Genomic DNA, 60,948 nt, shown 5'->3' on the forward strand with positions numbered 1-60,948 from the left:
AAGAAGCCCAATCCAATTAAATTTTAGAGAGGGAGGTGAGTATTTGCTTGCTACATCCCATTGCCACATCATACAATCACACTTTGTGCATGTCCTTCATGCTTTACATACGTCATGACACCTAAGCACACTTAGTGGAGAATTTTGGACTTGATCTTGGATTAGTAGGCTGAACCATAACTGAAATTCACTAATCATAATTAGTGAAATTTTGGCTCCAAAATTTGGCTCCACAAATTCAAGTGAAATTTGAATAGAAATTCAAATTTCCCTCCAATTTTGTGTGACACTTACGCTATAAATAGAGGCCATGTGTGTGCATTTTTTTGAACTTTGATCATTTTAGAAGTACACTTAAAGTTCAAACCTCATTTGAGGAACAAAATTTCGTGCCCCTTCTCTCCCTCTCCATCTACTCATCTTCTCCTACCTTCAAGCTCTTAACCATGGCTTCCTATGGTGGTGAGCTTCTTCTTGACTCATCTTCTCCTTGAAGTGGCATCTCCAATCATCTTTCTTCCTTCTCCATTCCGCTGCCATGATCTTCAAGAAGCAAAGGACTCCATTGATGAAGAAGATCCAAGGCCTACAAACTCCACATGGAGCTACATCATCCTTGAATGTTAGTTTTGATTAGACATCCTTTTGGAACCCATACCATTTTAATGTTATTACTATTTTTCCTAAAATAGCATGTTGATGCATTATGTCCTTTCTTACCACAGTAAAAACAAGTCAAGAAAGGAGAACTATTCTTTTGAGTAGATGCAAAGAAGTTTTTATACATTTTTTGTTGTTTGTTAGGTCTATATCCTAATCCACCCTTGTCAAACAAACATCTTTGCTTTCCTAGTATAATATCTAAATTATTTTTGCCAATAGTAAATTTGGCAAGAGAATTTTCAGATCTTTGATTTCTTCTTTAAACTTGTTACAACATTTACATGAGTTAGATGCTTCATTATTATATTGTATCAATTTTATGGTAGAAGATTGATTTGTATCAATTGGTTTTAAAGTTTTGACTTCAGTTTTAAGATTTTCTAGTTCTTCATTTAATTTCAAAACTTCCTTTTATAAATCTAAAATAGTTTTCTTAGAAAATGATACTAGTTTGGCAAGTTTGACTGATTCTTTATGCAAGTCATTGAATGCATCTAGAAGTTCATCAAAGGAAATAGATAAGTTATTGTTAGAAGATGTTACCTCTTCTTCACTTTCATAGTTTTTGGCCATGAGACTTAGATTCACGACTTCATTTTCTGAATCTCTGGATGAATCCATATCGTTATCCTCCCAAGTGATGTAGGTTTTCTTTGCTTTCTTATCTTTGAAGGTTTTCTTGTCATATTTTTTCATTCTTCTCTTGAAACTAGGGCAATCAACTCTTAAATGTCCGGGTTGACTACATTCATAGCACTTTGGAACATAAGGTGAATCTTCTCCTTTTTTCTTTTGATTGAAGTTTGTTATTCTTTGATTTCCTTTGTTCCTTAGAAACTTATTGAATCTCTTTATGAAGAAACTAAAATTATCATCTTCTTCTATTTCATTCAAGTCCTCTTTGTCACTTTCTTCTTGAATAGAAGATGAGGCTTTAAGTGCAATTCCTTTCTTTTTCTTGTCATTTTCTTCATGTTGGTTTATTCTCATAAGTTCCATTTCATGTTCTTGAAGCTTCCCAAAAAGAGTTGCAAGAGACATGTTGGTGAGATCTCCTGATTCTACAATTGCAGTTACCTTTTCTTGTCATTCCCTGCTTAAACATCTTAGTACTTTGTTAATGAGATCCTCGTTAGGAAATATCTTTCCTAATGATGCAAGATGATTAACTATATGTGTAAATCTCTTTTGCATATCTTGTATGGTCTCATTTTGATTCATTCTGAAAAGTTCATATTCATGTGTGAAGGTGTTTATTCTAGATCTCTTTACATTAGTTGTTCCTTCATGGGTTACTTGTAATATATCCCACATTTCTTTTGCATTCTTACAATTTGAGACTCTAAAGTATTCATCCATGCCTAATGCAAAAGTAATTATATTCTTGGCTTTTAAATTATATTAAACCTTTCTTCTTTCTTCTTCATCCCATTGTTACCTAGATTTTTCTATAGTTGCATTTCCTACTACCATTGTAGGGATGTAAGGACCAATTTCAATGGCTTCCCAGATGTTTAAGTCTATAGCCTCTATGAAGATTTGCATACGGGTTTTCTAGTAATGATAACCCACACCATTAAATATAGGAGTCCTATTAATGGATTTTCCTTCGGGAAATAGAAAGTTTGATGAGGCCATAATTATTCTTGAAGTTTCTAAACTTTATACAAGAATCAAGCTCTGATACCACTTGTTGGACAAGTGGCCTCAATAACTTAAGAGGGGGGTGAATTAAGTTTTAAAATTTTCCTACTAAAAAATTTTAGCCCCTTTTTAAATGATATATGATAGGATCAAAATGCAAAAGAAGAAGAAGCAATCAATTTAATAATGTTCTTTTAAATGCGCAAGACAAAGTAAACTTCAATAAAATAACCGAGATAAGGGAAGAGAAAAATGCAAACTCGATTTATACTGGTTTGGTCACTTCCCATGCTTACATCGAGTCCTCAAGCAACCCACTTGAGATTTTCACTATCTTTGTAAAACTCTTTTACAACTTCTAAACCACCTAGGGATTCCTCTCCCTTGTGTTCAGGATTCTCACAATACATGAGACAAACAGTCTCTTGATCACAACAATTCTTTTCAGGAAGTACAAAAAATTTTCTCTCTTTTAGAGAAGACGATACAAGTTGAAGATCTTAGAAGAATACTCAATTGATTTGCAAGTGTTTGGCCAATGATTTGTTTCTGAGAGAATAAGACAATAAGGTTCTGAAAAACTCTGAAGATTTTCGTAAACAAGTCACATATTTATAGGCCTTTGGTGGCTTTTCAAAAAAAATTAGAAGAAATGTGACTTTTCAGAATATTTTTCAAAAATTATTTCACTGGTAATCGATTAGAGATTCTTGGTAATCGATTACACACTTATACATTGAGGGGTCATGACTTTTCAATTTGAATTTCTGAAGTTTCGTTATTGGTAATTGATTACAAGAAAGTGGTAATCGATTACAACATTTAAATTTCATATTTCAAACTTCTTTTTGAAAACCTCTATAGTAATCTATCTCTGGTAATCAATTACAATGTCTTGTAATCGATTACCAGTGGAAATAATGTTTATTTGTACTTATAAAAACTTTTTCATGGCTTTTTATAAAATCATTTGGAAATCAAGTTTTGAGGCCAAACCTTTTTTAACCAATATGAGATTCTTTTAACAAAATAAACTAAGTCTTGCCTTTTTCTTGATCTTGAATTGAGGCTTGAAGTAATCTTGTGTTGCTTATATCTTGGCATCATCAAAACCTTCATACACATACATTCACACAACTTGTTAAGTTTGACTCAAAGGTGGATAAAGGAATCTTTCTAGGATCTTTTGATACATTTAAAGCCTACAGATTTTTCAGCACAAGGACTTCAGTGGTAGAAGAATTTATTCATGTTAAATTCAATAATGGACTAACGTCTAATAGGAAGCTATCAAATCTCAAGGATGATTTTGCATATATGCAGATTGGTCCATATGTTACACCTAAAGAAGTGAAGTCAAGCACTCTAATGAAATCCTTCCTCAGACTGAAGGATCATCTTATCAACAACCATAAATGAAGGATTGGAAGTTTCGACACAATTACCCTCAAGATCAGATCATTGGAGATTAGATAGAAGGAGTCAAAACCAAATCATCATTCAAAGATCTCATATGTTGTGCACTCGTATCAGAAATAGAACTTAAGATGATAGATGAAGCACTGACAGATGATGACTAGATCATTTCTATGGAATAAGAACTTCACTAATTTTCTAGAAATAATGTCTAGACACTTGTTCCGAAGCCTTAAAACAAGAGCATTATTGGAAGAAGAAAGGTATTCAGAAATAAACTGGATGAACAAGGTAAAGTGGTAAGAAGCAAAGCTAGGTTAGTGTCTCAAGGCTATAACCAACAAGAAGGTATAGATTTCACAGAAACCTTTGCTCATGTGGCTAGACTAGAAGCTATATGAGTCATGTTTGTCTTTTTGCTCATAAAAACATAAAGCTTTTTTGAATAAATGTTAATAATGCTTTCTTAAATAACTTTGTTGAAGAGGAAGTGTATGTCAAATAACCTCTCGGTTTTGAAGATCATACCCTTCCAAACCATGTTTTTAAACTTAAAAAGGCTTTGCATGGTCTAAAACAAGCCCCTTGTTCTTGGTATGACAGATTGAATTCTTTTCTTAGAAAATGGTTATATGAAAGGAAAAGTAGATACAACTATTTTCAGAAGAGAAGTTGACAAGGATTTCATTATAGTTCTAATATATATGGATGATATTATTTTTGGAGCTACTAATGAATCTTTGTGCAAGGATTTCTTTGATCTAATGAAGAATGAGTTTGAATTGAGTATGATGGGAGAACTTAAGTTCTTTTTAAGGCTTCAGATCAAACAGGACAGCAAGGGTACATATATTCATCAACATAAATACACTAAGGAACTTCTAAAGAATTTTAAAATAGAAGGTGCTACCCCAATGAAGACACATATGCTTCCTTCCAATCCATTAAGTAAAGGAAAATTAGATAAACCAATAGATTAGACGATCTATAGAGGTATGATTGGATCACTTCTGTATCTAATTGCTAATAGACTTGATATTATGTACAATGTCTATACGCTAGATTTCAATATGATCCTCGAGAGTCACATCTCAAAGTTGTTAAAAGGATCTTATGTTATCTAGTAGGTACCACTGACCAAAGTTTGCTTTATTATAAAAATCAAGATTTTAGGTTAGTAAGATACTATTATGCAGACTATGCAGGAGACAATGTTGAATGAAAAGGCACAAGTGGTGGAGGTCACTACATTTGGCCTTGTTTGATATCTTGGGCAAGCAAGAAATGTAACTTCATCGCTTTATCAGTAGCTGAGGCTGAGTATGTGTCTGCTGCAAGTTGTTGCAGACAACTATTATGGGTAAAGTATCAACTAGAAGATTTCTCTAGTTTTGAGAACAATATACCTGTATATTGTGACAATACTAGTATAATCAATCTATCTAAAAATACTATACATCATTCAAAGGCTAAGCATATTGAAAAAGGATATCATTTCATTTGTGATCATGTGCAGAAAGGTGTTTTTTATATGAAGTTTATAGACATAGACCATCAATGGGATGATATCTTTACCAAGCCTTTGTCTAAAGATTGTTTCATCTGTATTATCAAGCATTTAAATATGGTTAGTTTATCAGACTAATAATTTATGTTGCATTGTCTTAGACGATGTCATCATCTTATAGTCTTTCATTAATCTGTTTGGACTGATGTGTGCTCAAGTGTATATAGATGGAAGGGGAAATGTGTTCTCAAAGATTATAACTAGATTTTTTTTATAAAAAAGGTGTGCATTTCTATTTTCACCATGATTGTAAAATGATTTTAAAAAAAAAATAAAGTAATTTGAACCATTTTTGTTCCTTTCTCTCTCTTGTTTCAAAAACATATCAAAGGTGCAGGCAGGCATTCAAGAGACCATTTTGGAACCTTGAATTCTCATAACTTTGTATACTTCTGTTTGCATATGAGAAATCAAGTCTCAAAAATCTCATCTCTTTTCTAAATTTTTTTTAATCTTTGTTGACAATGGCACCAAAGAAGAGCGAAATTGTTGCAATTCTAGTAATCAACAACGAAGAAGATGCCACAAGAGTGTTTCCAGAGGAGTGGTTCATCCTTAGATGATGGGTAAACTTTCAAAGCTTGGAAGAAGAAGGATTTCTTGTTGAAGGTCTTTTTGATCATATTGGATGGACACTTTTCCTTGAAAAGTTTAGTTCTTAGCATTATGGTTCCTATGCCTTGTTTTGGGGGAAGTACACGACAAAGAAAATTAAGTATCCAAGGCAATGTTGTTAGTCGATGAAAACGACAAACTTTTGTGTATAAAACTTATGTATGTTGTATCAAACTTCTCCAATTTATAGTTTTTTTGTAATATTATAAGTACTTTCTGTTAAATATAGGTAATAGATAATTTATACTTTTGTTTTGTGTGTTTAATAATCAATTTCTCTCAATTTCAGGTTAATTAGGCAAATTGGAAAAAGTGCTATTTTCACCTTCTCGCAAAGCCAATCTGCTGGCTTAGCAAGCATTCGCTAAGCACAACACTCAGTGGCTAAGCGCGAGCAAGAATCCAGAAGAAGATGAGTTATTAGGTTCGCTGAGCGCACCACTCTAGATCATCAAGCGCACCACTTCAACTCATCTGCTAAGCGAAAGAGGCGCACTAAGCCAAAATCCACTTATGCGCGCTAAGTGATTCAGATTTGCGCTAAGTGCGTGAACACGGACCAACCCACCTATTTAAGCTTGAAATCAAATTTTTTGTGGGAGTTTGGCATTTTTTTCTTGAAAAGCCACTGCATGCACAAGAGTCTAGCCTTGGGTTGAAGCTTTTGAATGTGTAGGAAGTTCTAGAGAGAGAAAGGTCCAAGTTCCAAAGAGTTCTGAGAGATTTTGTTGTGTGAAGATCTGCAGAGGCGAAAGCTTGAAGCGGAAGCCATTCTGAGAGCTTGAGATGAGTTTGTGAGTGATTGTGAGATCCTAGAGGTGGAGGAGACATCCTCACCACTTGTATTTTTGCAATCTTTCATCCTGCTCTTCTCTGTGTTGTAAAGGAGGTTTCCGGACTATGGAAAGCTAAATCCTCTGTTGGATCTTCCCTGTAGGTACCTGATGTAAATATATTTCTATCTATGTAATGATGTTTTGTGTGTTCTCTGTGCTATCTGCTTTTCATTCCTGTATGCCTTTACCTTGATCACGTAGATGCATGCTTTGCTAGGGTCATTCAACAGTGGAAACTGGTCTGATTCTAAAGTCCTTGATAGTACGGGGCTAAGTTGTTGTACTGCCACGAGGAATCGGGGTACAAGAACTTAGTTTTTTGTGTGTGTCTTAATGCGGTCCTGGTTGAGTTTAGTCTTACAAGAGGAATTTGCGGACGAGGCTTGATCAGGATTTGGCTAGGCTACCATGAGGAATCGGGGTCTAGCAGTCTAGGAGACAACATAGGAATACATGAGCATTGTTAGATAGAGAACATCCATTTTAGCATCAGGAACCTATTAGGAAGACCAACGCGTTCTCTACTTGATTTTACACAACATTTCTCTTGCGTGATTTCCTTTCTTTTTGCATAGATAGTTTAAATACATGTTCATAACCACAATCATCTTTTCCTACTAGACACCTATTTACCAAAATAGCTTGCTAGATAACACAAGTTCCCCGAGAGTTCGATACTCGGTTCTTACCGTTTTATACTACTTGTGCGATCCGATACACTTGCCGGCCACGAACAAGTTTTTGGCGCCGTTGCCGGGGAACTTCTTTTTATTTGGGAAGTTAGCTCGTTCTTAGGTGTCTATTCTTTATTTGTTATTCTTTAATTGTTTCTATGAATATTTGTTCTTTAACTTATATTTGTCTTCTCTTATTGAACTGGATAATCGTTGTTCGATTAGTACTGTTTATGCATAGTGTTGGATCAAGTGGCCTTGGAATAATTAACAAGGGGAGGTTGAATTAATTATTAATGAACCTTTACTAATTAAAAATTTATCCTTCTTAACGTTACTAGATTCAATTAGGTTTTTACTATAATGTTAAGAAAGTAAAGAACAGAAATAGAAACTTAACCAAAAGTAAAAGCGATATTTAAAGTGCATAGCGGAAATTAAAGAGTGTAGGGAAGAAGAAGACAAACACAAGAATTTATATTGGTTCAGCAACAACCCGTGCCTACATCCAGTCCCCAAGCAACCTGCGGTCTTTGAGATTTCTTTTCAACCTTGTAAAAACCTTTACAAGCAAAGATTCACAAGGGATGTACCCTCCCTTGTTCTCTTTGAACAACCAAGTGGATGTACCTTCCACTTGAACTGATCCACAAGAGATGTACCCTCTCTTGTTCTCAGTTACAACAACCCAAGTAGATGTACCCTCTATTTGTACAACAAAGGATGTACCCTCTATTTGTACAACAAAGGATGTACCCTCCGATGTGTTAAGACAAAGTTCTCAGGCGGTTAGTCTTTTGAAACTTTGTAAAGGGGAAACAAAAGATATCTCAGGCGGTTAGTCCTTTGAAATCTTTTGTTGAAGGGAAAGGAAAGAATCAAAAGAATACTCAGATTGTGTCCTTTTGAATTCTTTGAAAAGGGAGAAGGGAGACACAAAAGAATTCAGGTGGTTAGTCCTTTGTTCTTTTGGAAAAGGGAGAAGAGAGACACAAAAAGAATTCAGGCGATTAGTCCTTGTTGAATTCTTTTTGGCAAAGGGAGAAGAGAATGAAAAGATATAGCACACTTTTGTTTTCTGCAAAAGAACAAGATTTGAAAAATAGAAAACTTGGAAAGCTTTTTGGCAAAGGAAGAAGAAGAAATATGAGAAGCAAAGGTTTCAAGATTTCTCAAAAGTTTTTCAAGAAATTCTAAAAGTTGTAAAAGTTATCAAAAGATTGTTTGAATGCAAGTCAAGGTCTTGCTTTTATAGACTCTTCATGTTTGGTCAAGAAAACCATTGGAAGAGTTATAAGCTTGAGAAAATCTTTGAGAAAACCATTGGAAGAGTTACATCTCTTGATTTTTTATTCATAACTTTTCACTGGTAATCGATTACTATAACCATGTAATCGATTACACAAAACATTTTATGAAAAGATGTGACTCTTCACAATTGAATTTGAATTTCAACGTTCAGATACACTGGTAATCGATTACCAATATATTGTAATTGATTACACCGTTTAAAAAAACATTTGGAACGTTGCAAATTCAGTTAAAAGCTTTTGAAATCAAACTTTACCACTGGTAATTGATTACAGGTAATTGGTAATCGATTACCAGAGAGTAAATACTCTGGTAACTTAGAAAAATTTGGAAAAACTTTTCTTGTAAAACATAATTGTGCTATGTTTGATTTTTGAAAAATCTTTTTCAATGCTTCCCTTGTGAAGTCTTGACTTGTTGCTTTTTGGTTTCTTCTCTTGAATCTTGAATTCATCTTCTCTTGAATCTTGATTCTTCTTGATGTCTTTTTAATCTTGATCTTGAACTTGTTGACTCAATCTTGACATCATTCTCATGGGCTTTTTGTCATCATCAAAACTACTTGAATCATACTTGATTCATCATCATGAAGCTTGCTTCTACACATAGATCTCCCACAGGCACTTTAGTTCCTTTGGACATAGAAATTGAAGCTACACTAAGAAGGAATAGGGCTGAGAGGAGAAGGAAACTGTTGCAAGATAGAATAGTTGCATCCATTCTTGAGGAAGAGACCCATTTTTCTAATTCATCATCATCTGATCAACCATCATCAAGGGAATCCACTAATCAATTGTCTGAAACTGCTACCATGGCAGATGAGCACGACCAGAGGACTACCCTTGAGGACTATTCAAGTAGCTCGGTACCATAATTTTTCTCTAGCATTGCACGTTCTGAATTGCAAGCGCACAACATCACCTACCCACATTCTTTGATCCATTTGATATAAGGGAATTTATTTCAAGGATTACCTAATGAAGATCCCTATGCACACTTGGCAACATTTATTGAGATTTGCGACACTGTGAAGATTGTCGGTGTACCAGATGAAGCTATCAGACTCAGCCTTTTCTCATTTTCACTGGTAGGAGAGGCCAAGAGGTGGCTCCACTCATTCAAAGGTAACAGTCTTAAAACCTGGGAAGAAGTTGTGGAAAAGTTCCTAAAGAAGTATTTCCCAGAATCTAAGACTGCTGAAGGGAAGGCAGCAATATCTTCATTTCATCAATTCCCTGATGAATCCTTGAGTGAGGCGTTGGAGACATTCAGAGACTTAATGAGAAGAACTCCCACCCATGGATTCTCCGAGCCAATCCAACTGAATATGTTCATAGATGGGCTGAGACCACAAACCAAGCAATTACTAGATGCTTCTGCTGGGGGAAAAATAAAGATGAAAACCCCGGATGAAGCCACTGAGCTCATAGAGAACATGCCAGCCAGTGATCATCTCATTCTGAGGGACAGAACCCATCAACCCACAAAGAAAAGCCTATTGGAGCTAACATCACACGATGCTTTGTTGGCACAGAACAAGTTGTTATCTAAGCAACTTGAGATCCTAACGGAAACACTTGGTAAGCTGCCAACTAAACTGTCGATTGGGCAACCTACACATTCTTCTGTTTTGCAGGTCACATGTTGTACCATTTATGGTGAAGCTCATGAGTCAGGCCAATGCATCTCCACTAAAGAAAACACTCAAGAAATTCATTTCATGGGGAATCAGTAGAGGCAAGGGTATACTCAAGGAGGATTTTTAGGCTTCCAACAAGGTCCTTATAATCAGCAAGGACAGTGGAGGACACACCCTGGAAACCAGTTCAATAAAGACCAGGGTGGATCCTCAAACAGGCCAATTCAACAAGGGCCTAACATCTTTTAGAGGATGACTAAGTTGGAAGAAACCTTGACTCATTTTTTGTAGGTAACGATGTCAAATCATAAAAGTACTGAGTCAGCACTAAAGAACCTTGAGGTCTAGGTGGGACAACTGGCCAAGCAGATAGCTGACAAGTCATCCAACAGTTTTGGAGCAAATACGAAAAATAATCCTAAGGAGGAATGCAAGGTTGTGATGACTAGGAGTAAAAATTTTGTGGAAGCTGAGGATGAAGAGAGTGTGGTGTACAAGGAGCAAATGGGTGAAAAGATAAGTGTTGAGGTTAAGGAAAATGATGTGAAGGGTAAAGAGAATCAGGAAAAAGGGAAGAAAATAATGGTCCAGAATAAAAGATGGAGAACCAAGAAAAAGAAATAGAAAATGAGAAAAATGAAAAAGAAGAAAAAAAAATAAGATTTTAGAGAAGAGTAGAAGTGGAAAGGCTGTGGACAAAGGTGTGGAAAATACCATATCCTATGGTACCTTCCAAGAAAGAAAAAGATCGTCATTTGGCAAGATTTTTGGATATTTTCAGGAAACTGGAAATAACCATGCCCTTTGGTGAAGCTCTGCAGCAGATGCCACTCTACTCCAAATTTTTGAAAGATATGTTGACAAGGAGGCACAAGTACATTCATCAGGAAAACATCATAGTGGAAGGAAATTGTAGTGTTGTGATCCAAAAGATTCTTCCACCTAAGCATAAAGATCCTGGGAGTGTAACTATTCCTTGTTCAATAGGAGAAGTCAATGTGGGAAAGGCTCTGATTGATCTGGGAGCCAACATTAATTTGATGCCACTCTCCATGTGCAGAAGATTAGGAGAGTTGGAGATTATGCCCACTCGAATGACTCTACAATTAGTTGATCGCTCCATTACCAGGCCCTACGGAGTAATTGAAGATGTATTGGTCAGGGTCAAGCATTTTATCTTCGCAGTAGACTTTGTGGTCATGGATATCTATGAAGATACTGACATCCCTATAATCTTGGGGAGGCCGTTCATGTTGACCGCAAGCTGCATAGTTGACATGGGGAAGAGGAAGCTAGAGTTAGGTTTTGAAGACCAGAAAATTGATTTTGACTTGTTTGTTGAAAATAAGCCTGCTCTAGAACACAATGTTTGCTTGCAAGTAATGGGAGAAGGTCAAGAGGTTTTGAAGGTGAGAACCAAAACATAAGATCGCCCAGTGAGGTAAAAGCGACAAGCTAATGACATTAAAGAAGCGCTCCCTGGGAGGCAACCCAGTTTCAATTTGTGTTATTTTTGGTTTTTCATGCATTTGATCATTGGGAACTTGTTGTATAATCTGAACATTGGAGCATATCAGCCTCCCTTTGAATGGTAAAATTAAGGGTTTCAATTTCTTGGGAAAGGACTAAGTTTAAAACTTAGAAAATCTTTTTTTAAGATTAGTCCTTTCGCCAAGCGCCTGTTTCTCGCTAAGCGCATAATTATTCATGCGCTAAGCCACAAGTTTCAAGTGCTTAGCGCACAACCCTGGCATCTGAGGCTGATTAATTCCACTAAGCTAGCCAAGGTTAGCTAAGCCAAAATCAATTCGAGTTGATTTCAGCTAAGCGACAGACTGATCGCTGAGTGATGGCTTCCCTTGGCTAAGCGAGACCTAGTGTCGCCAAGCACAATTCATTGCGACCAGAATTAAGGGTCATGGAGCTTGGCGCTTAATCTGCTGGCAAAGCAGATATTCTTGCGGTTTAAACTGGATTTGATGCAGCTTAGCGCCATTCATGGTTGCTGAGCTCAATCGCTTGCGGAAGTATGCGCGCTAAGCAGATCTCTTAACCGCTCAGCGCTAGCTCCACTGCACATAAAATACATGATTTCGGCTAAGCGGGCCCAGATCTTGGCTTAGCGAGACTTGCAAGTTTTCTGATCTGTAGATCTCGCTAAGCAGTAGAATTCGCGTGCTAAGCTAAGTATAAAAAAAAGAGAGAGAGAGCTTGGCTAAGTGCAAGCTCTGCTAAGAAACTGGCCTTGAGAAACCAAACGACTCTCCCGCTGAGCGAATGCTTCGCTCAGCGGGAGCGTCGAAAAGCACTTGGTTAAGTGTAGCTTCAGTACTTTGACAAGTGTTGAGTGTAAGGAACAGTTGGAGAATTTTTTTTCTGCATAAACACTTTTATCTCTTTCTCCTTCCCTCGTCTAATCCAGCATCTGCATTTGGTCTACTGCATCAACGATTCAAGTAAGTTCCATATGATCTTTTTCTTTGTTATTTTGCTCAACCTTAGGTTAGACGACCTTTAAAATTAGCTGTAGGAATTATAGAATTGTAATATGTTTAGAAGTAGTTAAAGTTTAGGTATATGTATAGGTTGGCTGTTGTAAAATGTGTGGGAACTTTGCATGTGTGATTTTCTTATTAGAGGCTCCTCTTTTAGAAGATGATACACTGTTTTTCCTGCTGTCTTTATAGAAAATGCAACGACCTCGCTAAGTTCACTAGCCTCGCTGAGCGAGATTATCAATGCTTATTGAATGTCTCGAAAGAACTCGCTGAGCGCACATGTCGCGCTGAGCAAGTGTACTAATAGTAGTGTATTCTTCAAAAGAATTCGCTAAGCGTGTGCGCTGCGCTAAGCAATCTAACCTGTAGAGGATGAATATTCATCCTCTTGATAAGTACTTGTGGCTAAGTGAGGCTGTTTCAATAAGGTCAAAAGCGACTTAAGAGAAGAAAAAAAATAGTGAGAAGGCTACTTGTATGATACAAGAAAAGATCATTGGGATAAGTCTAGGACTTGTGCTCTCTTAGAATCTAAACCTTCGAATCCTAGAAAAACCAATGAATTTTTGTAGCCAAACCTCACTACAAGCCTGAGAAAGTCCTTTTGATTCTATTTATACATTTCTGACTTGATGGCATGAGATGAAATGCAAAGATTGGACCTCCCGTTAGTTGTTATCAATGAATAACTTAAACACTTGTGCTTGAGTGAAACAATAGCCGTGAGACTGTGGTTTGAGCTACTTTCCTTGATGTTTGTCTTATGATTAACTTCATCTAAGTGTATAGTTCACATTTTGTTCTCCTCTTTGTCTAGCTGCATATTCTGTGAAAACAAGTGATAGGTACACATTGCTTCATCTTTCTCAACGTGCAATCAGTCATTTTGATGCATACACCTTTGTACATAAACATTGCATGTTTTACCACTTAAGGACAAGTGAGTTGTTCTCTTTTGCTTAAGGACAAGCAAAATTGTAAATTCGGGGGAGTTGTTAGTCGGTGAAAACGACTAACTTTTGTGTATAAAACTTGTGTATATTGTATCAAACTTCTCCAATTTATAGTTGTTATGTAATATTATAAGTACTTTCTGTTAAATATAGGTAATAGATAATTTATACTTTTGTTTTGTGTGTTTAATAATCAATTTCTCTCAATTTCAAGTTAATTAGGCAAATTGGAAAAATGTTGTTTTCACCTTCTCGCTAAGCCAATCTGTTGGCTTAGCGAGCATTCGCTAAGCGTGACACTCAGTGGCTAAGCGCGAGGAAGAATCCAGAAGAAGATGAGCAGTCAGGTTCGCTGAGCGCACCACTCGAGGTCATCAAGCGCACCACTTCAACTCATCCGCTAAGCGAGAGAGGCGCGCTAAGCCAAAATCCACTTATGCGCACTAGGCGATTCAGATTTGTGCTAAGCGCACGACCACAGACCAACCCACCTATTTAAGCTTGAAATCAAATTTTTTGTGGGAGTTTGGCATTTTTTTCTTGAAAAGCCACTACATGCACAAGAGTCTAGCCTTGGGTTAAAGCTTTTGAATGTGTAGGAAGTTCTAGAGAGAGAAAGGTCCAAGTTCCAAAGAGTTCTGAGAGATTTTGTTGTGTGAAGATCTGTAGAGGCGAGAGCTTGAAGCGGAAGCCATTCTGAGAGCTTGAGATGAGTTTGTGAGTGATTGTGAGATCCTAGAGGTGGAGGAGACATCCTCACCACTTGTATTTTTGCAATCTTTCATCCTGCTCTTCTCTGTGTTGTAAAGGAGGTTTCCGGACTATGGAAAGCTAAATCCTCTGTTGGATCTTCCCTGTAGGTACCTGATGTAAATATATTTCTATCTATGTAATGATGTTTTGTGTGTTCTCTGTGCTATCTGCTTTTCATTCCTGTATGCCTTTACCTTGATCACGTAGATGCATGCTTTGTTAGGGTCATTCAACAGTGGAAACTGGTCTGATTCTAAAGTCCTTGATAGTACGGGGCTAAGTTGTTGTACTGCCACGAGGAATCGGGGTACAAGAACTTAGTTTTTTGTGTGTGTCTTAATGCGGTCCTGGTTGAGTTTAGTCTTACAAGAGGAATTTGCGGACGAGGCTTGATCAGGATTTGGCTAGGCTATCATGAGGAATCGGGGTCTAGCAATCTAGGAGAGAACATAGGAATACATGAGCATTGTTAGATAGAGAACATCCGTTTTAGCATCAGGAACCTATTAGGAAGACCAACGCATTCTCTACTTGTTTTTACACAACATTTCTCTTGCATGATAGGAAGATCATCATCAGCTTCTTGAGGACTGCAAGCCTAAACTACATATGTAGACTTATCCACAGTTTCTTTTTTCACATGGTGATACCTAGACTTGGGTCAAGAGATTATCTCAGCTACAAGGACAAATTTTGTATGTACAAGGTAATGGTGGGAGAAAAGGTGAACCTGCTTGTCATTTTTTTAATTTGTTGCAAGCATTCAAGGAAAAGTTCAACCCTAAAGACAAGAAGAATCATGCTCTGTTTGGAATTTTGCTCACTCAGATAATGAGAAACGTTGGAATAGATGTGTTTGAGATGGAACCATCTGCTAGAGCATCAGCTGAAAAGGGTAACCTTTGTGAACATGGGGATTACTAATAAATTCCCAAAATATGCTCAGAAGCATATCAAGTGCATGGTCAAGAAGGAGCCAAGGGAATAGCCATATTTGGTGGTTTGTCAGATGATGGGCACTCGAGATCACTCTAATAATCTTGAATTTGGATTTGCATCTAAATAGACACATGGGGAGCAAGCCCACCCCAAACCCAAACCTAAGTCAACTCCTTAGACTAAGCCTAGCCAATCCAGATCCAAACTTCCCATCAAATGAAAAGGCCCATCTCCACCACCTTCTGACCAAGCCAATAAACATAAGAAATAACCTCCCTTAGACCCCAAGCCTTCAGATCCTAGAACAACCCAAAAAAGGAAGGCTCTAGACTCTAAGTTTGAACCTAAATCTACACTTGAACCCAAACATCAAACCATCAAAACCAAACACCCTCAACCTCAACCTACACCGCTCTCACCTCCTAAACCATAAGAATCTACACATAGGACTCTTGTATCACCCCAGCCTGCACTAACATTACCTCCCAAGGATCAATAATCTGATGTTGAGATTCTTGAGATCCCCAAACCACGGCTTTAACCCTCTTTGACCCTTCCTCCTCATAATTCTCCCTCTGTGAGTCAGAAAGAAGTTGTTGCCTTAGCTAAGGCTAAGGAGAAGTCATTAGTCACCTCCAAGAAGAAGGCCAAACTTGATTAGACGATAAAAATAAAGGAAGCCTATGAGATGGAAGAAGGTATCATAACGTCCGGTGAGGCTCTGTCTAGTGAAGAGCATAAGAAGAAGTTAGCAGAAGATGCAAGATTTGCAACCTTAGCAAGGAGGGTATCTAAAGAAATTCTAGAAGATGTTGTTATGGAATCTCTAAAGACCTTATTTGTTGAGGAAGTGTAGAGAAAGGTTGTTGAAGACGCCACCATGATGGACATTGATGGTGAGTTTGTGCCTGAAGAAGTGGTTCTTGAGTCTGTCATAGCTACACTAAGGTTTAAGTAAGAAGAGTTAAGCTTGAGGAGTAGGAAAGGATACAATCTACAACAGTGCATAGAGTTATACTCATGTCATTGTATGTTGCTAAATCAAAAGCTAAGTTGCAGACTATTATTATAGATGAAAATATGAAGCTTGAGGAAATAGTTGCTTATGAAGATAACTCTCACCGACTAACAACATTGCCTCGGATACTTAATTTTATTTGCCTGAAAATATGAATCAAACGTTTTGTGCGAGAAAAATTAAGTATCCCTGATGATCTAACCTGGCACCAAAAGAAGAAATTTTTCAAGGATGCTAAACATTTTGTGTGGGATGATCCTTATCTATTTAAAATTGGAGCAGGCAATCTACTATGAAGGTGTGTAACTCAAGAGGACTCAAGAGGAGGCAAGAAGCATACTGTGGCATTGTCATAGTTCACCTTATGAAGGCTATTATAATGGAGAGGGGACTGATGTCAAGGTTCTCCAATCTGTTTTTTATTGGCCTACCTTGTGCAAAAATGCTCGTAAATACGTCCAGATGTGTGACAAATGCCAAAGAACAAATAAACTCTTCAAAAGGAACGAAATGCCACTACAAAGTATTATGGAAGTCAAAGCTTTTGACTGCTGGGGGATAGATTTCATAGGTCCATTTCCTTCATCTTACTCACATGAATATATTTTACTGGTTGTGGACTATGTAACAAAATGGGTGGAAGCAGTAGCGGTACAACATGCAGATGCAAAAACCGTTATTCGCTTCCTAAAAAAGAATATCTTTTCAAGGTTTGGCACACCCGAGGTACTAATAAGTGACAGAGGAACTCATTTTTGTAATGCCCAACTAACAAAAGTCCTCCAACACTACAGTGTCAAACACAAGGTAGCCTCACCTTACCACCCTCAGACCAATGGGTAAGCTGAAGTTTCTAACAGGGAAGTTAAGAAAATTCTAGAAAAAATAGTTCCTCAATCAAGGAAGGATTAGTCCCTAAAGCTAGATGAAGCTTTGTACAAAACAACATACAAAGCCCCCACAAGACTTACTCCTTTCTAGTTGGTCTATGGAAAATCTTGTCACCTACCTGTTGAGTTGGAACATAAAGCTTTTTGGGTATTAAAATTTCTAAACTTCAACTCAAATACAACTGGTGAACATAGGAAGCTCTAACTCCATGAATTAAAGGAACTGAGGGTTCAAGCTTATGATGTTGGATCGAGTGGCCTCATAATAATTAAGAAGGGGGGGTTGAATTAATTATTCCTAAACCTTTACTAATTAAAAAATTACTCTTCTAAGGCTTTTACTAAATTGTTAAGAGAATGAGGAGTAGAAGAGAAACTTAACAGAAAGCAAAGAGTTTTTATACTGGTTCGGCAACAACCCGTGCCTACATCCAGTCCCCAAGCGACCTACGGTCCTTTAAATTTCTTTCAACCTTGTAAAAATCCTTTTACAAGCAAAGATCCACAAGGGATATACCCTCCCTTGTTCTCTTTGAAACCCTAGTGGATGTACCCTCCACTAGAACTAATCCACAAGAGATGTACCCTCTCTTGTTCTCAGTCAAACCCAAGTAGATGTACCCTCTACTTGTACCACAAAGGATGTACCCTCCAATGTGTTAAGACAAAGATCTCAGGCTGTTAAACCTTTGATACTTTGTGAATGGGGATACAAAAGAATTCTCAGGCGGTTAGTCCTTTGAACACTTTTGTATTAGGGAAAGGGAAGAATCAAAAGAATTCTCAGACTGTGTCATTTTGAATTCTTTGACAAGGTAGAAGGGAGACACAAAAGAATTCAGGCAGTTAGTCCTTTGTTCTTTTGGAAAAGGGAGAAGAGAGACACAAAAATAATTTAGGCGGTTAGTCCTTGGCGAATTCTTTTTGGCAAAGAGAGAAGAGAATGGAAAGATGAATAACACAAGTTTTGAAGGTTTAGAAAACCAGAAAACTTTGGAAAGCTTTTGGTACAAAGAAGAAGAAGAAGAAGAAGAAGAAGAAGTTCAAAGAGATTCAAGGCTTGTAAAGAATTGTAATAGATTGATTGGAAAGGTGTTTAAGATAGTTGAAATGCAAAATAAAGCCTTGCTTTTATAGACTCTTCATGTCTGGTCAAGACAACCATTAGAAGAGTTATGACTTTTAGAAAAAATTAAAAACCAATTTGAAAAAGTCAAAAACCATTTGAAGAGTTACATCTTTTGATTTATTCAGAAACAATCACTGGTAATCGATTACCAAATCAGTGTAATCGATTACACAAGGCTTTTATGTGAAAGGATGTGACTCTTCACATTTGAATTTGAATTTCAATGTTCAAAGACACTGGTAATCGATTACCAAAACATTGTAATCGATTATAGCTTTTTGAAATTAATTGGAACGTTGTAAATTCAATTTGAAAACTTTTTCAAAAACATTTTGCTACTGGTAATCGATTACAACAATCTGGTAATCGATTACCAGAGAGTAAAAACTCTTTGGTAAACATGTTTTGTGAAAAATCCATGTGCTACTCAGTTTTTGAAAAATCCTTTTCATACTTATCTTGATTAAGTCTTCTCTTGATTCTTGAATCTTGAATCTTGAATCTTGATCTTGATTCTTGAAGCTTGATCCTTGAATCTTGATTCTTGAATTCAACTTTTGTCTTGAATCTTGAAGTGTTCTTCAACTTTTCCTCTTGAGTCTTGAATTGTTCTTGATTCCATCTTGAACATTTTGAACTCATTCTTTGATTGACCTTTGAGCTTTTAGTCATCACCTTTGTCATCATCTTTTGTTATCATCAAAACATCTTTGAATCATTCTTGATTCACCATGAAGCTTTGCTTCTACATATGAGAATTCCAAGCTTTATAAGCAAAAAGTAAAAATCTATCATGACAAGAAGCTACCAAAAAGGAATTTTCAGCCTGGTCAACAGGCATTGTTATTTAATTCTCGATTAAGATTGTTTCTAGGTAAGCTAAAATCCAAGTGGTCTGGACCATTCATCATCCAAGAAGCTATGCCACATGGAGCAGTGATATTGGAGGACCCAACCACCAAAAGGACATGGACCGTGAATGGCAGCAGAATCAAACACTACCTAGGTGGAGATTTCAAGATGATAATCATTGTTGTCCAGCTGCAAGAGGCTTGAACCACAACAAAGACGTCCAACTATAAAGACGTTAAAGAAGCGCTCCTGGGAGGCAACCCAGTGTTTTTAAACTTTGTCTTAATTTGTGTTACTTTGATCTTATGTCTTATTTGTTTGAAACTTACTTTTGAGTCTTTATTCATGAATTGTGTTTTTGAATTTCGAATTTGTTTTGTTAGAGCTATCATTGCATGGCCTGGGGACAGGCCTATTTTTCAAGAGGAGGATGAAGACATGGTAGAACTTGTTGATTATTTCATTGAAGGAGATTGAGCTCCTCAATCATGATCTTCAAAAACTTATGAACTTGTCTTTATGTTAATTTATCATTTTGTATTAAAATTCAACACTTTATTACCTTATTTACTTATGCGAGTTTATTTTGATTAATTTGCATGTGCTTTGATATTCTGTTAGTATAGTTATAGATCATAACTTTTTTGGGACTTAAATAGAAAATTTTTCTTGAACATAACATGTTTTGGAAAGAATCAACAACCAGTATTTTTGAAACTTATTTTTGGATCAGAACACAACAAAAGGATTTCTTTTGAAAACATTTGAGAATGAAAAACAATGAAGGGTTTTCCCAAAAACCAAATGAACCCAAATATTTTTGCATGGACTTGATATAAGAACAACTTTTGAAACACTGATTTGATTTGAATATGGAAACCAACCTTAAGCTTTAGTAACTATATGCAACCACAGATTTTACATTGAGTGTCCTTGATATGTTTTACAGTTGATTTTGCATGAATTTCTATTTGCCATAACATATGATTCATGGTTATGATCTAGGCATTCTTTCTTTCCTTACATTTTAAGCCCCTGGCCCAACATTTATCCCAATATATAATATTTTTGCCATTTGCAAGCCCTTTGAGCCAAACACTTGATATTTTTGGAACACTAACCTAGGATAAAATTTTTCTACCTTACCATAGGTTAGGAGAGCAAGGGTGTTTTTTATGGGAATTTCTATCATTTGGTGGCTAATGTAATGTGATACTCTGTTTTTACGGGTGTTAAAGAAAATTAAATATTTATCAGAAAAGAAAAGAACAAAAAGAGAAAAGAAAAAGAAAAAACAAGCTCTTTATGGATAAATAAATTTCTGAATCATGTACAGAGTTGTTGTAAATATCTGAATAGAAAGAAGTGATAACTTGGTTGAAATGAAAAAGGATAGGAACTAATAGTTCGTTTAAGTTACTAGCTAGATTTTTATGTCTGCTCTCCTATTCTCAAGGTATGTTTGAATATCCAGAAAAACCAAGATTTCCTTCAAAACTAGACCCAACCTTAAAAAGACCTATTGATCCATTATGATTATGCACATTATCTTTGATTTGATGGGAAATGACTTGCAAAATTGATTTATGACATATTAGTGATTGGAATTAAGATGAAACACTTGCTTATGTGAGAATTGTACACCTTTGATGAGGTTTTCCTTTGTTTGAATGCATCTAGTGTTTCCTCTTATGCTCTTTAGAAACAAAATGTGAAATGATCTTAATCTTATTTTTAGTTCTGTGAATTCCATCTTTGTGCTTTCATTTCTCATTGTTGCATTTAGAAAAATGTTGTTTTGATCAGTTTGGGGATTGATTCTTTATAAAGCATGTTCATAATTTTTTGAAGCATACTTATACTATTTTTAATTTTTAATTTTTCTTTACTTTGCTTGTGGACAAGCAAGATTCTAGGTTGGGGGGAGTTGATAAGTGCCAAATTTCAGTTATTTTTGGGATTAAATTGTTAGCACATATCCTTTAATTGTAATAGTTTTCTTATAAACTACCCTTAAAACTAGTTGTAACTATATATTGTACATATACTAATATTGTTATTTAAATATGAAAGATTCGTCCATGATTTTGTAGGTTTTGATGGTTGTTTGCTAGATCTAGAAACAAAGCTAAAAGGAGGGCAAAATGGTCTTTTCATGAAGATTTCTAACCCTAAATTCACTCAAGATAGCATCTAGCTCGCTTGGTGATGGAAGCTTGCTTGTGGAGCTTCTATGGAGGTTGGATCTTTAAGCTTCAATGAGGTCCTTCAATAGTGATTTTCCACCATGGAGATGCAGCGGAAGATAAAGGATAAGAGGTGAGAGGAGGCGCCATCCACTAGGGAATAAACCATGGAAGAAGGAGCTTTGCCACCAAGAATGTGCCTTGGATAAGAAGCTTGGAGAGGATGCTTCAATGGAGGAAAAGAAAGAAAGAGAGAGAGAAAGAGAGAGGGGAAGCACGAAATTGAAGGAAGAAAAGAGGGAGAGAAGTTGAACTTTGAGTTATGTCTCACAAGACTCTCATTCATCAAAGTTGTGACAAGTGTTACACATGTTTCTATTTATAGCCTAGGTCACTAACTAATTGTGAATTTCATTTTCATTTCATGTGAATCTAAGAGGAATATTCCAAGGATATGTCAAAGGCATCTTAGCATATTCTAAGAATATGCCAAAGGCATCTTAGCATATTCCAAGAATACTTGTTTCCACCCCTAGGAATACTACTTGTTTGTGTGGATGCGAAATCTACCAGCAAGTGCACCGGGTCGTCAAGTAAATAATTAAAACGGTGTGAACCGAGTATCGAACTCAGGGAACTTGTTCATTTGGTAAAGGTTTGTTCAATAAGCAGGCATTTGCAAACAGAAATCATGATTGTGAATGAAAGTAAAAGTATGTTCTATCCTAATTACAAAGCAATAAACATGAGCAAATAAGTGTGAAAATAGATATCTAAAGGCGTTGGGTCCTCTTACTGAGCAAATTGATGCAATTAAGGATGTTTCTCTAATTAAAGATGTTTCTGTGTTCTATGTTGAAGGCTCAAGTACTAAACACCGATGTCTTGTGAGTTTAGCCTAATTCTAATTAAACTTCATTCGTAGATGTCTCTTGTTGAACTTAGCTTAATTGAACAGCTTTATGATCACAGGATAATAAAAACTAAATTACCGCACTCCGTGTCCAAACATGCGGTAACCTAATCCTGCTCTATCAAGTTCTAAGGAGACAATACACCTTTCAATGCTAAAGCCCCTAACAGTACATACATATGGGTGATTAAGCCATAAGCATGCAATAATAAAGTACTGATAGAAACAATGAACACATAAAACAACTTTAATTAGATAGGGAAAGAGTTTACATCAATTACTCAGCAAGAATCCCCAACTGAGGGTTTAGCCTTCCATAGCAAGGAAGCTCCTTTTACAATGAAGAAGAGGAATTAAGAGAAATTGCTTGCTTACAAAGGAGTGGGGATGTCTCCTCCACCTCTAGGAACCTCACAATCACTCAAAAACTCACAAATCCTCCTAAAAGATCAAAACTTGGCTCTTTTGCTCTGTTCTTTGCCTCTGTGTATTTCACTCCTCAAGCTCTGACGGCTGGCTATTCAGCCCCATCTCATTTTTTATGTGCAAATCAGGCTTAAAAAGGGCTTTATGACCTCGAAGGCGCGCTTAGCGCAAGTAAGTGATATTTGGATTAGTGCCAATCTTGTGCTTAGAGCAAAAGAGACAACTACCTCGCTTAGCGTGCTGCATACGCGCTAAGCGCGTGTTGGCGTTGAAGAACTCTCTTCAGGCTTATCCTCATGCGTTAAGCCACTGCTGTCTCGCTTAGCGGTTTGGTCTCGCTAAGCGCATGGTTTAGGCTTAGCGAGACAACACTTTTTGAACCTTCATAATTTTCTCCTTTTTACCTGAAATTGAAGTGAAATTTAAATTAAATTCAATAGGAAGTCTTCTACTGAGCACAAATGAAAACTAAACTAGAAATATTTATAATCCTACCAAGAAATAACCATAAATTGGGAGATTTATTTACATTTTGGAAACTTTTCTATACAAAAATTAGTCATAAAAGAAGACTAAAAAACTCCCACAAATTTACAGTTTTGCTTGTCCTCAAGCAAAGAAAGAACAGATCACTTGTCCTCAAGTGACAAGCTCATAGTGGTTATTCAAAAACAATGTTTGTTCCAAAGAATTCAATCACATGACATGAATGGCAATCAATGCTTCAATCAACAGCTTCTCACAAGACATGCAGCTTTTCAAAGATATGAACATGATTATTAAGAAACACAGCTGAAATAAGCTAGTAAGAATGACAGATATCAAGGAAGGATCATCACCCAAAGCCTCACGGTCACTGTTTCACTCAAGCACAAGTGTTTAGGTTATATATCAATCAACAACCAACATAAGTCTCAATCTTTGCACTTCATCTCATATCATACAGTCAAGAACACACAAACTGAACCCGAAGGACTTTTCTAGGCTTGTAACGAGGCTGGGCTGCAAACAATTCATGATTTTTCTAGGATGCAAAAGCTTAGGTTCTAGGAGAGCATTCATCCTTAGATCAACCTTTTTCTTTTTATTCTAGCTCTATTACTTGCTTTTCCACACTTAGCTTTTCTTTTTCTTAATTAGCAACACACACACACTTTTATTTTATACTTACAGTTTTTTTTATACTTGTTGCTTATTAGATGACTGTGTGTGTTGCTCTTTTCTTACCGTTACAAGCTTTCACCCCATAATTCCCCCAAATTTAGGAAAATTTGCTTTGAACCAAAATTTCATTTTATGAATGATGCTCTCCTACAACCTAAGACAAGGTAAAAGGAGATAAACTATACAAGGTCAAGGTTCAATCAAACAATCATACTTTCAGCTCAAAATGGGTGCAAGGGATAAATCAATCATGCACAAGGTAAGATTTTTAGCTAAGTGGCTATCTTCAATCAAAACATGGCCTTCATCCACTTCAAACTCATGTATTCATTTCATACTCAGAGATTCATGCAAAAACCATTATGTACTGCTAGTCGCTCTCTCACAATTAAAGATCACACTCTCACCAGGTTGCGACTAATACATTCCTTAAGAATCAACCTGACAAACCAACTAACATTTTTAGTCATAATCCTAATTCCATGTTCTTTCTCTTCTAATAACCGCATGCTCATTCAAGGCATATGATCTGCACATTTCAGTTCACTCACATCATACAATTGATCACTGAATTTCAAAACAAAGCATCAACCACTGGATAATAAAAGTACACTATTCACTTAAGCTTTGTACAAGCTATCAACCAAATAAAAACTATAAACTGAAATTTAAAAGCTGAAACATAAACATAAATCTAAATTATCAAATGTACTAAAGACGAGATAATAATAAAACTGTTCAAAAAGCAGGGAAATAAAAATCATGATCCTGTAAATGATCTTGTGCATGCTCATTCAGGTCCAGTGCTGGTGCAGATGATGGATCCTGAGAAAGAGGCAAGTTTGGCACTGGTGCAGATGGCTCAGGCTGAGGAGATATAACTAGATCAGCGTAAAAAATAAAGGGCTCTGATGGAGAGGGCTCAGATGCTGTAACATCCTCCTGAACCTATACAACAACTGGATCAGACTCTAAAGTGAATGGCTCAAGACGTGTAGGCTCTGTGGCCTCTGGAATGTCCTCCTGCTGATCCTGTTGAGCCTCCTGGGCTGCGCAGGCCTCACCCCCTCCCAAAGAAGAAGGCTGGACTCCTGGCCAGGCCACCTGTTGAATAAATTCTTCCATGCTCATAATCGGCCACTGGTGGACCACATTCTGCAAGCTCTGCATGATCAGGAGCTGGCCCTGATGCAGGCTCTGCAGCATAGAAAAGAATGGCTCGAAGCTCTAAGAAGAAGGAATGCTAAAGTTCCTAATAGCATACACCAATGGGTGATCAAACCACAAGTATGCATACAATAAGCTTAGATAGAAACATTGAACACATGAAAATAACCTCTAATAGATAATAAAAATATTTACATCAAGTACTCAGTAGAAATTCTCAACAAAGGATTTTAGCCCTCCATTACAAGGGAGCAGCTTTCACAAATAAGAGAAGGGTTTCAAAGAAAATACCAGATTACAAAGCAGTGGGGATTTCTCGTCCACCTCTAAGAACCTAGAAAATAACTCTAAAACCTAGAATCTTCCTAAAAGTTAGGACCTTTGCTTCCTTGCTCAGCTTTTCCTCTGTTCTCTGCATACAATTCACAATCAATTCAGACCTCTTTCACGTCGTCACGCTCTCTTTTTTTCTGTGAAAATCAGGCTTAAAAATGGCTTTTTAACCTCGAAGGTGCACTTAGCACCATTTTTGCGCTTAGCACGAGTAAGTGATATTTGGCTTAGCGCCAATCTTGCGCTTAGCGCAGAAGAGACAACCGCCTCGCTTAGTGAGCTGCGTACGCACTAAGCGCGTGCTGGCGTGGAAGAACTCTCTTCAGGTTTATCCTCATGTGCTAATCCACTGCTGTCTCGCTTAGTGGTTTGGTCTCGCTAAGCGCATGGTTCAGGCTTAGCGAGACAACACTTTTTGAACCTTCATAATTTTCTCCTTTTTACCTGAAATTGAAGTGAAATTTACATTAAATTCAATAGGAAGACTTCTACTGAGTACATATGAAAACTAAACTAGAAATATTTACAATCCTACCAAAAAATAACCATAAATTGGGAGATTTAATTACATTTTGGAAACTTTTCTATACAAAAATTAGTCGTAAAAGACGACTAACAAATATGCCAAAGGCATCTTAGCATATTCCTTTTAGATGCCACGAGAATGGAAGGTGTGACTTTAGCACATGGAAAAGGAATGTGCCACAAGAATATGCCAAAGGCTAAAACCTTTACTAATAGAATGGCCAAAATACAAGGCCCAAAAGAAGGAAAAACCTATTCTAATATTTACAAAAAAGAGTGGACCCAACCTTAGCCCATGGGCTCACAATTCTACCCTGAGGTTCATGAGAACCCTAGGGCCTACTTTAGCAGCTCTAGCCCAATCCTCTTGGAATCTTCTATCCAATACCCTTTGGGGGTAGGATTGCATCATCCCCTCCCCCTTGGAAGGGATTTGACCTCAAATCCTGAGGTTCTTGATACTCTGGGCTCCTTCCCTCGACACCTGTAAAAAGAATAAAAACATATATATTAGTGGTGTCTGATATGTTGGAGTAAGGTAAGGTCTAAAAACCCATTTCCTGGGCATCCTCCCATGAGAAAACATGGTTCCTCACTAGCTCAATGAGTGGTGCTACAAGTATAGAAAAATATGGGACAAACCTTTTGTAAAAGTTTGTTAAGTCATGGAAGCCTCAAATTTTGCTTATACTTGGTGGAGTAGGTCACTCAGGAATGACCTTTATTCTCTTAGGATCTGTGGGAACCCCTTGATCACTATTTAAAAAGTTAAGGAAAGTAATGGAATAAAACATACCTTTTTCTTTATTTTCATGTTGATTATTCCTACAAAAAAGTACGACAAACCTAAGATGTCCCATATGAGCACCTAGGTTTGTATTAAAACCAAAAATAAGAACAAACCTACATAATGCATTCCAATGTACACGAATCATGAAGATTTTAGATGCATGAGTCATTTTACAAAAAAGGGTTGCACCACTCAACACATTCATCATACCACCTATTTTAAGGATTTGGTGCCTAATAATACCTATTTTGGGCACCAACAAAGCACAAGGATTTAAGCTCTTACGAACCAAACCCTCATCCAACAACTCCTTTACTTGAGGAATAATGATCGGAGTCGTATCCGAATCAAATAAACATTAAAATGCAGTATCTAGTAAGTGATCCTAGGTCGTCTCCCAGTGAGCAATGATCAAACAAACGTTCATAACATATAATAATAAAACAATAACGAATGGGGGGGTTGTTTGTTTTTGTAATTTCAACAGCAAGCAAACTTGAATTAAAAAAATAACAGAACTAAAACATGTTGTTTCCCCTTGATTCAAAAGCAAGTCTCTTATCCTAGGTTACGAGAATTTATCCCTAATCAGTTCAACCACTTAATCCAACCCGAAATTAATTTACTAAGCGAAAATTAACACAAGGTTGTCATTATGTGATTAAGCAACACATACACCAATTAATCCCTCTCACATGTCCATTAAGCATGAATGTTAATTAAGCACAGAGACAATTAATCAAGCATTAAGCATGCATGGATTAATATCAGCAACAAATACAGAATAATTGGTGAAGGGGCAAACTGATCAAAATTTAATATTAATAACAAAACCTCAAAGAGAGCTATGCTTAATCCTCAAGAGAAAACAATACTAGAGATTCAACCTTCCATTAACAGCAAAAACGAAAAGCAAATCAAAGGCAGAAAACGAATTGAAATTAGAAGATAGAAATGAAAATGAAACTGGAATTAAAAGCAGAAAACGAAATTGGAATTAAAAGCATAAAACAAAAACGGAGTTGCTACGTCAACAATACCATGCGCGTGAATAGTAACACCGAAAACTAAAAATGAAACCCTACATTCCCTCTACATGAACAGTAACCGGACCACCCTTTAAACCCTAGCAGTTGGGCTCAATAAAGGTCACTAGGCCCCAAAGCTTACAAATCTGATTTTTGGACCCAATAAGGTTTGGTTGCCCAATTACAAAAATACAGCCCAAAAACGAAATAAAATAAAACTAGATGACAAATAAAATTGTCTACTCTCTTCAAGTCCAAGCCGGTTCAGCCCAATTCTGGATCCAAGACCAATTGCTTATAATTATCCTGAAATTAAATTAAAAACACAGAATTAGTCAAGTAGGCCCAAATGATAAAACTGCATAATTTATTTGACAATTAAGGCTAATCAGTAATTAAAATGGTGACAGAAAGGGGTAAGAAATAGGAGAAAATAATGACACATCTAATTCCCCCACACTTAGCCTTTTGCACTCCTGGGCAAAATCAAAAAGCATAGCAAGGAACAAATCCAGAGACATTAAAGAGAGACAAACAAACATAAAAACATTTACATATTTCTCAATGAATCTCAAGGAATGAAAGGAATGGGCAACATTCAAATCGTAAAGAGTTAAAGAATCAAGACAGTCATGAAAATCATCCAAGTACCTCAAACATGGCAAGGTAGTCAATCAGCTCAAGAATTGAATGAAAAGTGATAAAGCCTCACAAGATATGCACTCTATCTCTCAAGTGTCTAGGCTACTGTTTACTCTCAGAGCACCCATGAAAAAAAACACCACATAGACTTGGCAAGACTCTAAAATTGACAACCAAACACCACAAACACCACATAAGGTTGTCATGGGGCCAGGGACAAGGTAGAGGAAAGTATGTGATAGGTAGCTAAAACCCAAAGGAATAGAGGAGCAATGGGGAATAAGTAGAAATTAAGCAAGTCCTCAAACCAAGTCCTCAAACCAGTCCAATATCAAAAAGTCTTTCTAAGTTAATTTTGTTATTATGGTTTTTAAAAATTAAGCATAAAAATAAACCCAAAACCTCCAATATAAACAAAATCAACCAAGTCCTCAAACCAATCCAAGTCCTCAAAACAATACCTCATTTATTCAACTTCATTCTTTTTCTGTTTTTCTCTTTTTTCTTTTTTTTTTTGTTGAACAATAGCATTTGAAAGCATTTTGAATATTTGAAAAATAAAGCAACAATTAGACAATATATGTATATACATCAAGCATGGCAAAAATACATCATCAAGCATGGCAAAAAAAAAACATATCTTCCAATGAAACATACCCCCCCCCCCCCCCCCACACACACACACTTATTCCCAAAGCAATTCCAAAGCTCCAAAATTCCTTAAGGGTAGGGTGAGATCATGGTTTTTCACTTAAGGCTTGTAATGAGCTTCAAAACAAAGAAAGGGGAACATAGGCTCAAAGGGGCTATCAAAGGAATTAATTCAAGGTAGGCTCATTTGGCTAGAGGCTTATAAGAACAAAATGCCTAAATCATCTCCCAACATGCATGTGAACCAAGAAGTATCAACAAGAGTCAAGCCAAGGCTATTGTGCAAGCAATCAATGGGGCAAAACACATCGAATAAAATAGATGATGATGGCTCAAAATCTCACCAAGGGTAAATCTATCACTTCCAATTCAACCTTTCAAAACTAACTTGACATGTAGAGAAAAACAAGGATTTCAATTCACAAAATGCCAAGAAACTCCTATTTCAAAAACAATTACCCATTACCTGTACATAACCAAGAATTCAAAGAGAAACATACAATGTTGTACACAAAACATAAAACCATAATAACAAAATTAACCTAGAAAACCCCAAACAAAGAACAAAACAATCCCCCCCCCCCCCCCACAGTTAAACAACACATTATCCTCAATGTAGCACAATCATAAGATCAAGAGCAATCAGAACAATCAATAAATTTGGACAAGTGCATTAAAAGTAAAGAAGGAGACAGAAAAAGAAAACTCCCTAAGTCATGGTGGAAGAGAAGTAGGGTGAAGTAAGGAGGTCTCTTCCACCACTACATCCACCAAGGAGGGATTTATGAGGAATGGTTTCAGCCGGTGTCCATTGACCTTGAAGCTCTTATCTGTGGATTCACTTTTGATCTCAACTGTACCATAAGGAAAAACATTAGTCACCACAAAAGGACCAATCCACTTTGACCTCAACTTACCACTCATGAGTCTGAGCCTAGAGTTATACAATAAAACTTTTTGTCTAACCACGAAGTCCTTCTTAGCTATCAAGCTGTCATGGAACTTATTGGTCTTCTCCTTGTAGAATTTGGAATTCTCATAGGCTTCTAAACGGATCTCATCTAGCTCACTTAGTTGCGACTTCCTTTCCTCTCTAGCTTGATCAATAGAGAAGTTACAGGTCATTACAGCCCAGTAGGCTCTATGCTCTATCTTTACAGGAAGATGACATGCCTTACCAAAGACAACCCGATAAGGAGACATTCCTATGGGTGCTTTATAGGAAGTCTTATGCGCCCAAAGAGCATCATCCAGCTTGGTGCTCCAATCCTTTTTGTTTGGTTGCACAATCTTCTCCAAGATCCTTTTTATCTCCCTGTTTGAAATCTCAGCCTGCCCATTAGTTTGGGGGTGGTAAGGTGTGGAAATTTTGTGCACGACCCCATACTTTTTGAGCAAGGCATACATGGATCTATTACAAATAATGGGTGCCTTGATCACTAAAAATGGCTCTAGGGACTCCAAACTTGCAAAATAGATTAGATATAACAAAATCCACAACAACCTTAGCATCGTTAGTTCTGGTGGCTTTGGCTTCCACCCATTTTGAAACATAATCAACATCAAGGAGAATATAAACAAAACCAAAAGAGATAGGGAAAGGCCCCATAAAGTCTATACCCCAGACATTAAACACCTCACAGAACAACAAGGGTTGTTGAGGCATTTGTTGTCTCCATGAAAGTGAGCCACCTGCTCTCTGACAAGGCTCACAAGTGCTACAGATTCTCCATGCATCCATGAAGATGGTAGGCCAATAGAAACCGCAGTCAAGCACCTTGCGAGTTGTCCTTTGTATGCCAAGATGACCACCTGGTGCGGAAGAATGACAGAATTGCAGGACCGAGTCAATCTCATTGTCTGGAATGCATCTCCTAATAACCTGGTCACTGCAAAACTTCCACAAATAGGGGTCATCCCAAATATAATGCTTAGCATCACTCTTAATTTTATCAGTTTGAGCTTTAGATGCTAAGGGAGGAAAAACAGAAGCAACCAAATAATTCACAATATTAGTAAACCAAGGAGTGGGGAAGGAATCAGAAATATTATACAGAATGTACAAATGGTCATCCAGAAAATCATCCCGAATGGGTGAGTCCTCATACGCATGCTCAATCCTACTCAGGTGGTCAACCACGAGGTTCTATGCACCGCCCCGATCACGGATCTCCAAATCAAACTCTTAGAGCCAAAGCATCCACTTGATCAATTTAGGCTTTGATTCATCCTTCTTCAATAGATACTTCAGAGTTGCATGGTCTGTATAAACAATAACACGAGTACCAAGCAAATATGAATGAAATTTCTCAAGAAGAAAAACTATCGCTAATAGCTCCTTCTATGTGGTAGTGTAATTTGCTTGGGCAGCATCCAAAGTTCTGGAAGCATAGTAGATCACCTGAGGCAGCTTGTCAATCTTTTGAGCAAGGATAGCCCCCAATGCATAATTGGATGCATCGCACATCAGCTCAAATGGGGCTGTCCAATCAGGTGCCTGAATGATAGGGGTGGTAGTCAACGTACGCTTGAGGCAATCAAAAGCCTCTTTGCACCGGTCATCAAAATCAAACTCCACCTCATTTTGCAGCAGATTGAATAGTGGAAGGGCCACTTTGCTAAAGTCCTTGATAAAGCGCCTATAAAACCCTGCATGGCCAAGAAAAGAATGAACCTCTCGCACGCAAGAGGGGTAAGGCAATTGTGAAATAACAACTATCTTTGCAGGGTCTACCTCTATGCCCCTACTGGAATGATAAGCCTTAAAACTATACCTTGTTCTACCATGAAGTAACATTTTACAAAATTCAGCACAAGGTTAGTTTCAATGCATCTATTAAGAACTCTATCTAGACTATCCAAACATGCATCAAAAGAGGATCCATAAATAGTAAAATAATCCATAAACACCTCTATGAAACTCTCTAAAAAGTCACTGAAAATGCTAAGCATACATCGCTGGAAGGTACCAAGGGTGTTGCATAGGTCACAGGGCATCCTTCTATAGGCAAAAGTGCCAAAGGGACAGATGAATATGGTTTTTTCTTGATCCTCAGGAGTAATATGAATTTGTAAATAACCAGAAAAACCATTAAGAAAATATTAATGAGACTTACCTGCCAAGCGCTCAAGCATTTGATCAATGAATGGCAAGGGAAAATGATTTTTTCTGGTTGCATGGTTCAACCTCCTATAATCAATGCAAACTCGCCTGTTGTTTTGCACTCTTGTGGGGGTAAGCTCATCCCTCTCATTCTTGATCACTGTTATGCATGTCTTCTTAGGAACCACTTGGACTAGACTCACTCACTGGCTGTCAGAAATGGGGTAGATGATTCCAGCTTGCAAGAGCTTGGTCACCTCCTTTTTCACCACATCTAGAATGATGGGGTTGAGTCGCTGTTGTGGCTGCCTCACTGGCTTAGCTCCATCCTCTAAAAGTATCCTATTCATGCAGGTAGATGGGCTAATACCAGGAATGTCTGCTAAAGTCCATCCAATGGCTTTCTTGTGCTTCTTGAGTACTAGCAACAACTTCTCCTCTTGCTCAACAGCAAGGGAGGCAGAGATGATCACTGGAAATTTTTCCTTGTCCTCCAAGTAAGCATATTTGAGGTTTACTAGTAAGGGCTTCAACTCTGGTGTGGGTGGTAGCTGAACAGTGGGATGAACCAGGGTAGGAGAAGAAGAGGAGGGTTCCTCGGCCTGTACCTCATAAAGCAAGTCAGAAGTATATGTACTTCTTGCAACATGGTTAGTGCATTCTGACTCTAAAAAATCAACATCAAGAGGTACAACACCCAGAAAATCAGAACCAGACTCAAATTCAAATTTACTCTCAGCATAAAAATCAAATACAGGATCAAATTCAAACTCAGATTCAGATTCAATGCATGAGGAATGAAAAGTATGCAGATCAGATAAAAATGGATGTTTCCTACCATGAAGAGAATCAAAATCAAATATATAATCATCAACAATCTGATGAAGTATCTCAGCACGAAAAACAGAATGATCCTCAAATGGATGTTTCATGGCATCAAGAATGTTAAAATGAACAACAATATCACCAAATTCCATAGACAATGTGCCAGCATAAACATCTATCTTGGTTCGAGTTGTTTTCATAAATGGCCTGCCTAAAATAATTGGAACTGAACCATGGGAAAATCCCTCTCCCATATCAAGAACATAAAAATCAGCAAGAAAAATAAGTTCACCAACACGAACCAACACATCCTCTATGAAACCTGTGGGGTGATCAACACTTCTATTTGCCAATTGAATCACCACACCCGTAGATTTCAAATGTCTAAGAGATAAAGAATTGAAAATGGACAGAGGCATGACACTAACTGATGCTCCTAGATCTAGCCTGGCATTCTCAAATTTGATGTTCCCAATAATGCAAGCTATATAGAAAGTACCTGGGTCCTTACATTTCTCAGGAATGTGAGGAACAGATTTACCTATCAATGCTGACACATTTCTGCCCATGCTAATCCTTTCATTGCCCTTGAGCCTCCTTTTGTGGGTGCACAGCTCCTTTAGAAACTTGACATATCTTGGAATTTGCTTGATGGCATCTAGCAGAGGTATGTTCACCTCTACTTTCTTGAAGGTCTCCAAGATCTCCTTATCAACTTCTTCCATCTTTTTGTTTGGAATTGCTCTAGGTGGAAATGGAAGAGGGATAGGAGGCTGCTGCAAGTCAGAACTACTCGAAGAAAGTCCACCTGCATGAAAATTTTTGTTAGCTCCCTCATGATCAGGAAGCTTTCTCTTTTGTGCAGCTAGCTCATCCTCTTTTTCAGGTGTAGAATGAAGCTTGACAGGTTCAGGTGCAGGTGCTGCTACTGGTGGAGGCACTTCAATTTGCTTGCCAGACCTCAAGGTGATGGCACTCACATTTTTCGGATTCTGCACAGTTTGTGAAGACAATTTGTCAGAATTTTGGGACTGAGTAGCCATCTGCCCCATCTGATTTGTTAGACTCTGAATGGAGGCTCTTGTCTCTTGCTGAAATTGCATATTCTGGATGGTCATTTGCCTCACTAACTCCTCTAAGGAAGGTTGAGAAGGGGCCTTAGTTGCTTGTTGTCTTTGTTGTTGTTGCTGCATTGGAGGAGGAACATATGGCCTGCTTGTACCAGCATCATTCTAGAAGGGAAGGACAGGCTGTTGTTGTTGTTGTTGTTGTTGTTGTTGTTGTGGAGGATTTGCCCATCTCAGATTTGGATGATTCCTCCAACCTAGAGTGTATCTATTGCTTGAAAGATCATAATTAATCTGTTGTTGTTGATTTTTCTACTGAGGGGATCTATTATAAATGTTTGCAGCATAGGCTTCAGGTTGCTCATTGACTCCAGATTGCTGCAAAGAAGGACAGAGATTTGTATGGTGATCAGCAAAAGAACATAGACCACAGACTCTTGCAACAGTAACAGGTGCAGATGCAGATTTCTGATTTATGGCAAGCTAAGTTACTAGGTTGACCAAGGCATCAAGTTTTCCCTCAAGCTTCTTATTTTCAGCAGATGAATATGAATCTGTGGCCACATCATGGACTCCTCTAAGGACAATAGCATCATTTCTTGCACTGAATTGTTGGGAGTTGGAAGCCATCTTCTCAATTAGATTCCTAGCCTCAACAGGAGTCATATCACCAAGAGCTCCACCACTGGTAGCATCAATCATACTCCTCTCCATGTTACTAAGTCCCTCATAGAAATATTGCAAAAGGAGTTGCTCAGAAATCTGGTGGTGAGGACAGCTTGCACATAATTTCTTGAATCTTTCCCAATACTTATACAAGCTCTCTCCACTATGTTGCCTGATGCCTGAAATGTCTTTTTTGATGGCAGTGGTCCTAGATGTAGGGAAGAATTTCTCCAAGAACTCCCTCTTAAGGTCATCCCAGCTGGTAATGGACCTGGGAGCAAGGTAGTACAGCCAATCTTTCGCCACTGCCTCCAGAGAATAAGGAAAAGCCTTTAGAAAGATATGATTTTCCTGAACATCAGGGGGTTTCATGGTGGAACAGACAATATGGAACTCCTTAAGATGCTTATGAGGATCTTCACCTGTAAGACCATGAAACTTGGGCAGCAAATGTATTAGTCCAGTCTTGAGAACATATGGAACATCCTCATTAGGATATTGAATGCACAAGCTTTCATAAGTGAAGTTAGGTGCAGCCATCTCCCTAAGAGTCCTCTCACGGGGTGGAGATTGAGCCATGTTCTTAGTATGAAAATTAGCATCCAAATGCTCAAAATCAGAATGTTCAGAATCACCAGCAACAGAATGCTCAGAATGCACCGAATGCTCAGAATACTCAGAATGCTCAAAATGATCAAGATGCACACTATGCCTAACTAATCTATGAAAGGTTCTATCTATTTCAGGATCAAAGGGTTGTAAATCACCTGGATTTCCCCTAGTCATGCACTATATGCAGCAAATCATGTATTTCTCAAACAAGCACCACGGGTAAAAAGGGGGTAAAACTAGGGGTAAAACTACAACTATACTCAAACGATATCCAAATGAGCTGAAAATTTGTGAGCAACACCCTAAAATCATGAAAAGATAGCACATAAATTTTTAAACAAAAATTCAAAGTCTAACTATGAAAATGCCTAAGAAAAGTTTAGAAAAATAGGACAATAATACTTTAAAAAAAAACTTAGTAAATAGCTAATTTCTTAAGCGCTGAGAACTGCAACCAGCGCTAGCTGGTTGGGGCGGCATGGGAAATTTTTTCTACCCCAAATGCATATATAATAATAGTCATTACGATAACAGGAGCAAAAGTTATGGCCGTTTTGAGTTTTGCTAAAAACAAGTTCCCAAATTTTTTGTATCTCTCAAATTCAGCCACACCAAGTGCTTCTGGTATTTTTCACACAAAATATGGATCAAAAGAGACTACCACACAAAAAATCAGCCAAAAATAACAACTCTAGCTATCAAAACAAAAATCACTAATTAATTAGCAAAATTCGACACTGTTCATAGCACTATTCACAACACTCTTCACCTTTGAACAGGGGGGAACCACAAAATTTCACCCCTAAACAGGGGACAAGACCAAAAAACAAAACAGAACACTACACAACACTACACACCTAAAACACACACAAACAACACTAAACAACAAAACTACACACAAGACAACTAAACACTGCAAATTAATCACATAACACAGATTTTATAAAAACACACAGAAACAAACACAAAGACACAAAAAACATAATTATGAACCTTTGGACCACTACTCCCCGGCAACAACGCCAAATTTGATCGGAGCCACACCCGAATCAAATAAACATTAAAATGCAGTATCTAGGAAGTGATCCTAGGTCGTCTCCCAGTGAGCAATGATCAAACAAATGTTCATAACATATAATAATAAAATAGTAATGAAATGGGGGGGGGGTTTGTTTGTTTTTGTAATTTAAACAACAAGCAAACTTGAATTAAAAAAATAACAGAACTAAAACATGTTGTTTCCCCTTGATTCAAATGCAAGTCTCTTATCCTAGGTTACGAGAATTTATTCCTAATCAGTTCAACCACTTAATCCAACCCGAAATTAATTTACTAAGCGAAAATTAACACAAGGTTGTCATTATGTGATTAAGCAACACATACACCAATTAATCCCTCTCACATGTCCATTAAGCATGAATGTTAATTAAGCACAGAGACAATTAATCAAGCATTAAGCATGCATGGATTAATATCAGCAACAAATACAGAATAATTGGTGAAGGGGCAAACGGATCAGAATTTAATATTAATAACAAAACCTCAAAGAGAGCTATGCTTAATCCTCAAGAGAAAACAACACTAGAGATTCAACCTTCCATTAACAGCAGAAACGAAAAGGAAATCAAAGGCAGATAATGAACTGAAATTAGAAGGCAAATAATGAACTGAAATTAGAAGACAGAAATGAAAACGAAACTGGAATTAAAAGCAGAAAACGAAACAGGAATTAAAAGCAGAAAACAAAAATGGAGTTGCTACGTGAATAGTACCATGTGTGTGAACAGTAACACTGAAAACTAAAAATGAAACCCTACATTCTCTCTACGTGAACAGTAACCGGACCACCCTTAAAACCCTAGCAGCTGGGCTCACTAAATGTCACTAGGCCCCAAAGCTTACAAATCTGGTTTTTGGGCCTAATAAGGTCTGGTGGCCCAATTACAAAAATACAACCCAAAAATGAAATAAAATAAAACTGGACGACAAATAAAATTATCTGCTCTCTTCAAGTCCAAGCCGGTTCAGCCCAATTCCGGATCCAAGCCCAATTGCTTATAATTCTCCTGAAATTAAATTAAAACACAGAATTAGTCAAGTAGGCCTAAATGATAAAACTGCAAAATTAATTTGACAATTAAGGCTAATCAGTAATTGGAATGGTGACAGAAAGGGGTAAGAAATAGGAGAAAATAATGACACATCAAATAACCTCAAGCCCAAGAGGTGTGGCAATGCTAACAAGTGTCTTTTTACAAAAGAGGAAATATGGAGGTTGCCTAAGAGGGGAAGTTTCTTTAATGTTTGTCTTTATTGTAAAATGACTTTCCTTCTTAGCTAACCTCTGGGAGGAGAGACTTACCTTCTTACACTCCTCCTTAACCATTAAAGGTTGTCCTTCTTCTTGTGGGTAGATTTCTTCACTATATTCTTCCCCTTTTGCTTCTTCACTTTCACTAGAGGAAGGTGAAGTAGTAGCCTCATCTTGGCTACTATAAATGTCTTGGCCCCTCATAATCATGGTTTTCTTAGGGCATTGAGAAGTAACGTGTCCTCTTCCAAGACATTTAAAGCACTTCATGGAGCTAGTCTTCTCTTGCATACTAGCCTTAAGGGGTTGCTTTACTATTGTCTTCCCCTTATCATCTTTGGGTTTAGAAGGTGTCGCCCCTAAGATGCCTTGACCTTGGTCTTTCTTTGGATAAGAGTGAGAGCCTGTTAGTCGGTTAATACGACTAACTTTTGTGTAAAAAAATGTTGTAAATTGTATACAACTCCTTCCATTTATGGTTCTTTTTGTAATATTGTAATTACTTCTTGTCAATACAGGTATTCAGTACTTAGTATCCCAATTTTGTGCATTTAATGATCCTTCCATCTCAATTTCAGGTGAAATAGGCAAGATTGGTGAAGTGTAGAAATTGTCAACTCGTTAAGCCAATACATCCGCTGAGCGAGCAATCCACTAAGCGCGACCACTATTGGCTGAGCACAGAGAAGAATCTGGAAGAAGGATGAGCTATACAGACGTGCTAAGCGAGTGTCAACTCGCTAAGCGCACCGCCTGCAATCCTCCATGCTGAGCGAGAAGACTAGCGCTAAGCCAAAAGCCACTTATGCGCGCTAAGTGATCCATCTCGTGCTAAGCGCGCGGCCACCAGCAAGATTGCCTATTTAAAGCTGAAATCTCGAATTTGGGAGGAGGTGAGCTTTTTATAGAGTTAGCTTTTGGTTTTGGCTTTGGAGAGATTGAGAGATAGCTGAGCTTGACGAGGAAGCCATCTTGCGGAGCTTTGGATGAGATCTTGAGTGATTGTGAGATTTCTAGAGGTGGAGGAGACATCCCCACTACTTGTACTTCTTCAGTCTTTCATTTTCTCTTTTCATTATTGTAAAAGAAGCTTCCCTGCTATGGAGAGCTAAATCCTCATTTGGTTCTTCCTATGGGATACTTGATGTAAATAATTTCATATTTATCTAATGATGTTTTGTGTGTTCACTGTGCTATCAGTACTCAATTCTAGTGTGCCTTTTCCTTGATCACGTAACTGCATGCTTAGTTAGGGTCACTCAACATTGGGAAATGGTGTGATCCTTAGAACTTGATAGGACAGGGCTAGCTTATTATATTTTCACGAGACATCGGGGTACGATAACTTAGTTTTTGGTATGTTATGTCTTAATGCGGTTCTGGTTAAGTTTAGTCCAACAAGAGATATCTGAGGACGACGCTTGATTAGGATTAGGCTAAACATGCGCGAGACATCAGGGTTTAGTAGTCCAAGAGACAACATAGAACACAAGAACATTGTTAGGTAGAGAACATCCTTAATAACATCAGTCCACCCTGTAGGAAGACCAACAAGTTGTCTATCTGTCTTTACACACCGCTACTCACCTCTACTTGCTTTTGAATAGTTTAGTTTACATACTTTTCCATACCACACACCAACCTTTTATCACAAGACACCTATTTACTGAACCACAGCTTTACCAAGTAAAACAAGTTCCCCGAGAGTTTGATACTTGGTATTCACTTACCGTTTCATACTACTTGAGCGATCCGGTGCACTTGTCGGTCGTCGAACAAGTTTATGGCGTCGTTTCCAGGGAACTTTCTATTTGGAAAGTTTAGTTCAATTCTTTAAGTTTCTAATTGTTATTCTTTTATTACTTATGAATATTTGTTTTCGTTCATATTCGTTTTCTTCTTGAATTGGATAACCATTGTTTCTGTCAATATTTTGTATGCATAGATCTCCTACAAGTAATCTAGTTCCTCTGGACTTGGAAATTGAAGCCACTTTAAGAAGGAACCAAGCCGAAAGGAGAAGGAAATTGTTGCAAGATAGGACAGTAGTGTCCATTTTAGAGGAAGAAGCTCAATCCTCTGATTCTGTATCATCTTATTCACCTTCATCAAGGGAATCCACTACAGATTTACCAGAAGCCTCTGTCATGGCTGAAGAACATCAACACAGGGTTACCCTTGAAGATTACTCTAGTAGTTCTGTGTCGCAATTCTTTACAAGTATTGCATGGCCAGAAGTCCAAGCACACAATATAAACTATCCTTATTCTTTGATTCATCTTATACAGGGGAACCTATTTCATGGATTACCAAACGAGGACCCCTATGCACACTTAGCAACATACATAGAGATTTGTAACACCGTCAAGATTGCAGAAGTACCGGATGATGCCATCAGACTCAAATTATTTTCATTTTCGTTGGCAAGAGAAGCTAAGAAGTGGCTCCATTCATTCAAAGGCAACGGTTTGAAGACGTGGGAGGAAGTTGTTGAAAAATTTTAGAAGAAATACTTTCCCGAGTCAAAGACTGCAGAGGGGAAGGTTGCTATTTCATCATTCCACCAATTCCTTGATGAGTCCTTGAGTGCGGCATTGGAGAGATTTCGTGGTTTGTTATGAAAGACTCCCACTCATGGATTCTCTGAGCCAATTCAGTTGAACATGTTTATAGATGGGCTGAGACTATAAACCAAGCAGTTGTTAGATGCTTCAACATAAGGGAAGATAAAGCTAAATTGATTGAGAATATGTCTGCTAGTGATCATGCTATCTTGCGTGATAGAGTGTATCAACCCACCAAGAAAAGCTTATTGGAGTTATCAACACTTAGTAAGTTGCCAACTAAACTATCTACTAGTCAACCTTCACATTCTTTTGTTTTGCAGGTTGCAGGTTGTACCATCTGTGGTGGTGCTCATCAATCAGGCCATTGCATTTCCATTGAAGAGCATAATTAGGAAGTTAATTATATGGGAAATCAGCAGAGGCAAGGGTACAACCAAGGAGGATTCTCAGGTTTCTAGCAAGGTCCCTACAATCAGCAAGGTCAATGGAGATCACACCCTGGTAATCAATTCAATAAGGACTAAGGTGAACCTTCCAACAAGCCACCTCAACAAGGGCCTAATCTTTTTCAAAGGGCTACCAAGCTGGAGGAGACCCTAGCTCAGTTCATGCAAGTGACCATGTCCAATCATAAGAGCACTAAGTCAGCCTTGAAAAATCTTGAGATCCAGGTAGGTCAACTGGCTAAGCAGATAGCTAAGAAGTTATCCAACAACTTTGGAGCAAATACTAAGAAGAATCCCAAAGAAGAGTGCAAAGTTGTTATGACAAGAAGCAGGAAGCTTGTGGCAGATGAGGATGAGGATACTGTTGCTTAAAAGGAACAAGTTGCTTTGAAGGACACTACTGATAAAAAGAATGATGAGGTAAAAGATAAGAGGAGTCCGTGGAGAGAAAAACAAATAATTATCAATGAAAAAGAAATAGAGGGAGGAAAACAAAAAGAAAAAGAAGAAAAAGAAAAATTTGAAAAAAAATAAAGAAGAGGAAAAAAGTAAGAGTGACAAAGCAAGAGACAAGAGAAAAGAAACAACTTCAAATGAGGGGAAGGAAGTGGCATATCCTTTGGTACCTTCCAAGAAAGATAAGGAATGCCACTTGGCAAGATTCCTAGACATTTTCAGGAAACTGGAGATAACAATGCCCTTTGGAGAAGCTCTACAACAGATGCCACTCTACTCCAAGTTTTTAAAAGACATGTTGACAAAGAAGCACAAGTACATTCACCAGGAAAATATAGTTGTGGAGGGTAATTGTAGTGCTGTGATCCAGAAAATCCTTCCACCGAAGCACAAAGACCCTGGGAGTTTGACCATTCCTTGTTCAATAGGTGAAGTCACAGTGGGAAAAGCTCTCATTGACTTGGGAGCCAGTACCAATCTGATGCCACTCTCTATGTGCAGAAGATTGGGAGAGTTGGAAATCATGCCTACCAGAATGACTTTACAATTGGCTGACCGCTCCATTACCAGACCATATGGGGTAATTGAAGGCATTCTGGACAGAGTAAAACATTTTACCTTCCCAGCAGACTTTGTTGTAATGGATATCAATGAAGATAATGACATTCCCTTAATCTTGGGAAGGCCATTTATGTTAACTGCAAGCTGTGTAGTTGATATGGGAAGAAAGAAATTGGAATTGGGCTTTGAAGATCAGATGATCAATTTTGATTTATTTGAAGAAGACAAGCCTGTGCCATACCAAAATGTTTGCTTGCAAGTGAAGGAGGTTGAAAAGGAAGTCCTGAAGGTGAGGGCCAAATATGATATCACCCATTGAGGTATATGTGTTAAGCTAATGACGTTAAAAGAGTGTTTCCTGGGAGGCAACCCAGTTCTGATTTCTTTCACTTTGTTTTTCTTGCATTGCATAAGTTGGAACTTGCTTATAAATGATTAAAAAAGGGGAATATCAGCTTGTATTGAATTATAGATATTGGGGTTTGTTTTAAACTTTATGAGGAAGTGTACTGAAAATAACTTAGAAAAATTTTCTTGAAAACAGTCTACTTGCTCAGCGTATAACTCATGCTGATTGCATCACTTCCATGTGCTAAGCGAGTATTACTTGCGCTGAGCGCTCCAACCCCTATTTCTCAAGCTGATGGCACGCTAAGTGGGCCATGAGTGAGCTATGCCCAATTCGGTTCGGTCTGCATTGGGCTAAGCGAGTGTCTGACTCACTAAGCGCATCATGCTTGCTCGCTAAGCACAGTATACCTGCACTGAGCCCTGCTTCAATTCGGCCAATTCATGGGTTTAATTGAGCTAAGCACGGCCAATTCGTTGTGGCCTGAATTGCGCTAAGCGAGAAGCTACTCGCTAAGCGCATGCACCCCTCTATATACAAAATGCATTATATCTGCTGAGCCGGTCTTGAGCCTGGCTTAGCGAGAGTTGCAGGAATTGACGTCTGTATATCTCGCTAAGCGCGCATTGTTGTGAGCTAAGCCCAGCTAAAAAAAATTAATTTGAATTTCAATTTAGTCCCAACGCGTCGGCCCGCTAAGCGAGAATTTTGAAAAACCAAACGTTTCTCTCACTCGCTTAGCGTACAGACTCGCTAAGCGAGTCTATCGAAAATGGCATAAGTTAAGTGTAACAACAGTTACACTTACACTTAGCCAATATTACGAAGCAAATTCCTGCAACCTCTCTCCCTAAAAAAAAAATTTCACATTGCATCTTGAGCTTCCATCTTGCATTCTTCTGCAAACATATTGTGAACATCTTCAATTCAAGTAAGTTCCTGACTTTCCTTATGCTTTTTCTATTGTTAATACTTTAGGATAGAAAAACTTAGGTTAAACAATTTGATTTTTAGGGTTAGATTGTCAATAGAATAGTTAAAAATTAGGACTTTGTTAGGAGTTCAATGTGTAGGAAGTTTAGACAATGTTGCATGTCAGATAGAGGCTTATTAGAGGCCTAAAAGAAGAAGTTGAAAAACTTCTTCTTCTGTGTTTTTTCTGGAAAACACGATGATCTCACTAAACACGTCTGATGCGCTAAGCGAGTTCATCAAATCTGTTGAATTTATGCATTTCCAGACAAACTCGCTAAGCCAGCATGTTTGTGCTAAGCGAGTTCATCTTTTTGTTGAATGTTCATCTTCTATATGAACATTGTGGCTAAGTGACACCTGTGTGAGCTAAGCCAATGAAAACTCCAGTGCTGACAAACTTGTGGCTAAGCGAGTGCTATCTCGCTAAGCCCAGGTACCTTAGACAAATTTTTTATTGTTGCCTCGCGCTAAGCCTAGCTTATCTCAACTAAGCGCAATTCGTTGTGGCAGTTATTGGGCTAAGCGAGTCTGATTCGCTAAGCCCACATAACTTAGGTAAAATTCTGAAATTTTGCTCGTGCTAAGCGTCGCCATGTTGGGCTAAGCCCTATTCAATGCGGTTTGAATAAGGCTAAGTGAGTCGTGCTCGCTAAGCGCATGTGTGAAGAAAATTTGCTCTGGGCTAAGTGAGTGTCTATCTCGCTAAGCCGATTATGCAGAACAAAAATTTTATGTCATAACTCGCTAAGCGTGCCCCTGTTGCACTAAGCTGGTGAGTTATTTTTCTGAAGGCGCGCTAAGCGAGTTTCTTCTCGCTAAGCGCACACTGTCAATTTGTTTTATTTTCTGTTTTCAAATTTTAATAAACTCTGGTCTAATAAATTGATGTTCTTCTCATTACATATGGCATCTAGGAAGAGAAAGAGCTCAGCTTCCAGACCTCAAGCTCAATATGACACTAGGCGATTCCATTCTTTGGACGCTTGGAACAGATACATGGATAACATTCTCGGTCGGAATATCCTTCCGGAGAGAAATGTGCAGATTTATCATACTAAGTTTGACGATTTTAAAGTGGAGTTGGAGAGGCGTAATCTACACAAACACCTCACCAACCTCCAAGAAGGAAGCATTGATGTGGCGATCGTCAAAGAATTCTACGCCAACTTGTACAACTTGGAGGATCAATCACCCAAGCAAGCCAAAGTAAGTGGACATCTCATTAAAATTGATGCAGACAGCTTCAATGATTTTCTTGAGACACCAGTAGTCCTATATGAGGGGGAGTCTCTACCCACTTATTCCAGATTCTGCAGGTTGAGGACTAACCATCAAGAGATAGAGGCTAGATTATGTATTCCCCGCAAGGGTTTTGTGCTGAATGTTGAAGGTCAACCATGGAAGCTCCTTAAAAAGGACTTGACCACATTAGCTCAAACATGGAGTGTCCTATCTTACTCCATCCTAGCTCCCACATCCCACACCTCAGATTTAAACATGGATAGAGCTAGGTTGGTTTATGGCTTGGTAACCCACATGGATATGAACATTGTATTCTCTATGTCAAGCTAATTACAAACGAGTTTTTACTCTACCATTCTTGGCTCCAACAAGTATTCTCTATGTCACTTCTTGCTTACTGTTAATCTCCTCCTGAGATTAAGAACACTTAAGTATTATTTGATCACTAAGTCACTCTTAGTTTTCCAAACAACAATTTGATTGAATACAAGATTCATAACTCTCAAAGAGAGAATGTGCAAATAAGTTCGAATTCAATTGATAACTTTGCTAAGCAAAGGATGAAACTTTCAAAGTTTTGTATATTTGAGCGTCCAACACTTTTTCAACAGAGTCTCAACACTTGTAAAATATGAATGAATTCTTATGCTTTGTGTTGTTTCTTGAGGTTGCTTTTATAGGCTTTAATAAACTATCCATTGTGGGATCGAGGCCTTCCTTAAATAATTTTACTATCATAGCTTGTCTCTTCTACCACGTGGCAGCTTGTTGAGGAGAGAGAAGGGACAAAGGTACTATGATTTTTGTAGCTCTCTACTCCACTACTTGTACGATTGATATTGTCATTAATGACATTCTCTTTGTCTCTGCCTTTGTACACTTGAAATTCAAATGTTAGAATAACATCATAGTTATACATCAAGAGGGAAAATACAAATGTAGTATGAGCAAATCATCCTCGAGATGCTTTCACATGCAGGCAAGGTTGTTTGGACATTAACTAACTGAATATAAATCATTGTGTAAGTTAGTTATGTCCTTTTGGATGTGTAAAGACACTTAGTACATAAGTACTGGTTTTCACAAACCATTGGACACTTATTTAAAAATAACACATTGGACGTTGGATAATATTGTTAATAAAACAAGTTCCATTAGCCGATTGGACAATAACTTGTAAAAACATAAGGATAGGGATTTTTACCGTATGAGTTTATCTCAAGTATGTCCTATCTCACTTCATATAAATTATTAGTCTATCAACAATTTATATCTTTGTTATCATCAAAATTATGGGCATTTTTGGATAGTTTAGATCTAACATGTTGGACCATCCAATTCTAACAAGAGATTTGCCTCAATGAAGTTGCACTTCATCACAACAAATCTATAAAGCTAAAGACCTTGGAGTTAAGACAAACTCGTCATAGTGAGTCACCCATTCCCCTAGTGAGCAAGGCTTAAAATACATGAAGATCAAGTGTAGAAGTCCTTAGTGTATAAATTCAATTTTGTTGCAACGAAAATCCTCTGAGGCATAAAAAAGTAATGTAATCTTAGCTCTATATAAATAGCTTGTAACATCCTTTGAAAAAGCTTTTGGTTTATTTGTGAATTTCAGAAATAGAATCTTCAACTCTCTTTCTATCTTCTCTCTTTTTTCCTCCATTGTTACTCTCTTTTGAGGTTCTACTTGGACCCTTCATGATTCAAATGAGCTAAATTTCACATTGTTGAGTGATTGAAGTAGAATTAAAGTATATATATAATTTATGTTTTCTGATCAATGATGGTAGTTAATATGATCCTATTTCAATTCTATGCTAAGATGCATGTTAGGAGTTATCAACCTAGTTTTTAGGGATTTGGAGTATGTGAAAACAACTTCAAATTCTAAATTTGAATTGAAATTGTGCAAGGCTTTGCTGTCAAGAATGAATCAAATACTTGCATTTGTAGAGATTCATTGATCAGGCTCTAAGTTTCTAGGTCTAAATCACCTAAGGAATTAGGAATTTGGCTTGGAACTCAAGGATTAGTCACAAAGGAATTAGGATTTGTCATTTTAGTTTGGATCTTGGTTGCATTGAACTAGGAGATTGATTAGGAATGAGTTTCATATGAAGAATTCTATGGATTTCATCTCAGCAACACTTTTCTCTGTTTGAACATATTTTTGCTCCAAAATCTTCTTTCAAAACCAAAAACGAATTAGTTTCGTTATAGCGAAATGATGCCTCACTACAACGAAACCTTTTGTTTTTTTAAACTGAAACTTAACACATTCACCACAATGAATTGACAACTCACTGCAACGAATGCGTGTAAAAATTATTTATTGATTTTCTTTATGTTGCACATAGTTTATGTGGATTTGATAAGTCAATACTTATTGTTTCTTTCTACAATTAGACTAGATTCACTTGCCTATTATGTTTGAAGATAAACAAAAAGTAGGGTGTCCTAATTAAATTGTCGAAGCCACATAATTTGTATGTAGCTTCTTTGTTTGATCCACTAGGGTGTATGATCCCCAGGCGCTGAATCTAAGGTCTAGAAAGGGGGTGTCCTTGTGAGGTTGATGAAGGTGCTGGCATAATAAGCTCAGTCTCTGTATTCATTAACTCAATGGCTAGGTATAGGTTCCAAGAAGTGTATCATAGTAAGGTTGTTGAAGGTGCACACATAATCAACTCTACCTTTGTAATTGCTATACTTAGTGGAAAATCTCAAGTAGCATTTTGAACACAAGATGTAGGTCGGGTTAGCCGAACCTGTAGATGCAATTGGCTTTGATGTTTTGATGATGATCATGATGTGTTGCAATTGATGCAAATAGGCTTTTCAAGATTAAAATTCAAGACAATACTTCAAGATTACAAGTCACAACATCAAGATGATCACTAGAATATTAGGAAGGGAATTCCTAATTGAATTAGCAAAGGTTTGGCCAAGTGATTTATATTAAAAAGTGTTTCTCAAAGGTTTTACTCTCTGGTAATCGATTACTAGAGGATGTAATCGATTACCAATGGCCAAATACGTTTTATAACAGCTACAAAAATTTGAATTCGAAATTTTAGACTGTGTAATCGATTACACAATTTTGGTAATCGATTACCAGCAGTTAGTAAACGTTTTAATTCAAATTTTAAAAGCTGTAATCGATTACACAATTACTGTAATCGATTACCAGACAGGATTTTCAGAAAAATAATTTCAAGAGTCACAACTTTTCAAAGGCTTTACTTATGACCACCAATGGTCTATATATATGTGACTTAAACACGAAATTGCTCAGAGATTTTTTTAGAACAACAAAGTGTTTATCCTCTCAAAGAGCAAATTCATTTTATCCTCTTAAGAATTCCTTGGCCAATTCAATTGCAATTCATTAAGGAATTATTTGAGTGCTCAATCTGTAAAATCCATCTCTTTCTAGAGAGATTTGTTCTTCTTCTTCTTCTCATTCTCTAAGGGATTAAGAGACTGTGAGTCTCTTGTTGTAAAGGATCTCTAAACACAAAGGAAGGATTGTCCTTGTGTGTTTAGAACTTGTAAAAGGAATTTACAAGATAGTGGAACTCTCAAGCGGGTTGCTTGGGGACTGGACGTAGGCACAAGGGTGTGGCCGAACCAGTATAAAACTGAGTTTGCATTTTCTCTTCCCTTAATCTCCTTTATTTATTATTGCTTTATATTCATATTCAAATTGTTTCATTTGAATTAATATTTAAGAAGATTGTCATTAAGGGAATTCATAACTTGAGTAAAAAGTGAAATAGATTTTTAATTAGGGGAAACAGTTTGGAATATCTTAATTCAACCCCCCCCCTTCTTAAGATATCTGAGGCCACTTGTCTAACAAGTGGTATCAGAGCTTCATTCTTGTACAAAGTTTAGAAGCTTCAAGAAAAAGATGGCCTCAGCAAATTCCTTATTTCCAAAAGGGAATTCTATCAATAGACCTCCAATCTTTAATGGAGAGGGTTACCACTACTGGAAAACCCGAATGCAAATTTTTATCGAGGCAATAGATCTAAATATCTGGGAAGCCATAGAAATAGGGCCTTATATACCCACCACAGTAGAAAGAGTTTCAATAGATGGTAGTTCATCAAGTGAAAGCATAACCATAGAAAAACCTAGAGATAGATGGTCTGAAGAGGATAGAAAACGAGTACAATACAACCTAAAAGCCAAAAACATAATAACATCTACCCTAGGAATGGATGAATATTTCAGGGTTTCAAATTGTAAGAGTGCTAAGGAAATGTGGGACACTCTTCGATTAACACATGAAGGAACTACAGATGTTAAAAGATCTAGGATAAATGCACTAACTCATGAGTATGAATTATTAAGAATGAATGCAAATGAAAATATTCAGAGTATGCAAAAGAGATTTACACATATAGTAAATCATCTAGCAGCCTTAGGCAAAGAATTTCAAAATGAAGATCTTATAAACAAGGTGCTAAGATGTTTAAGTAGAGAATGGCAACCCAAAGTAACGACTATTTCTGAATCAAGAGATTTGTCTAACATGTCTCTTGCCACTTTATTTGGTAAGTTGCAGGAACACGAGATGGAACTATTGAGATTGCACCAAAATGAAGAAAATGACAAGAAAAAGAAAGGAATTGCTCTTAAAGCATCATCCTCAATTCAAGAAGAAAGTGATCAGGATAATGATCCAGATGATGATGATGATCTAAGTCTCTTTGTAAAAAGATTCAACAAGTTTCTTAAAGTAAGAGGAAATCAGAGGCGACCAAATTTTAAATCAAAGAGAAGGACAGAAAATTCATCCTCTACTCTAAAATGCTTTGAATGCAATCAACCTGGACATCTGAGGGTTGATTGTCCCATCTTCAAGAAAAAGATGGAAAAATCTGAAAAGAAAAACCATAGTGAGAAGAAACTAAAGAAAGCATACATCACATGGGATGAAAATGATTTGGAATCCTTTGAAGATTCTGAAAATGAAGAGATAAATCTTTGCCTTATGGCCAAAAGTTACGAAAGTGATGAAGAGGTAACATCTTCAAACAACTTATCTATTTCTTTTGATGAATTGCAAGATGCATTTGCTGATTTGCATAAAGAATCAATTAAACTTGCAAAATTAGTTTCATCATCAAAGAAAACAATTTCAAATTTAGAAAATGAAATTTCGAAATTAAACAAAGAATTAGATCTTCTTAGAAATGAAGTCTCAATCTCTAAAACAAATGAAAAAGTTAATATCTCCACTATTAATGACAAGAAAATAACAGATTCTTGTAGTTGCTGTAATAAATATGTAAAAGAAATTAAAGAGTTAAAAAATTCACTTGCAAAATTTTCATATAGTAGAAATAATTTAGATGTTATATTAAGTAAACAAAGATATGTGTCTAATAAAAATGGACTTGGGTATAAATCTGAAAAACTACAAAAGGTTCATAAAAACTTTTCCACTTCCACACAAAAATGTAATTCTAATTCTATCACTTGTTTTTACTGTGGAAGAAGAGGACATGGCATATCAACTTGCTACTTCAAGAAAAATTACAGTAACATTAAAATGATATGGGTCCCAAAAGGATCCTCAGTTTATACTAACATGCAAGGACCCAATAAAATTTGGGTACCTAAGTCAAAAACTTGATTATGCAGGTATCTTTGAGAAAGAAGTGGTACATAGATAGCGGATGCTCAAAACATATGACTGGAGATGCATCAAATTTTACACATATATCTCCAAAGAAAAGCGGGCATGTAACATATGGTGACAACAACAAAGGTAGAATTCTTGGAGTGGGTAAAATAGGTACAAATTCTTCAAACTCCATTGAAAATGTTCTACTTGTTGAAGGCCTTAAGCACAGCCTGCTTAGCGTTAGTCAACTATGTGACAAAGGCTATCTAGTATCATTTGATTCTCAGAAATGTCTTATAGAACATAAGCATGACATTAATATAAAGCATGTAGGACATAGAGTCAATAATGTTTACATGATAGACTTAAGCATAAAACAAGAAAACAATCATTGCTTTCTTAGTAAAGATGATGATCCATGGTTATGGCATAAAAGAATTGCTCACATAATCATGGATCACTTAAATAAATTAATTTCAAAAGATTTAGTAGTTGGTTTGCCTAAATTGAAATTTGAAAAAGATAAACTATGCGATGCATGTCAAAAGGGCAAACAAACAAGAGTCTCATTCAAATCTAAAAATGTTGTTTCAACCACTCGACCATTACAGTTATTGCATATGGATCTATTTGGTCCATCTAGAACCATGAGTTTTGGAGGAAATTACTATGCTTTAGTTATAGTTGATGATTTCTCTAGATATACTTGGACATTATTTATTACACATAAAAGTGATTCATTCCAAGCATTTAGGAAACTTGCTAAAGTCATACAAAACAAGAAAAATCTCAAGATTGCATCCATTAGAAGTGATCATGGGGGTGAATTTGAAAATAAAGATTTTGAATTATTTTGTGATGAACATGGTATTGAACATAATTTTTCTGCACCAAGAACCCCTCAACAAAATGGAGTTGTTGAGAGGAAAAATAGGTCATTGGAAGAAATTGCAAGAACTTTATTAAATGATACTTCTCTTCCAAAGTATTTTTGGGCTGAAGCTGTCAATACTGCATGTTACATCATGAATAGAGCCTTGATAAGACCTATTTTAAAGAAAACCCCATATGAGTTATTTAATGGTAGAAAACCTAATATTTCTCATCTACATGTTTTTGGTTGCAAGTGCTTTGTACTTAATAATGGTAAAGATAATCTAGGAAAATTCGATGCAAAATCTGATGAAGGCATTTTTCTTGGATATTCATTACAAAGCAAAGCATATAGAATATATAATAAGAGAACTATGAATATAGAGGAATCCATTCATGTTACCTTTGATGAATCTAATGCTATATTGTCAAGAAAGAATATGCTAGATGACATTGCAGATTCTTTAGAACATATGAACATTCATGAACAAGATTCCAAAGGAAATGACAAAGGAAACAATGAAGATCCTCCAGAAGAAGGAAAATCCAATGATGCACTCCCAAGAGAATGGAAAACTTCAAGAGATCATCCCCTCGACAACATTATTGGTGATATCTCAAAAGGGGTAACAACTAGACACTCTTTTAAAGATTTATGCAATAATATGGCTTTTGTATCCATGATTGAACCTAAAAATATAAAAGAAGCCATAATAGATGATAATTGGATCATTGCCATGCAAGAAGAATTAAACCAATTTGAAAGAAATAATGTGTGGAAATTAGTAGAAAAACCTGAAAATTATCCTATCAGAGGAACAAAATGGGTTTTTAGAAATAAATTAGATGAACATGGTATAATTATTAGAAATAAAGCCAGGTTAGTAGCAAAAGGGTATAATCAAGAAGAAGGAATAGACTATGAAGAAACATATGCTCCTGTTGCAAGATTAGAAGCCATTAGAATGCTATTGGCATATGCATCCATAATGAATTTTAAACTTTATCAAATGGATGTTAAGAGTGCCTTTCTAAATGGCTTAATTCAAGAAGAGGTATATGTTGAACAACCCCCTGGTTTTGAAATTCCTGATAAACCAAACCATGTTTATAAATTACAAAAGGCTCTTTATGGTTTGAAACAAGCCCCTAGGGCATGGTATGAACGATTAAGCAATTTTCTTCTAGAAAAAGATTTCTCCAGAGGTAAAGTGGATACCACATTGTTCATAAAGAGAAAAGCATAATGATATTTTGTTGGTTCAAATATATGTTGATGATATAATTTTTGGATCCACTAATGATTCATTGTGCAAGGAGTTTTCCCTTGATATGCAAAGTGAATTTGAAATGTCAATGATGGGAGAACTAAAGTACTTTCTGGGATTACAAATCAAGCAAACTCAAGAAGGTATATTCATCAATCAATCCAAATACTGCAAGGAATTGATCAAAAGATTTGGGATGGATAGTGCAAAACACATGTCTACACCGATGAGCACTAATTGTTACTTAGATAAAGATGAATCTGGTCAGTCTATAGGCATAAAACAATATCGAGGTATGATCGGATCTCTTCTTTATTTATCTGCTAGTAGACCTGATATTATGTTTAGTGTATGCATGTGTGCTAGGTTTCAATCCAACCCCAAACAATCACATTTAAGTGCAGTAAAGAGAATCATGAGATATCTATTAGGAACAATCAATTTAGGATTATGGTATCCTAAGAATTCAACATGTAACTTAATAGGATATTCTGATTCTGATTTTGCCGGATCTAAAACTGATAGAAAAAGTACAAGTGGAACTTGTCAATTTATTGGATCGGCTCTTGTCTCATGGCATAGTAAGAAACAAAATAGTGTTGTTTTATCTACTGCTGAAGCGGAGTATATCTCTGTCGGTAGTTGTTGTGCACAAATTTTATGGATGAAGCAACAATTATCTGACTATGGCATCATTCTTGATCGCATACCTATTAAGTGTGATAATACTAGTGCCATAAATCTATCCAAAAACCCAGTTCAACATTCAAGAACTAAACATATAGAGATTAGACACCACTTTCTTAGAGATCATGTCTTAAAGGGAGATTGTGTATTAGAATTTGTTGATACTAAGAATCAACTTGCTGATATTTTCACTAAACCTCTCCCCAAGGAAGTGTTCTTCTCTATTCGAAGAGAATTAGGTCTCTTAGATGTAAGAGATTTAGAAAAATAGGGTTTGATTGGTTGATTGATTGGTTGATTTACTTCTACCTTTTGATTGTAGATTATTTTGTTTGATCTTGTTTGAATTCTCGTTTTTATGATAGAATTTATGATTTCTTGTGTATATAATAATTGAATGATTGAATTTAGTGTATTAATAGTGAAAATTAGTCATATAGGATGTATTTGAGCATAAATATAGATATTCTCTTAAGAAACTAGCCTAGGATAGGCTCTGGTAATCGATTACCATCCAGTGTAATCGATTACACATGAACAGGCAGCCTGTAATCGATTACAACATCCTGTAATCGATTACCAGAAGGCTTATTGGGCCTGTAATCGATTACCAATACCTGTAATCGATTACAATGCGTCATCTTCTATAAATACTCACGAAATCAGAGCTGCTGCGCAGCCAAAGCATCCTCCACGTTTTCCTCCATACCTAGAACTTCAAACCTTCGATTCTCACTCAATTCTTCACCAAATCACGTCCCGTAAAGCCCAATCTTCCTCTTTTTCACTCCTCTTTCACTTCCATCGATCAAAATCCAGAAAAACTTCATCAAATGGCAGAGCCATCAAAGAAGAGAAAGGGATCATCCTCCACCGCTACCGCTGCTGCCCATCGCCGTCACGGCCCATCCGGAGCACCCACAACACCTATTCCTCCTTCTTTGTCATCTCCAAGATCATCAACACTGTTTTCATCCGATGATCAACGTCTACGGTACCTTTCTCAGTTTTCTTCTAGAATAATCTTAGATCCTAAGTACCTAGACGTATAGTTCTTTAATGATCAAACGTTTGATTGCTATCAAGTGTTTCAAAACTCTGGTCTTGTTGATTTCATGTCATTAAAATTGCCGTATTATCCTGAACTTGTTAAGGTCTTCTACTGCAATTTAAAAATTCAGGATGGTATTATTATGTCTGAGGTGCATGGTACTTCTATGGTCATTGATCAGTCACTTTTCTTTTCTTTGACTCATTTACCCAGTCAAGGTGCACCTTTTGAGGGCACCATTGTTGATGACTGGAAATTCGATTATTCAAGTCATGATGCTCGTCGCATGGTCTGCAATGATCAAGCTGAAATGACCGGTAGATTGCTGGCCGGGTCATTAACTTTTGATAATCGCATCATGCATTATATCATTGTTAGAATTTTGCTTCCTCGGTCTTCAAATTTAGCACAAGCCTCTGAGGAGGATTTGATTCTTATGTAGGCTTTTCTTACCGGTCGTCAGATCGACTGGGCCCATTTGGTTCGATACCGAATGCATAAGGCATTACGGGCCAATGCACCTCTTCCTTATCCACATTTGATTACTCTGTTTTTGCGTCATTTTCAAATTCCGCTTGATGATGAACCCTTTGTTCAAGTCAAGCGTTCCTTTGCAATTGGTGCTGGTGCAGTGACCTCCTTTGGGTATCGTAAAGATCGGAATGGACAATGGCTGAAGAAGGATGCACTCCCTCCTCAAGATGAACGTACTCCTTCACCTCCCCCTCAACGTGAAGATTCCGCACTCTTGAATGAAGTCCTCTCCGAATTACGGGGTCTTCGTTCTTATGTTGGTGACCGCTTCGACTCGTTAGATTCACGCTTTGCCGGTATGGACATTCGCCTTACACAGCTTGAAGAGGATGTCGGATACATTCTTCAGAGTTTTGATCTTCCTCCACCACCTCCATCTTCTTAGATTTTAGTTTCTGACTATATGTCTTTTTATAAGCCGTGTATTTTGGCTTTTAGTTTCTTAGAATTTACATTATTATGCTAAGTACTTTGCTTATTTATCTTTTGGTTTTTAAATTTCAGTCTTGGATATTTTGTGGTTGTTGACATTTTATGTTATTTGAATTCTAGTTTGATTATTTCTTGTTTGTGAGTTTGGCTTATTGTGTTTAATACTCTGATATTTATATCTTGCAACTCCATTGTTATATCTGTGTTGATTTCTGAGTTCTTTGGCTTTTTGATGTTGCCAAAGGGGGAGAAAAGGTTGCTTAACAAACTTAGAAATCAAGTGATCATGTATTCCGAAATATAGGGGGAGTAAACGCATGCACATTTTATCTATATACAATTGTTTGTTGCTTGCTTGAATCTTGATTTCAGGTATTGTATTGTCATCATCAAAAAGGGGGAGATTGTAGATGCAATTGACTTTGATGTTTTGATGATGATCATGATGTGTTGCAATTGATGCAAATGGGCTTTTCAAGATTAAAATTCAAGACAATACTTCAAGATTACAAGTCACAACATCAAGATGATCACTAGAATATTAGGAAGGGAATTCCTAATTGAATTAGCAAAGGTTTGGCCAAGTGATTTATATTAAAAAGTGTTTCTCAAAGGTTTTACTCTCTGGTAATCGATTACCAGAGGATGTAATCGATTACCAGTGGCCAAATACGTTTTATAACAGCTACAAAAATTTGAATTCAAAATTTTAGACTGTGTAATCGATTACACAATTTTGGTAATCGATTACCAGCAGTTAGTAAACGTTTTAATTCAAATTTTAAAAGCTGTAATCGATTACACAATTACTGTAATCGATTACCAGACAAGATTTTCAGAAAAATAATTTCAAGAGTCACAACTTTTCAAAGGCTTTACTTATGACCACCAATGGTCTATATATATGTGACTTAAACACGAAATTGCTCAGAGATTTTTTTAGAACAACAAAGTGTTTATCCTCTCAAAGAGCAAATTCATTTTATCCTCTTAAGAATTCCTTGGCCAATTCAATTGCAATTCATTAAGGAATTATTTGAGTGCTCAACCTGTAAAATCCATCTCTTTCTAGAGAGATTTGTTCTTCTTCTTCTTCTCATTCTCTAAGGGATTAAGAGACTATGAGTCTCTTGTTGTAAAGGATCTCTAAACACAAAGGAAGGATTGTCCTTGTGTGTTTAGAACTTGTAAAAGGAATTTACAAGATAGTGGAACTCTCAAGCGGGTTGCTTGGGGACTGGACGTAGGCACAAGGGTGTGGCCGAACCAGTATAAAATTGAGTTTGCATTTTCTCTTCCCTCAATCTCCTTTATTTATTATTGCTTTATATTCATATTCAAATTGTTTCATTTGAATTAATATTTAAGAAGATTGTCATTAAGGGAATTCATAACTTGAGTAAAAAGTGAAATAGATTTTTAATTAGGGGAAACAGTTTGGAATATCTTAATTCAACCCCCCCCCCCTTCTTAAGATATCTGAGGCCACTTGTCTAACAGAACCAATATACAAATCACTGTTGCACTATCTTCTAACTCTTATCTCTTTAATTGTGTTTATCGCCATACTTTAAAAGATTTAATTACTTATATGTGATAGACTTAGGGTTAGGATAAAAGTAGGATAATACTAAAATAACTCTAGGGTTTTAACAAGTATTATCTTTCTCATTAGGTCAAAGTAGAATTGAATATATAGCTTAGAGATTAGATATATTCAATTCCTTTAAGATTAAAGATTGGTCACAAACGATTTTCATAGTAACTCAACTCACCCTTCTTGAATTACCGAGGCCACTTGGTTAACACGAAATGTCTTGAGTTAGGAGTTTGATCAGGCCATATAATAGAAAAAGGTACACGATTTTTAAAGTTGTGAGTGCCTTAGGCATGAAGTGGATAAATTGGTAAAACCATGACTTTAATGTGGCTTTTTTCTTAATTATTTATCCAATTCTCAATTAAGACAAAAGAAATGAAAAATAAAGTTCTTGAGTAGCCTACTCTCCTTCAAATGTGGAATCCTTTAAAATTGATTAATAAAATAAATTAATTAAATAAAAAATATCCCAAAATTCATAAGAGACTTACTTTGCTATGTATCATTTCATATCAATCTTTTGTCGATAGACCAACTTGATCATGACTCTAATAGGTAGAGCTTTTAAACTTCAGCAAAAGATTAAAGTATTATACTTGTTAATGTAATTGGTAGTGAAGTTAAACATTGTCCTTGTTCAGTTAAAGTATTATACTTATTAATGTAATTGGTAGTGAAGTTAAACATTGTCCTTGTTCAGTTCTTTTATTGAATACTTTAAAAAAATTCTTTATGAACTAATATTGTAAATTAACTTTAACAGTGGTTCACCTTAAAATGTTATTACTAGACAAACTGTTTTTTAAGAAGAAAAGTTCTTGATGTTGGTAGATTTTCCTATGACCTAATAGAGTTGTCATAGTAGCATAAGGTTATCTTGCGTTCATATGTTGGGGATATCTATTTTGCAGGAAAATTCATATCTAATTTTTTTTATATGCAAATTTTTTTTGGACCAACAACAATCATGCACGACAAACATGATTAATCTATGACTTAATGGATTAAAAAACTTATGTGATCTCTAACCCAAGACAAAAAAGAGAGAGCATATTTTCCTATCTTAATTAATGTCATAAGCATTTATTAAGTAATATTAATTGCTAATAAACTTTTTCTTTCTTTTTGAAACAATGTTGATTAGTTTCCACTATTATAACTTAAATATTTTGGTATAAAAATAATATAATTTTAATCTGTTATCAACTAAAAATGACTTTTTACATTGTATGATGTTAAATAAATGAGTAAAATATGTTATTAGTTCCTTTAAAAAAATTAAATTTGATTTTATTACCTTAAAAAATTGTCCTGTTTTTTCTTTAATTTATAAATACTCTATTTTTTATCTTCAAATTGGCTATAATTAACATTTAAGGCGGTTATAAATCAGCAAAAATATACTTTGAGGATAAAAAGTGAAATATTTTTAAATTTGCCGAACAAAAATTGGACAAAATCTTTGGAGGACTAAAACTGAATTTGAATTTGTTTAGAGAGACCAAAAAACTTATGTTATCCTAAATAAATTAACAAATGGATAGTTAATTGAGAATTTAATATGTTTAATTATATTGAACAATAAATAAAAAGTAACGTATATGTTTTTTTTACAAGAGTATCGTGTATTCTAATACAGTATAATGACAGCTTGTATATGTACCAAAAAACAATAATGACAGCTAGTATGCTTCAACACGAAATTTGATCATAGTCTCTTCATTACAAATAATAACTTATCTAATAATTCACGATATTCCTTAGAAATATTAAATTTTGTGAATTCCATTTTAATTTTTTTAGCCGTTTTGGTGTCGGCAACTTCAATTAATCTCATCGTTGGTCTTTTTAGTACCACCAAGACGCAATATTAGAATCTAAAAGCGAAAAAAATCAAAATAATATTATTAGCCAAAGGCTAAATATTTGTAAGTAACTAATAAATAAGAATTTATAGTTAACATCTATGCGTTTGAAAATTCTTTTTCTGATCATTTGTGATAAAGGTTTTTAAATACAGTTTAATTTTTTAAGTTATTAAATAGAGTTTACTAAGATGTGTTCTTGTGTAAAAAAAATCATACTATCAATTTATATGTATCACAAATTTTATAAAAATACCTTTGTACTATTATTACATTTATTATTTATTAATTTAAATGAAAAATCATAAAAAATAGTAAAGAAAAAGTTTAGTTCTCATTCTAATTTTAATAAATGAAATTGGATAAAATGGAATGTTATATGTTCCTAAAATTTTACAAAATCTCGCTAATTAGTAACTTAAAAGATGAGGAAGTTTTATAAAAAAAAATATATGAAAATACATTTAATGGTGAGAAAAAGGATTATAATTTTTTTTTTGTTAACCCTCCCTCTCATCATGAGAAAGAGATTCTAACTAGTTCAAAATTCAGTTAAATAATAAATAAAATCTAAAAAAAAATATTTTTTTCCAAGAATCTAACTTACATAATATTCAAATTATTTAATGTTAACTTTAATATATTAATCAGTTATGTCTAATTATTTAAATAAAAAACATTATACATTAACAGTATAATTTTTTTACGCATTCTAATTAATTTTTTTTTCTTATTTAATGTCTTTAAACACTAATTAGCATTTGTCTTTTTTACAAACGAGTAATACTTGTGCCTACCAACCTTCTGCTTTTGCTGCCGCCCCCACGCCAACCGTGTTAGCCAGTATGTCGCAGGATTCAAAGGTTTCTTTTTCTCGTTCCTAATTTCCTACATGGAGCTGACACGACGATGTGACTAAATGGATTATTTTTATTATTAAAATTAAATTAAATAATATTATCACCAGTATAAAATAATAATACAAGAACAATAATCATTTGAAAAACATAATGCATATATGTATTTAAAATTTGAAGACGCCTTTTTAACAAGAAATAAAAATCCATTAAGAACTAATAAATAATGCATATGGAATCCATGTAATTTACTCTCTAAAGTAGTAACAATTCATACTTGGCATGTTAAAATAGAGAAGGGAAGTTGGTCATATACCTAGCTCATGTATGATCTCAATATCACTGTCAAAGTAGATATGAAATTCTACTAATTTAAATGTCGGTTGGTTTGAGTTGAAAAATTGATTATAAATTTAAAATTGATTTTAGATATATTTTTATATATTTAATTTTATATTAAAAAAAATTCAGAATTGATTCTGGATCAAAATAACTTTAAATAGCTTCTAGGTTGAAACAAAAATTTATATTGAATTTTAACTTGATTTTATAATAAAACATCCAATAATAAATTATATAACTTAAAAATTAATTTTATAAAATCAATTTATTAATGTTGATGCAAACACTAAGACTTTTGAAAAGAAGATATAAAAAAAAAAAACTAAATTTCTTAAAAGAGGTTGTACAGAACTGATCAGAGAGATAGAATTGGGTAATCAGAATAAAGATCTAATACATATGCGTAAATTATAAGGAAAGAAAGAAATAAAAAGACTACGAGGTTGTCACCAGCAGAGCACTGATTATCAATGTCCTGAACGAATAATTTTTAATTCAGCAAAAATCTAAAGTGAAATGAAAAGAATTTTATTATACATACTACTTTTTATATAACATTATATGCACAATGTTACTTTGTTTCTATTTTGTTTTAAATTATACATTTGACCTTTTATGTTATTTTTTAGATTTAGTGGTCTCTTATCTTTTAAAAATACTTTTAATTTTATCCTTTGTATTTTAAATTTGGATTAATTTCGTCCTTTCATCAATCTAAAATAGATGTTAATAATTTTAGCATAATGGCATTTAAAAATGATTACAAAATAATACTTTATTGCCTGATTCTGTTTCCGTATACGTAACATAGTGATAGTTTTTTTAACAACACATAGTGATATTTTTTAACTATCATAATAATATTATACAAATTAAAAATAATTTGCAAAAAGAACTTTAAAATTGTCATGCTCAATTTCTTTGATACGATTTTATGCATCTTAAAATTCATTGAGGAGTTTGGTTATCCTATGTGTTTGGATCAATATATAGTAAAAATTCAAATGATTTCGTTGGAGCATGTGTGAGCATAAAATATGTTCATGTCATAGATTTTAAGACATTCAATTTATTTCGATCTATGATTTGAGTGTACATTTTTTGCAATTCATTGAGGGATTAATTCAGGTTGCCGCTTTAGATCTCATGCAAATAACATTAAAAAAATTATTGTTGGGTTGGAGAAACCCTTTTTTGTAGCATGGGTTTAACATAATATGGTCAATTCATTTGATCTAGGCATCCATTTGGTACAAATTTTAGGGCCTTTTGATTGGAATGCACCAATCTAGAGTAACCCTTGATCAAATTTAAGATATATGAATCGGTATAGAAGAATTTGAGCACAAAAAATTTAAAGTTCTTTCCTAAGGGGGTTTCATTTTTATAATTT

At 36.1% G+C, this 60,948-nt stretch overlaps 1 protein-coding gene and 1 non-coding gene across 2 annotated transcripts; both read left to right on the plus strand.

The window, feature by feature from the left end:
• The first annotated feature begins 34,977 nt into the window (after window positions 1-34,977).
• LOC114424798 lies at window positions 34,978-35,084 on the plus strand. The gene has a single exon (XR_003669098.1). It is a non-coding gene; the product is annotated as a small nucleolar RNA R71 (small nucleolar RNA).
• Window positions 35,085-41,513: 6,429 nt separating this feature from the next.
• LOC114424085 lies at window positions 41,514-42,155 on the plus strand. Its single transcript, XM_028390951.1, has one exon. It carries the CDS (start codon window positions 41,514-41,516, stop codon window positions 42,153-42,155), a length of 642 nt encoding a protein of 213 aa, XP_028246752.1.
• The last annotated feature ends 18,793 nt before the right edge of the window (window positions 42,156-60,948 follow it).

The sequence above is a fragment of the Glycine soja genome, chromosome 8 (assembly GCF_004193775.1).
Source record: "Glycine soja cultivar W05 chromosome 8, ASM419377v2, whole genome shotgun sequence".
Taxonomy (NCBI): Eukaryota; Viridiplantae; Streptophyta; class Magnoliopsida; order Fabales; family Fabaceae; genus Glycine; species Glycine soja.

Excerpts from the sequence above, each read along its gene's own strand:
- LOC114424085 (XM_028390951.1), top strand. The coding sequence starts at position 41,514 with ATGCCCTTTGGAGAAGCTCTACAACAGATGCCACTCTACTCCAAGTTT.